At 41.5% G+C, this 68,853-nt stretch overlaps 8 protein-coding genes and 1 long non-coding RNA gene across 11 annotated transcripts in view; 5 read left to right on the plus strand and 4 right to left on the minus strand.

The window, feature by feature from the left end:
* Positions 1-2,155: 2,155 nt before the first annotated feature.
* On the plus strand, positions 2,156-4,738 carry mrps10 (mitochondrial ribosomal protein S10). The gene is made up of 7 exons (XM_085770545.1): positions 2,156-2,289; positions 2,488-2,531; positions 3,131-3,200; positions 3,319-3,458; positions 3,540-3,648; positions 4,244-4,333; positions 4,440-4,738. The coding sequence occupies exons 1-7, from the start codon at positions 2,164-2,166 to the stop codon at positions 4,506-4,508; spliced, it is 648 nt and encodes a 215-aa protein (XP_085626671.1). The 5' UTR covers positions 2,156-2,163; the 3' UTR covers positions 4,509-4,738.
* A 3,476-nt stretch (positions 4,739-8,214) lies between these two features.
* LOC146961402 (uncharacterized) lies at positions 8,215-12,337 on the minus strand. The gene is made up of 6 exons (XM_085770958.1): positions 12,121-12,337; positions 10,935-11,023; positions 10,341-10,514; positions 10,000-10,140; positions 9,335-9,460; positions 8,215-8,737 (listed from the first exon to the last, which is right to left on the minus strand). The coding sequence occupies exons 2-6, from the start codon at positions 11,021-11,023 to the stop codon at positions 8,647-8,649; spliced, it is 621 nt and encodes a 206-aa protein (XP_085627084.1). The 5' UTR covers positions 12,121-12,337; the 3' UTR covers positions 8,215-8,646.
* Positions 12,338-13,014: 677 nt separating this feature from the next.
* Positions 13,015-13,529, minus strand: msgn1 (mesogenin 1). The gene has a single exon (XM_085770851.1). The coding sequence runs from the start codon at positions 13,512-13,514 to the stop codon at positions 13,092-13,094; it is 423 nt and encodes a 140-aa protein (XP_085626977.1). The 5' UTR covers positions 13,515-13,529; the 3' UTR covers positions 13,015-13,091.
* Positions 13,530-15,259: 1,730 nt separating this feature from the next.
* On the minus strand, positions 15,260-21,658 carry gen1 (GEN1 Holliday junction 5' flap endonuclease). The gene is made up of 13 exons (XM_085771072.1): positions 21,254-21,658; positions 20,908-21,106; positions 20,641-20,817; positions 20,073-20,183; positions 19,913-19,986; positions 19,733-19,818; positions 19,307-19,457; positions 18,868-18,904; positions 18,686-18,766; positions 18,459-18,589; positions 18,311-18,372; positions 17,195-17,344; positions 15,260-16,645 (listed from the first exon to the last, which is right to left on the minus strand). The coding sequence occupies exons 1-13, from the start codon at positions 21,412-21,414 to the stop codon at positions 15,309-15,311; spliced, it is 2,757 nt and encodes a 918-aa protein (XP_085627198.1). The 5' UTR covers positions 21,415-21,658; the 3' UTR covers positions 15,260-15,308.
* Positions 21,659-21,776: 118 nt separating this feature from the next.
* Positions 21,777-24,413, plus strand: ppil6 (peptidylprolyl isomerase (cyclophilin)-like 6). Its single transcript, XM_085771073.1, has 8 exons — positions 21,777-21,955; positions 22,062-22,157; positions 22,536-22,724; positions 22,916-22,978; positions 23,122-23,269; positions 23,568-23,627; positions 23,734-23,869; positions 23,957-24,413. The coding sequence occupies exons 1-8, from the start codon at positions 21,878-21,880 to the stop codon at positions 24,066-24,068; spliced, it is 882 nt and encodes a 293-aa protein (XP_085627199.1). The 5' UTR covers positions 21,777-21,877; the 3' UTR covers positions 24,069-24,413.
* Positions 24,414-25,924: 1,511 nt separating this feature from the next.
* Positions 25,925-47,100, plus strand: cd164 (CD164 molecule, sialomucin). 2 transcript variants are annotated; one of them, XM_085771816.1, is made up of 6 exons: positions 25,925-26,224; positions 27,065-27,133; positions 41,194-41,259; positions 41,668-41,799; positions 42,449-42,514; positions 43,104-47,100. In XM_085771816.1, exons 1-6 carry the CDS (start codon positions 26,152-26,154, stop codon positions 43,277-43,279), a joined length of 582 nt encoding a protein of 193 aa, XP_085627942.1. In that variant the 5' UTR covers positions 25,925-26,151; the 3' UTR covers positions 43,280-47,100. The 2 variants fall into 2 exon arrangements, with proteins under 2 accessions (XP_085627942.1, XP_085627943.1); XM_085771817.1 differs by lacking the exon at positions 41,668-41,799 and having other exon boundaries at positions 43,104-44,488.
* Positions 31,244-39,711, plus strand: LOC146961407 (uncharacterized). Its single transcript, XR_015035257.1, has 3 exons — positions 31,244-31,377; positions 38,852-38,918; positions 39,504-39,711. It is a non-coding gene; the product is annotated as an uncharacterized LOC146961407 (long non-coding RNA).
* A 3,730-nt stretch (positions 47,101-50,830) lies between the features above and the next one.
* cep57l1 (centrosomal protein 57, like 1) lies at positions 50,831-54,646 on the minus strand. 2 transcript variants are annotated; one of them, XM_085771122.1, is made up of 11 exons: positions 54,377-54,646; positions 53,452-53,623; positions 53,157-53,345; positions 52,906-53,027; positions 52,516-52,629; positions 52,352-52,429; positions 52,129-52,218; positions 51,944-52,018; positions 51,592-51,854; positions 51,348-51,492; positions 50,831-51,202 (listed from the first exon to the last, which is right to left on the minus strand). In XM_085771122.1, the coding sequence occupies exons 1-11, from the start codon at positions 54,398-54,400 to the stop codon at positions 50,996-50,998; spliced, it is 1,479 nt and encodes a 492-aa protein (XP_085627248.1). In that variant the 5' UTR covers positions 54,401-54,646; the 3' UTR covers positions 50,831-50,995. The 2 variants fall into 2 exon arrangements, with proteins under 2 accessions (XP_085627248.1, XP_085627249.1); XM_085771123.1 differs by lacking the exon at positions 52,352-52,429 and having other exon boundaries at positions 54,377-54,605.
* Positions 54,647-56,735: 2,089 nt separating this feature from the next.
* The window catches only part of sesn1 (sestrin 1), a 55,933-nt gene continuing 43,815 nt past the window's right edge, over positions 56,736-68,853 (plus strand). Inside the window, exons 1-2 of the mRNA XM_085770914.1 lie at positions 56,736-56,802; positions 58,377-58,696. Of these exons, the coding sequence (XP_085627040.1) occupies positions 58,418-58,696 (279 nt within the window). The 5' untranslated portion in view covers positions 56,736-56,802; positions 58,377-58,417. The remainder of the gene's footprint in view (positions 56,803-58,376; positions 58,697-68,853) is intronic.

A 68,853-nucleotide genomic window follows, 5' to 3' on the forward strand; every position in this document is an offset into this window, starting at 1 on the left:
GACGTAAACAACAGTATGATAGACTGTTAATAAATGGGCACTAACTAACGAGCAGCTATTGACTGTCGTCTGATAATAAAATGACAAACTAGCTACTTTTACATACGAATATAACTGGAGTTTAGATGAAGTTTGTTGTCAATATGATAAAAAAAAAATCTCCATAATGAATTCCAATGAAACTAAACCCGACAAGAGTAGCTTACACAAGCACCCCACCTCCAGCCCAAAAAAACCCCCCAAAAAACAACAGTCTGTTGCAACGTAAACACAAGGAAAGGACCGAGTGACACCCTTATGTTACTGACCGAATAACTAACAGTGTGAAGCCCGTGAGATGGTGATGTGATGCCCGGGCACCCATCACCATGAGCCGCCTGCCTGCTGCCTGCCTGCTAGCCACAGTCAGTCAGCTAGCTCGATCCTGGATGTTGGATTCAGCCCAGACAGACAACAACTAAACTCTGTGGGCTCCGCAAATTTAAAACATGTCATCACCAGTCACACAGGATTAAATTAATCTTTCTTTTCTTTTCTTTTATCTTATCTTCTTCGGTGTGGGCTGCTTTGGGGGGAAGAAAGAAAGAAAAAAAAACACAGCCACCATCAAGGCTGTCTGTCTGTGTCTGTCTCTCTCCTCTATCTATCTAGCTAACTAACCGAGCTGCTAGCTAGCTGAAGCCGAACCACCAACCACCATCAGCGGACAGACTGGCTGCGTCCTCCCGCCGCTGGCAGTCAGTCGGCGGCGCTAACAAGCTACAGCTAGCACATTAGCTGACTGTGTTTAGAGTAATGGGTTTTTTTTTTATATAAATATATATTAGCATGTAGCTATTCAAAATAATTATACGTCGTCGGCGGCGGCAAAAAAAATAACATCAGACCTATCGTCAACAAAGCCAGGGAAACATGAACGGGCAGTGAAGCGCTTACCTCGGCTGCTGCTGCTGCTGCTGCTGCTGCTGCTTCCTCTGCCTGCTGGCTGCTGCCTGCTACTGTAACACTGGACTGGCAGCAGGGCCCAGACCGACCGACAGCTCTGTCACGTGACGGGCACGTGATTCAGCCCAATTAAATTATCACAGCTCACATCAATAAGTGTAGTGTTTTAACTTTAACCTAATCTTCTTAACAAACAAACAAACAAACGGGGATGAATAGATGTGTCACCAATAAGTCTTCCCCACCACGCACAGCATATTGTTATTGAGATGAATGATGCGTTCTGTTTTATAAAGTTGATCATCTTCTTGTTTTATAAAGTTTTAATGCCAGGGGCGTTTCTGGACACTCTGAGGGCCTCATGCAGGCAAGAGGCACCTTGTAGGCCCCAAACCACTGATGATTCAATTATACAGAAACTAGCTACATCAAGAATAGAATAGGAAAATACTTTATTAATCCCCAGGAGGGAAATTCAGATTGTCCAGCAGCTTACATAACAATGATAATATAAATGATATAAAATTATATAAAAAGTAAACATGTAGGCTATAAGATAACAAAAGGCATTGTGCATTTTGATGGCAGCAGGAATGAAGGATTTCCTGAATCTTTCTGTTCTGCAGGTCAGGGAGATGAGCGTGTTACTGTGGCTGCTCCTCTGACCTGTGAGAGTCTTGTGTAGAGGGTGTTCGGGGTCACCCAGGATGGCCTTCAGCTTACAGTGCTTCATGTTAACATGAAAAGTGAGAGAACTAAGAACTTACTGAAGAGCCTCTATCAGTGTGTCTTTGTTATATTTACATATTGTTTGGTTAAGGTAGAGATTATTTTAAGAACATCATAGAGTAATACAATTACTCTGGGCACAGCTAGCTAGTAATTGAATCACAGGTATATACAGGTAGCCTACATAACAGGTACATATTTCCAAATGAAGTATGGAATTTGCTTTGAAGATGTGGTGACAAACTATTACAACACAGTTTCCTTGTGTTTCCTTTTCTGCATAAGGATAATAATAAAGCCCCTATATGTAGAAACCAGGACTTACCTTCCTGAAAATGACATTGAATGGAAATATTTAAGCACATTTCAAAAGAATATAAATTTGTTTGTGATGTAGTCAAACACCTGGGATCTATTATAAAAACATTCATTCATTCATTCATTCACCATTCGTTCATGATAAACACCAACACCGATCCTCCAGGCCTGATGGGGGCAGTACTGTGCAGTTGTCAGTCCTTAAACTCCTCCCCCTCAAAAAACATGGCTGCCCCCGTGGTGCTCAGGCGAGAGTTATTTTCTTTGGCAAGGATACTCACGGGAATCCCACATTTGGTAACATAACTACCTTATATTTTTTTAAAAACAAAAACCCCAAATAACTTGACGTTTGTTCGTTTGTTTGGTAGTTGGTCAGTGAACGTCACAGTTGGCCACTGACGGCAGCAGCAGCAGCAGCATGCATCATGGTGGTTACACAGCTAATGTCACCTGTAAAGGTTTAATAATGATCTAACTTTTATTTATTCACAGGGGCCGAGAGTTTGTTCAGGCCACAGGAAATATAATCTGATCAGGTAGGTGATCGTTTTCCCTCTCTGCTTATTTAATGTCTATGTTTGTGCAGTGATGATTTTGCTTGTTGGTTGTCAATGAGACACTATTACAGCTCTTTCTGCCTGGGGTCTGCATTAAATATCTGTTGTTCTGTTTTGTTTTGTTCAAATAGGTTGTCACTGATTTTCTCCGTCGATCTATTATCTATTATTAGAGCATTTGGTATTGGTTATGATAAAATTCAGTGTAATATGTTTTAAGTCAAAAGGCACAGGTGTCAGATGTAAATTCAGAAGTTAAAAAAATCTGCAAAACAAATATGTATCTGACAGTAAGATTGGTAGAGTGCACGATCCTACAAAAACTGCAAACAGTGAGGCAGAGATGTGCATTGTATTGTATTTGCAGCATTTATAAAATATATTCAGTTGGTTTTTCATCATTGATTGTGAAACCAGAAGCAACTTAAAACAGCTGTCTCAAGCATATGCATTTGAAATTAAACTAGAAAAAGATAGCATTTCCTGCAGAAAATGCGTGTGAATGCTGAAAGCAGCTGAACGCTATTGCTAAAGCAATGCTGAATGAGCTGAAGAAATTGTTGAATCTGTCTCCTTAGGTCCCACCTCCCACTGACATCCAACACTTCCTTCCACACATCTGCAGTGTTTTCATCGACACCTTCAGCTGTAAGTTACCAGTAGAATATATTTATTTACTTCGGACTGCTCAGTATTACAATCATGTCATATTGTGTGGCTTTCATTCACTCATGTTTTCCCTTCTTACATTTATATCTCCTTACAGATTACAGTCACAGAAGAGCCTGATGTACTGTTTCAGAAGGTGTCCCTGTTAGTTAAAGGTCATGAAAAGCCCGTCTTGGACAGCTATGAGTTTTTTGCCACCATGGCTGCTAAAGAGCTGGGCATCACCATCAGCAAAGTGTGAGTCTTGATTACTGTTAACCGCTGTATAATCTTAACTAATGGCATCATCATTGTAACCCAACTTTTCCTCTGCAACAGATATGAACCTCCCAAGGACATAGACAGGCTCACACTCCTGAAGTCCGTACACATCTTCAAAAAGCACAGGGCCCAGTATGAGATGAGGACGCACTACCGGTGCATTGAGGTAAGGAGGTTGAATCCTGTTTGATTTACACCTTTTATAGCAGAAATACTTTGTTACACTTTTTAAGTTTGACTCAACTCGTTTGAGCACAAATCTAATTAGATACAAGAATACCTGTACAAATGCCTTGAAAATCAACCCACATGTGTGTCAAAAGGTTTTATTATTATATTGAGTATTATTCATAACAATATATTAGGTGTTTGACATCTATTCTATGTGTTTTGTCTCGTTTTTGTCACAAAAATGTTTTCAATTTGACCCGTCAGATCAGATAACTGATATCTATTATACACTACTGTATGTGATTTGTCATATTTTTGCAAAACATTGTAGTATGCAGACCCCAGGAAGAGTAGCTCCCACCTTAGTGGCAGCTAATGGGGATCCGAATAAAGGATAAAGAATAAAGAATATAGTATTTATTGGCAGCTGTGGCTACAGATGTAGCTTAACACCACTGGTATGAATGCGTATGAGCACCTTGGGTATCTTTAGAAGGCGCTATATAAAACCAATCTATTATTTTTATTCAACTCTTGTAGGTTCATGATGATAAGATAATTGGTTTAATTAGTCTCTTTCCATTTTGTAGTTGTCTCATCTAACGGGCTGCACGGCCCAGGTATACCTCGAATACGTCCAGAGGAACCTCCCTGAAGGCGTAGCCCTGCAGGTGACAAAGGTGAGACACCACTCACTGTCTTATTCCGCATAAGAGACGTTGGTTTACTAGACTGATGGAATTAATTTATTTATCCCCCCCCTCTGTGTTGTGTTCGTGTTGTCAGACCGCCATGGAGAAGGTTCCCGATCACATCCTTGAGCCGATGTGGGAGGACGACAAGCCCAGTCAGTGAACGTAGTGATGAGCAAACTTTAAAATTGAAATCCTGCTCTTCACTTCTCGTCATGACCTCCTGAACTGCTCATCATGTACAATGTAAAAGAAACGTCATCATTGTCGCCATGAACCAGTTTCTTTATGCACTCAAAGTTGTTGTTTTGTCTTTTTCGTTTGTTTTCTCTGTGGTAAAACAATGTGGAATTATTTGTATGTTTCTCTTCCCAATAAATGTCACATTCTGCATTTAACAACACAAACATTTTGAGCTGTCATTTAGTCATTGTGACAATTGTGTCTTCTTCTGTAACTTATACAAGTGTTTAAAGATGTATATGTACTGCAGGACACAAGACCAGCACACAAGACATTAGTTTCTGCATTTATTGATAAATTGTTATACAGTAGTTTGTAATGCAACACATAAAATCAACTGGATTCAACATGTCCCCTCTATTTAACAGTCACTTACATGGTGTTCTTGTCCTGAGTGCCTGATGGCTCATCCTTCCTGTCATTTCCTGAAAGTTTCTTAAAAGTCCCTGTATTTATCATCATCATCACAGACACTTGGCTATCTTCACGACTCTAAAAAAAGACTGCGGGGGCTTGCCCTCTCTCCCTCCGTCTTCCTGCATGATAAGGAGCTTCGACATTTATCATATTGCAATTCATGTTCGCAAAGGAAATAGTGGTAGGAAACTTTTCTGCTGCAGAGACCCAATATTTCCAGCTATACAACACAAATCACGATTACTGACATTTTTAGCTCCTGCTAATGGTGTCCCATTTATATAAAGTTTCTCTTCCATCAATATAATACTTAACTAAACCAGACTTTCCCAATTATGTTTGAATGTAGCTGGCTTGAGAGCCTCAGTTCAGTGATCCAATGCCTGAACATAACCCCCCAAAAAACACTGTACTACACAAAATTAGCTGGTTAATGTGCACTTTGATGTTAACCTGAGATTCAACTATACTCCCTCAAACAAGCTTGTGCAATCATTTTTATTCAGTATTTATATCATGAATCATAACATGAGCATCTCAATACCTTAAAACTCTGACGCCAGAACAAACAGCAAACTGTTCATCATCATTGACAACAAACTGTTGCTGTCTATATTTAATTTCCCTTTTCTAACAAAGTACTTTCAATCCAATCAATTAAATTCATCAAGATTTAGGGAACTGATATAACTCTGGTGATAAATTGTAAGTTTAAACTCACAAAAAATGTTTTTTGGCTTAAGATTCTCAACTTTCCTGTTGGTTTTGTGGCCAGAAGTGAAGAATACTCAGTATTTTCTACTGAAACTCAGTCTGCTTGAAGATCTCATTCACAATCAGACATTGTGGCTTCTCATAGTAAGAAACACAAGTGTCCCAGTGAGCCTGCACAATAACAACAACCTGACACTGGAGCAGCAAAATGTAATTCAGCCTACATTTATTTGCATCTGTGCATCTCCTACCTACTGTGACATACCAACATTAAAAAAGGCCTATAGATCATCCTGCATGCTCATGAACTGCACTAGCTATTCTAGTTAACACAGTTTCAGAGTACTTTTGTGTAAAACGATAAACAATCTTTACAAATTGTGTATGTATTTGTTTGTATTCATTAATGAATTAATTCATTAATGAAGCTGTTTCACCTTCTATCCTGAAAGAGACAATCTCCAGGCATCAGACAGAGAGGGGGTTTAGGGATTAAGGCACAAGAGGAGGCTCACCTTTACCAAGTGAAGTGCTGGCCCTCGGGTGTCACACTGTTGAGGGAGGGGGAGAGATGTGAGGGAGGGCCTGGGGTCCCGGGGCCTGCGAGGTTAACTGTACTGTGTGCCCCCCCCTTCAGGAGACAACAACAGTCAAGTCTGTTACAATCAACCAAGAGGAGAGACAAGAGGGGACTGCAGAGACTGAAGAGGCAGCAAAATGGACTGAAAGTGCTGAAGAGATGGAAAAGACAAGACAGAGGAGGGGAGAGTGCAACGGCAGTCTGTGGCTCTTATTTTATTTATTTGGAGTATTCTGCAGCATCTTGAGTGGTTCGGTAAATAATGCTCTTTCTTCCACAAATCATGTCAACTCCTTGTTTGTGCCAGCAGCAGGCTTCATTCAACAACAGACAAAATGAATAATAAATGCCTCTTCTTCATGTGATTGTTCTCCTGCATTACAACTGGGCTTTTGTGCCAATTTTATAAAATGTATTATGCCTTAATTATCATATTATGGAAAAGCAGCCACATGCATTCACTCAGCTTGAAAAATATTTAGATGGGTTGGTGTCCTCTCTTGGCAATTGGTGCCATTACTGTAGAGTAATGTGTGTTCAAAACATTAATTTAAGATTAAATAGTATTTTCTTCCCTCTACTCCACAGGGAAGTCTACAAACTTGTATTTTCATGAAGATTACAAATATATGACAGAGTAGAAGAAAATTATATAAAAAAGTTAAATAAAATATAAGAATAAACACAGGTCAAACTAAACAATAGTAAAATTCTCTAAACCCATTATTTCCCATTGAAGTCAGATTTAAATTATGGACAGTTTCTCATTATAAAGTGTGACAGTGCTTGGTCATACTGTATTAAATGCTTTTCCTTGAAGAAGAAGAAGAAGATGTCCTCCTTTTAGACATGCTACCACTGAACTTTAACTGTGACATGACAGTCATGAGCATTTCAGTATCTCGCAAGTGGAGCGGTTCTGAGTCCTCCAATCAGATTTACATGGGAAAATATATGGCATCACACCACTTGGCGTAAATGTAATTAATGTTTCCATAAGTAAAGATGAAGTAATAGATTATGTCTCCATGATTACGATAAATTCTAGCCCTCAGCAAGCCTATAGAAAAATCTGTTCTGGTCTTTAGGTCTCTTGGTCCTCCACAAACATCCAAAAAAAAGGGTCAATATAACTATGATCATCATTTCAGTGGTCTTTACATATATGAAATATTCATTTTCAAATATGAAACAGTTACTGTGCCACTGTGTAATAGAATAATAATAATAGAAGCTCTGACATTGCAGTTCTTTCTGTTTCAGATATTACAGATAGATATGTTGAAAATTGTAATGTACTCTCAGACTTGTTTGTGAATCAACAAAAAAAAAGAGAAGTTGAGTTTATTTTTAGTTTTATTCTTTTTTTTCTTCACGACTACGTCAAACGTCTTGATGGTTCTCAAAACACATTCACAGGTTCACAAAAGTAATGTTAATTACAGTGAATAAAGAATTTATAACACTTCAAAAAACTAAACACAGTAAAGAGTAATTTCTTATCCTTAACTGCAGCAAATACTAGTGGAATTTGCTTTCATTTATAAAAAGCTACTAGATATATATATTTCAGTATACTGTTCATTTGTAATTCTTTTTCCTTTTTGTCATTACACAATAGATTGCTGGAGACAAACATGAATGTTCCAAACAGCAATACTCATAACTTAAAATAGCTGCACATTAACGATATAAAATATAAAATTAAATACTCATGAATAAGTGACAAGTGGAATATTGTCTGATCACTTGAAAACTGTGTAAGTGTTAAACAATATTTGCTTCACTGCTTGTAACAAAAAAGGGAAGGTTAGGGAGGTCCAAGGTGTACTAAACTAGTTAGCAGGGGTCCTGGAGGGCTGTTGTGCACTCTTTCATTAATTTCCCCCTTTCCCCCACCTTTAAACATACATAGTCACCCATATTTTATTCTTTATTAAGAATCAGGAAATTTTCTTAAGGCTCACGGGGTGACATTAACAAGAACCAAAGAACATTTAATGAACTTTGACAATAATTTTCCTCCATTTGAAAACAGCGCTTTCAACCTTGATCTTTACAGTTTAACAATGTCAAATAGTTCCTACAGTACCAACAGTATTTATAGGTAACAGAATGTAAAAATGCCTTTACATTGTTAAGTACTGAGGCATTTTATATGTCCTCAGTTGAAAGTTAGTCATTTCACATTAATTCTTTGCCAGTAGACAATATCAATAACCAGACATTTGGCCACAGAGTATGTCATAAAGATACTCAGAGACTTTGTGTAACACATAATTCAGGGGGCATTTCATTCACTGCCCCACTAACAAGTGCTTGGTTATTGTTTTTAGGGCAGGCTGTGTTAAAAGCGTCGGCCACCAGGGGGCCCTGGCCACCTCTGGCCTCTGCCAGGTGGGGGATGAGGCGGAGGAGAGACCGGTCCATTGTGGTAGCTGTGTAAAAGGATAAAATCACACATTGGATTCTCGGCTTTCGCCAATAGGGGGAGGGGGGCGTACTCTGATAAGAGCAGCCCTGCTGGGGATCTCACCCCCTTTAAATTACCTGTGCACCTTTGAAAGGCAAAATACAGTGAAATGTCTTTTCCACTTTAATTGTTCCATGCACTAGTTAAGAGTTGGTTAAGTGTAATTTATATTTACAAACTAACGTAATGCTCTTTAACTCAACAACTGTTGTAGTAAGACTATTTGGGCATTATATCTTCTATTTTGGTAAACAAACTGAGAAAGAAATGCGATAATTAGAGGGCAAGTCAAAGTAAAGAAAGTTAAGTTATAATGAGGCTTAAGAGAGAGAGACAGAAAAGTCTGTGCATCTGTGTCACAACCCTCAGTCTTTTTTCTCGCAGCTTGCTGTGTATTTCCATCGCAAATTTAAAGGAACACAACTGGTGTACGCATGTTTCACGTGCTTCCCAGGTGAATTTTACAACAAATTTGATTGACTTTTTAACGTGTGCAAGCAAAGTGCAGAGAATTGTGACTTGCAAAGCTTAAGCATGGTGTTAATGTTTAAAGAGCTCTTACCCTCTCGGGCCACGGGGGTGGAAGTGGCGTGGGGGTCCAGGAGGTGGCATCCCGCGTCCTCGAGGGTGAGGGGGGCGCCCTCTGAAACCAGGGTGACCTAGAGGAGGAGGTGGAGGGGGTCCATGCCTACAGATACAAACAAACAACACCACCACAAAACAAACAAACAGACAAAAAAAGTTTCATGCACATTTTGTCAGTAAACGTGTCAAAACCTGACTGATGGACATCCATGTTCACAATTCCACTCAGTGGAAACAAGTAATTTAAAAAGTAAAAAGTGACAAAAATGCAATGAACTTCAATTTCAAAAGGTATGACAAACAATAAAGTGTGTCCAAGCAAATATTGTAGTAATGTTGTGACAGTTTGTATAAATTAAATTTAACCTTTATTCCCACACTGTACAGCCTACCCGTGACACAATACATAAGTTTAGTCAGTTAATTTCTTACATATGTAATCGTTTTCAATGAAATACTATGTATTCTTCTATGTTAAATCATGATATCCTTGACGGAAATTTGCTTGGACACACTTCAACTCTTTCTATTATAACCTTATAAAACAAGATCATGATGGGACCGAAAAATCTCTAACTTTGGTTGTTCTTCCTTAAAATCTTAAACAGATTTCCCCGTGTATTATTGTGTGAGGTTGGTTACCTTGACATAGGGGGGAAGGGACCTCTGAAGTGCATGGGAGGAGGTGGGGGAGGAGGAAGAGGAGGTGGGCCCATACCCATTGGGCCCCCCCGACCTCGATGTCCTCTGAGGTCTGGGTAAGGACGCATCCGCCCCATTCCCCTGCAAGGGAAGCACAGTGTTGAGGTTGTGAATGTGGGATATAGTGAATGGCACTAAGACTAGAAAAGCACTGTTTAGGGTGTAATCCATTACCAACCTGAAGAAAGTTGATCAATTTATTGATTGCTAAATACAGTACACATCAGTGGCAGTTTCGCTTTCAGTAAAAACATTTCAAAGGCGTTTGATTAGTGATGTACCTCATGGGTCCAAATCCATTCATGGCTCCATCCTTCATTCTTCCTCTCCCCGGTCCGGGTGGTCCGAACCCCTTCATCATGCCCCTCCCACCACGCATGCCACCACGCATGCCACCTCGCATGCCACCTCGCCCCATCCGACCCCCTCTACCACGGCCTTTGAACCCCCGACCCCTACGGACAAAAAAGTATAAACATATGATGAAATAGAAATAATTTTTAAAAAACTCAAACTCAACACCATAACTATGCATGTGTTTTTCTGTTCTTGCTTTTATGATGTGTGATGATACTGTCTATATGCCAGAATATCACTGTGATGGGCAGTTGCAATTCCATTGTATTTTAATGTAGTGACAATAAAGGCCTCTTGTATTATCTTATCTCTTTCTTTTTTCATCAAGATCATGATTAATTGGATGTATACGATTAAATCCTGTGTGCCCTGACAGTTGATATAAACATGCATCCAAGGAAAACTCAATAAAAAATAATTTTGAAACAAAGATCATGATTAATTGTCAACAATGTTGTCAACTGCCCCATTTTGCAATATTAAGGAAAGTGAAGATTTTATGATTCAACAGGGCAGACCTGGATTTATTCTCAGTTACAGGTTTCTCAGATTCATCCTTGGAAGTTTTTGAAGTTTCTGTCATCTTCTCTTCTGTGTCTGCGTCCATCTGAAATGATTCAGGTCAGTAATAATTACACACAGCTCACTACCACAATGGCAATGTATTTCACATTAGTGGTTGTTAACATCCTTGAATTTCTTAGACACAGAAACACAACTTGCTAATGCAAATTTACTCTCTGCTTCCGCTTGCGGAAAAAATAGGGCGTTTTACCATCTTTAAAATAAATTCATGCAGAAATAAGTTGTGAATTCCCTGCAGCTGTAACTTAATCAAGTGTGATGTGAACAAATGGCAGCCTCATTTGCCAAGATGTATTCATTCATCATCAGTAATCATCAGTATGAATTCAATCTTGGTAAATTGATTTAATAAGTTTTACAAAACAGTTATTTCTGTGATTGAAATAAAATTTACTTCACACTTCCAATGTACACCAATGAGAGTATCTCTAGATATCTAGACTACATGTAATTGTATGAATTTACATATTATCACATATAACATTATTGCACATTATAAAGAGGTAGCCACAACCATAAAAGGTTTTGTGAAGAAGTGCCACTGATTTCTATTCACTATCTCTGATGCATATGACAGTGACAATACTGTCTGTGAATAAAGACCATGCCATGGCGGACTGACACATATACATACTTTCTCGGTGTTATTTTTAAGTAAATAAGCCTGCAAAGCCAAAGGCACGACGAGCGTCATGGAAACATTTTTATCCTGATCCCGAGAGGCAGTTGGAGCCGAGTGAGCGCTTTAATATTAAGCTAGGAACAGCAAAGATGTCATGTGCAAACAAATGCACTTCATGTCTCAAATTATACCACTTAACACTGTGAAACACACAGGGGCTAAACGTTGAGCACAGCTGGTTAAATGATAATGCTTGCTGCTTAACGGGGGGTAGTCTAATTCCTGGAATTAACATCGCAGAGCAGCCCTGACATACACAGTATAAATAGTGTTCAAATTAGCATTTCACGTTTGGCTAAAGCGTTTTCTGACGAAAATATTTAGTAAATAAACCTAATAATAAACGTGCAGCTAAATGAGAGGGTTAGTAGTGAATGAAAGGGGCGTTCCTGAGGTTTTCTAACGCTTTGGTGAAACACAGAAAGGCAACGACTTACTTCAGTTGGTGCTGCAGGCGAGGTAGATTCAAAACGGGAATATATTTTTTTTCCAACGTGCTAATAAAAATAAAAATATATATTAGAAAAATAAAAAATGTACAAAACAAATCCCTACAGCTTCTGTGGCCCCGTTAACGCTTTGAAATGGCGGCTTCGTCAGACTGGATTCATCCCCAGGTTGGGATTTTCTTTGTGAGAAACACATTGTACGAATGTCCCCGCCCACCTTGAAGAATGCTAGCGTCTGATTGGCTGCTGGCTGCTGTCACTCAATGCCGTTCTGGCATTTTGATTGGACGAATGGCCTGACGTACATTCTTTACTGTTTACAGCCCCTTGCTCCCACCTGAAGACGGTTCATTAAGTAACTGGGCCACAAGTTCAACACAAAACATACATTTATTGTAGATTTTTAACACATTTGTGGAATTGACCTGCGTTCAAAACGTTGAATTTGTGTGACAATTTTTTTTATAAGTGAAAAAATGTGAGAAGAATGTAATATTTTACTTGTCCCATACAAAAAAACAACAGAAGTCTACTAATTATTTCAGACACAAAAGAAAAAATAATATCACACAGCAACTTTTAAAAGCTCTAAAATATAGCAGAAGTGTTGATATAGTAAGTAAGATGCGTTTTTTTTTCTAAATTCTAACACGAACATATGAATATTGGATACATTATTTCACTCACAAACACATACATCTCAACTAACAGCAAACTCTATTTCCAAACACTGAATTCATAACCACGACAAAGATTTCCTCATATACAGAATAATTGCCAAGTGCCCGCTAAAAGATTATTTACAACATGAGAAGGGCAAAAACGAATAGTAAAGTTTTAAATGAAAATATACTGATTAAGTTTAATGTTGGTTTTTCACCAGAGGTATAAAACTAACTCCATCTAATGTCCAGATGTGGATGGACCTGGTGCGTAAAAGTGGTCCATTTCATTGTCCGTTACGCGCGGCTCAGGATGTCTGAAAGCTTGTTGATGTATTCAATGGTGTATTTGAGGGTTTGTATCTTGGTCAGAGGCTGGCCTCTTTTGCTGTAGTCCGGCGGCAGGTAGTCTCGGAGCTGGTGCAGCGCCTCTGCAAGACTCCTCATCCGCATCTTCTCCCTCTCGCTGGCCTTCATGCGCCTCTTGGTGGACATCTTGGGCTTGCCGTGCCTCTGAGTCGTCCTGCGCCCCTGCGGGAAACCAAACGAGAAATCCTTGATCTCCGGCTGATGCCCGCTGGAGTAGCACATCTCCGGCGAGGAGCACATGGAGTCCAAGGAGGACTCCGGGGAGGCGGACTGCAGCGAGTCCGGATCTTCTCCAAAACTGCTTTCGTGGCTCTTCCATTCAGACAGTATCTTAGTAACTTCCAGGTCCATGTTGTTAGTAATAATATCCAGAGGTTTCCAGGCGTCCATGTAGCGAGGATGACATCCAGGGAGGATGACAGGTATGGGAGGAGGCCACGACGACTCTGTGAAGGTGATTTCAACCCAAAGCGTTTTTATATAGAAGCAGATCTCCGGAGGTTTATGGGTTCACAGCTCAGGCGAAAAAAAAAAAAAGTTCAAAGAAAACCACAAGTGGCAAAATGCAACCTTCCCCTGAAGGCCGTCATTCGTTATCACTGGGGTGTGAATAAGGCTAAATAGACGGATAATGTGATAGAAAGAAAAATAATTAGATTCCTTTTGTGGGAGATTACTCTTTAAAGTCTGCACGACGACAATTATCAGTTTGATGTGATCTGTCTAATGAAGAGATGGGAGGATGCGGTTTCACCTGAGATCTTCACACCCCTCCGATAAATCAGGCCTGCGTGTGTCTTCAGTCTGGAGGTTACACGGTCAAAAAACATCATTTTAAACCAATTAAAAGAGGCCTTGGAGATTTTATTTATCTAAAGACTTAATAGTGGAGAATCTGCTCAAGTCATAGTCTTGTCTGCTTAAATACTAAATGCATGTTTCCCTTTAGATGATCACAGACTTTGCAGCTTTGCTCCTTTTTCCCCAGTGCAGCTCTATCTGTTGAAGTTTTGCACCAAAAAGTTAAGTCACTCTGATCCTATAAATGCGAGTTATTGCACTGGAAATTGAGTTGAGTTGTTCAGACAACCTGTAAGGAAACTTTCAGGAAAAGTACTGGGATTTAAGAGGCAGCACTAGTGAGTGAGTTGTTATTTGGGCAGCTGTCACCAAGCTCCTGCCAGACCTTTCATGTCTGAAAAGGTGAGTAAGGCCTCACTCATGATCAAGGGGGCCAACACTAGTGGGTTGTAAAAGCCAATGGCTCAGTGTCCCCCTCAGCTTCTCTCTCTTTCTCTCTGTGTGAAGTGACATTTAGCTTGTCAGAGACCAGTGGCAGAAAGTCAGCACATGTGGTGCCATAATGTGGTGTTTAATATGGAAAACTGTGCTAATACACAAACTTTTCACCTGATTTACATCATCTGTTAAATCCAGGATCAAAACAACAGGCTGTGGTGTTTCTTTACTTCTACAGTGTGATGTTTTCCTCACTGCCCATGCAGTCACTTGAGTTTAAAAAAAAAAGATCCAACACATAACATAAAATACAATGGCACACCTTTAATAAAACTATGTGTATCATAATTAATATGTCCAATGTGTTCCTTATAAACAAACAAATAAAAAAACAAGTCTACTGATAACTTTTTCTGGAGCCTCCTCCTAAACACATCTCACTAAAACGGACATTTAATTAAAATTTCCCTTGTTTTACAGAAAAAGTTCTAATTGGGAGAAGACTGACATTTATTTTCTTTATTAATTGTTTGGTATACAAAACAACTTTCCTAAAGCACTAGATGATTAATCGCTTGTCTGATCAACAGGCCAAAATCCAGAGATAATTTATTACTTCATGGCAAGAAGTTGCAAATTCTCTAATTTGAGAAGCTGAAATCATCAGAGATGTGTCGCAATATCCAAACCATTATTAGAATATCAAAAAGAGAGAAAAATGCTGATTAATTTAATATCAATTGGCTACTTGTTGAAGCTCTGTTGTAAAAAGCCATTTAGTGGACCTTGAGTTAAGATTTTTACTTCTCTGTCAAAATAAAACTGTTCCCTGAATGGTGGATCGACTGTTCACATTCAACATTAAAATAATAATAAGAACTGTCCATTATTTAGTGACGCTGCAGTTCATTTCAGAAACTTGAGCCTCAGTCTTTCTGCCAGTGGGAGTGGACTCTCACTACAAATCACTGAATCATCACTATCCAACACGACAGGTGAGGCTGGAGTCTGACAGGGCACGTTATCTTCACCAGTCGCTGCTGGGACATCCCGGCTTTTGCTTTTGCCCGATACAGATGTTGTGTTTATCTCAACATCCGCGCTGTATCTCTGGAGGCCGTGAGTCGGTTTTGTTGTTTGTTGTTGTTGTTTGATCGTCGGTATCAGGGAGACTTTGTTCCAGGGCTTCGCCTTTGCTTTTCTCTGAGGTCCAAACTGCTGGTTCTCTGCATCGCTGTCCTCGCTGGACGAGCACACGCTCAGACACACGCTCTTCTTGGTGGTCTGCGGCACGTCCCTGTCTTTGTCACTTTGACCCGGGTCAGAGTGGCACCTCTGATGTGGGGCAGCAGATGAAGAAATGGCCGTCCTGACAAATTTATACTTCGGAGGAGGCTTCTGAGAACCAACACCTTTGTCCTTCGGCTTACACTGGTCTCGTACCGATGATATTAATGACTGTTTTGAATTTTGCGTCTCTGTTTCTGCTTTATTCTTCACACTCTGGCTTTTATCTGCGAGTGGCACTTTTTTGTTGACATCACTCTCCTTCCCTGCCAATTTACCATCACTGTCGCCTTTACTGGAGATTTGTCCATTTGGTTTTGAGTTGAAGTTGTGAGGATGAATACGTTCCAGGGAGGCTAACTCATAATTTAGTTGTTTTGACACCACATCATTGTTTACGTCCCTCTGGGTTATAGCTTTGGCTGTATTCCTCATAAGCACCCTGTCTCTTAGGGGGCAATCTGTGTTACTCAGCTGCCCTGGAGCTGATCTGGAGTCTGCTTGTTTGACATCGCCTGAGGTGTTTTCGTCCCGTGTTTCCTTCACATTTCTCTTGGGTCCGACAGTGTGGTTTGTAGCTGCTTGTGGAGGTGGAGAGGAAGTGAAGGACGAAGACTCCCAGTCGATATTGCTCAGGTGTAGAGCGTCAATGGCGGCAGAGACAGACGGGGAAGCAGCAGCAGCATCTGATTCTGCATTAGACAGAGGAGTGTTGGGGCAGTTACCCAGACTGCTGTGGGCTTCTTTGGGGTTACTGTGCTGTTTATGGCTCACTGGAGAGTCCAAAATCACCACCACCTCTGGTTTTTCTGTGTTTGAAATCTTCGGGGGCAGTGTTTGTGACTGAGTGGTAGAATTTGCCGAAACGGAGCTCTGAAGGCTCATCTGCGCCAGGAGATCCGAAATCCCATCGGAGACATCAGATGGCTTCTCCTTTTTACTCTTCGGTTTCTTCTCTGTAAAAGGAAATTTCAAAAGTTTAAAACCTCAGATTGAAATCATGGCTGCTCTAATTATTCACTCGTATCTCTGCACTGAAGCTATTCCAATCTCTCAGTAGCTACTTGTCCCAAACAACGTGTTAGAACATGGAGGTCTACAGCAGTGATGATAACCAGGAGGAAAAACAGTACAACCTGCATAAAGTGACAGCGAGACCTGCGAGACAGACACCTCTAAGCTGCATCAAAGCCTCTGGTGTGAACTAGCTGAGCTGCCAAACTCTACATTTTCAGGTGTCAGAGCGGCTGTAATAGACAGCTTTGAAAAACAAGTCAAAGCTCCAGGTGCCTTTGATCAGAACAGCCTTGTCAGCCCAGTGTGGGAAGTCTCCTAGCCTGTCACGTCTGTGAAACATTATTTACATGTACTGTCAGACATGGGGTAACTTTCCAAGACCGAAGATGGAAGAATCTTCTGAGAAAACTAATCAGCAATTGAACATTTAAACTCCTGACATGTAATTCTTTTAAAAGAGAGAAAAAGATTACAAAGCACTGTTTTACTTTTGGTCTTGTTTTCTTCAGCGAGGGCTTTGTCCCTCAGGTAGCTCTCCACCAGCTCCGGGAACGCCACACGGACGAGAGACTCTTCCTCCACCGTCCTCACCTCATCTTGACCCTCTGCAGGCCGATCCTCAGGAAACACGTAATGTTCTGCAGTGGCAAAATAAAACACATGCACACAGACACACACACAAAAAAAAACATCAAGGTCAGGTCAAATTGGCTTACTGTAAATTTGCTCCTGTTTTTGTCTTTGAGTGAGACAAGTTAGAGACAAAATCGTTGCTTTGCTCGATTACAGTAAAACATTACAGAATCAAAGGGAAAAGAATACTTTAATTGGATTTATATACATTTTAAGGTAAATTAATCTTCTATATATTGCATGATTTGCATTTGCACAGCAACAAAATGGACAACTTATAATAGGATTTATAGGTGCAAACACAGTACTTTGTTTCAACGCATTTCTGATTAAAACAAATAAAGATTTTAAATTGCAATGGAAACTACTGCAGAAGCCTCCTCGATAAGGCAAACACATGCAATACACAACATCTTTTTAATGACTGCAATCAACTGGCTTACGATTTTGGGGGATTCAGCTGTTAAACATCTACATTTTTCACAAATTCACCAAACTTAGCATTATTTGCCTCTAGATGTAGATAATACTATGTCAACTACATAACCCCAGCATCAAAACATGGTGTAACACAAGCGATGTGGAGCCACGTAAGTTAAAAGCTGATTGAGACTTTCTCAGGCCGCTCATGTCAGGCGGGCTTGTTAGTGAAGTGGACTTTGATATGACGGATTTCCCAGCCTGAAGAGGAAGCCAGTTTAGCACCTAGTGGCTGTTGTGACTGATCTGTCACCTCTCAGCTCCACCTCACAGCCAGTCACTAACAGACAACCCGGTGACGAGCACCCTGCACCCTGCACCCCCAGCCTGCGCCTAATGCAGCAGTCGTGTCACTCAACTCAGAGGATGTTTTGTTAGACATCGAATGTGAAAGAAAGACGACGGCGCGAAATCAGAGAATCACAGATTAAAAGGGATGAGATACCAAGAGAGTAAAAAAAAAAAAACCTTTCCACAAGGTCTGAACTGACCTGGTGTGCTCCAGATGACTTCGAAGCAAGCGACACCACTCCTCACTCTTGGTTTCAATATCCTTTTATTGGAGGAAAATAAATAACCATTTATCATAACATGAAAAGACTGTTTTGTCAGAAATTGCCAATAAATGTGGAGGATTACCTAAGGGGCTTGATTTGGGATGTCATTTCTCTTCCATATTTCCTGTTCATCAACTCTGCGTAGGTCATCAAGACCAAAACCTTTTCACACGTGTAGTGTTTCGGCCACTCCATCTTGTCATAGGCAAATTTCTGGAGAACACAAACACACATTTTTTTTTTACATGCAACTTTATAATGAGAAAATTATACAATGAATTGTACAAGTAATTTAAACAAACCAATTACCTGCATCAGATGCATATTTGGCTGTCTCCTCTTGAAATGTGACACAGGTTTATCTTTGGAAATCAGAAACTCTCTAATGATCTGCAATAAGCAATACATGCATTAAAACCATATACTAAGAGCTATAATAATAGCATATGAAACCATGGCATGGAAACCTTGGCAGATAAAAACAGCTGTACCTCTGTGAAAGGGAACTGTTGACTTGCCAGTGTCTTCCTGAAAAAGAAATGAAACAGTTGAGATATAATTGGATGATCAGAATAGAAGTAACATAAAAAACAAACCATCCTTTGACAATCCCTTTGAATCTTAACAAAAAAGATTAAATGAAAATTTATAGTTGCAGCTCTTGTTTGCGGTTATTTTTGATTAATTTAGTGATTGTTTAAAAGTCAATCAGATAATGAAATAGGCCCATCAGAAGTTCCCAATGTCAATCTTGTATCAGAAAGTTGACACTTGAGTATCATGAACAATCAAACTTAAAAACGCTTAATGAATAGGCAAAAAATTAAACAAATCGATGCTGATCATTTTTTGACACTTAGCTAATTGAATAATTGTTAAGTTAAGTAAGTTTGATTTTGAACTGTTGTTTATCTACAGAAAGTCACATACTTCCTGACATTTGCCTCAAAAGACGCAGCCTGGCGGGTCTGCTCATGTTGGTGCCAGTCACAGGGACACTGGTAATCGAAATCCTGTGGTTGACAGAAATGTTTACTGTCACAAAACACACAGCCGCCACGCTCATGTGCCTTTGCTGAACCTTAAAGTGAAAAGAGGACAAATCAGAGTGAACATGTGATGAAACAGTAGAAACAGGAGGAAAAAGAAGGAGGGAAATGGCGACTAGAGAAACACGTTGCTACGACTTGGATGTAAAGTCAGAGGCATGTTCAGACATCTCTCACGTACGTGTATGTTTTAACATGACAGGTTAAATGGATTTCAATCAGCCATGTGTGAGATGTGGGACACCCCCATTTTGCTCTCTACTTCTGATCAGGTAGGGGTCAGAGTTCAAAGCAGGGCTCCACTCACCAGGATGTCGACACACGAGGCAGTGAGGAACTTTTTTCACAGCTCTCTCAGACACACCTGCGTTATCCTCCTTCCACTGGGTGAACCTGAAGTGACCAGAAAAGAGTTAGTTCAACATTTAAACATTAATTATCCCAAAACAGGCAGGAGAGAAACTGATCGGTAGATTGTGTCTCCAACCTCTGCAGAAGTGTTTGTCCCTTCAGTGTCTGGATGAGTTTAAGAGCTTGCTCTTTACCAACACCTGTTACACCCTGAGAAAATTCACAGTTCAGTTAATATTAGTCACACATGTCACATGTCGATTTTGAGTGGGACAGTTTCAAAGGGTATTCTGTACCTTAGGGATGTAATCACAGCCGAGGAGGATAGCCAGACCAACCATGTTCTCTCTGGACAGATGTAAGTCTGTTTGCACTCGAGAGGTCCGATAACAGTCCACCTGAGGGTCCTGGAGAGAAGAGTGAGGGACAACACAATGTAGATTTGATGATTTTTACAATCTAGGTATTGTTTACTTTGAATAATAGATCATGAAACAAATCAGTATAAAAAATGTTTTAATAACCTAATGATGATGCAAGAGACTAAACCAGTTTTGAAAGTTACCATAACACATCAACTGCTTGGTTTTGTCAACATCCAAAGGGATCTATGTGTACTTGCTGTCATAAACTATGCAATAAAACATAAATGAACAAATATTAAATCAATTTATTAACTGTCAGTCTGTTAGTTGATTATTTGAACTGTGTCTATAAGTAATGAAATACCGGTAATGTATTTTAATGTAGTGATTGAAACACTCTCCTCTCACACAGGCTAATTAAAATGTATTTCAATTCTACATCATATAATTTTAAAAAGCCCAGATTTCAAACAGTATTTATACGCTTTCACAAACATACTTTGCTGTTCATATTGAAGTTCCTATAGACAGTTTGGGCTCCATACAGAAATGCATCTCCATCATTGGTGATGCAGCCATCCACCAGGCCCTGTGAGTCCAGGTAAGCGCACATGGCCTCGGCCTCCCCTGCAGCTGTTACCCATGGCACACCCAAGGAGTCCAACATCTCTGCACACTAGAGTAAAACAAAGGTGTGATTAATAATAACAATATGAACTTATACTATAATTTAGGGTGCAGAGGAGAGAGAAACAGATCCACCAACCTCTCTGAGTACAGCTTTGAAGCGCCCTCTACTGGTGTTAGTGGACTTACAGGCAGCAGGAGCCTTTTTAAATCCTCCAAATCTTGTCTCTGTCCTCTTGTTCATGGTTTCTGCTTTAAGTTTAGGGGCTTCTCCTTCCATGACAAAGACAAGCTTTACCCCCATAAGCGTGAGGGAGGACACCCTGAAAAACAGATTCCTACACACACAAAAGAGCATGGCACTACTGTGGTGACTGAAGACCACCTGATGTGATGTGCAAACATTGTTGGGGGTTTTAAATATTAGAGCTGGAGCTAATGTGAAGAACAATTAATTCGTATGCAGTGTGTAAAGGTGAGTTTACCTCAGGTGGGGCTTAGTGACTCTCCCCATCATCGCCTGGACGTGCTGAGCCTCGCACACCCACAAACTCAGATCGACTGCTAACGTCTTTCCGCTCAAACTGTACAACGGCACCGACTCACAAACCGGCTCCAAAATAGACCACAAATCGTGAACACCCATCACTTAAAATTAGTTTATATACACATACAGCGAGAGAAAACTGTAGAAAAAACGCGACGACTAAACAAAACAAACAGGACAACGAGACGGATTTTTCAAACAGAGGCGCCGTTGGGGCCACGTCCCACTTCGTTGAGAGTGTTTCCGCTAAGCTCCCTTGTTACTATATTAATCATTACTTTGGCATTTAAAGCGTTGATTGTGGCTGAAATTAAAAACATAATAAAAATGCAACGTTTGTTAGGTCAATTGTGTGCTTATTAACATGTTAAGTTAAAACTAGATAAGGAAGTAAGGGACTACTTTAGCGAAATCGAGCGAAGCCGGACATTTTAACGAGGACGTCATATGAAAGCGCCTCCGGATTCTTGTTGCTATGGATACGAGACTCTTGTTTGCGGACATAGGACTTTTCAGTTTTAATCCTTTTACTTTTTAGGGCTGTTTGTTTTTCTTAATAACCATGGACGCAAAAGTTAATATAGAAATCGTCGGCTTAATTAAAGACCAAAATTTCCATATTGCCAAATGTATCGCAGAGGTGAAAAATATTTTTTCTCTCAAAATCTTTAGCTTTATATGATTGATGTGTCCTAAACTGGACTTTCACAACAGCACTAATTTATTTTGACTATGAACAACAACAGGGACTAAAGAAGAAGTTTCCAGAGGCATTTGTGGATCCAAAAATTCAACCTCTACTTGAATATGAGTGGCACACATACCTGTGCAACAAGAAAAGGGTGAGTCACCTGATTATATTTGTTTTCTTATATTTGTTTTTATTCCAATATGTCTGAACAAATACTATTTATAATGAGCAAATCCGCGGTCCCTTTGTGACTGGAGAGGTGTGAGTACTGTGGGAGTCAATGGTGGAAATTTTAATTCCTATATCTCACTTGAGTGAAGCAGTGAACCTATGTTAGATTCAGTAAAATAAAAAATGTATCAGTTTAGATTCAATGTTTCCACCTGAAATGTGTGATGCTAATGCTGTTATAAATAATAATAACACCGGTAATTCAAACCCACCTACATGATAAAATACTGCTCTAGTTTAACATTATTCTGAAAATCTGAATCAGTGCTCATCCACTGTTCGACACTTGTGATTCAAGGAGCTGCGTGGTGAAGTGTGGCAGTACTCCAGTGGCCTGATGTGCTTTCTGAACGGCCTTCTACTCGGTAATGAGAAAGATTTTGCCAGCTGGGCCAAGAATGAGTGGAGTTTCACTTTCACTCAGCCACAGGCTTTCTATGTGGCTCTCACTGAGGACTGCTACACCAAACACCTCCAGAAAACTGGGGCAAGTCAGCATCACAGTCACATAATTTTTCATTATTAACTATCTCAGCCAAATATTACTCATTGCAATCTTATTTGTGAGTTTTTACCTGAATAGTGAGTAAAAGTGATATAATATGCAGTCTTGTAATTGTATGTAAGACATTTACAAGTATAAATGAAAAATAATGTATGTCTGTCCTTTTATTGTAGCATCAGTTTGTATTCATGGAAATGCATATTGCAGGAGAAGCAGTGGGGAGACTGTTGTTTGAGGTGAAATACCACTTACACACAAAGTACAGGACACGTTCATGTATATTCACAGTGTTTACTTCCGATGTCATCTCTTCAAAACCGCCTTTATGTGTAAGAGGTGACTGATGTTTTCAAGACACATTGTCTTCCCTCCTCCTCAGCTGTTCTCAGATGTTTGTCCAAAGACATCAAAGAACTTCGAGGCTCTGTGCACAGGAGAGAAAGGACTGTCACAGAGCGGCCTCCCACTCTGCTACCAGGGCTCCCTGTTTCATCGGATAGTGCCCAATGGATGGGTGCAAGGTGGAGGTACTGTAGAGTCCACACCAGTTCTGTAACAAGACTTATCCTAATGTAATTGGTTTCATGTACTCTTGTACTACATATGGAAATTTGTGTTGTCTTCTTTGCTCGTTAAGGGCTACAGTGCAGTTAACTGACATATTTTTTTGCATTTACGAACATACAGTATACAGACCCAGGCCTTGTTTATTATTTAAAACACCTAAAGTAAAGTATGTTAAAAAAAATGTCTTGATATGTGTGTTTTTGCACCACTATGTCCCAAAACCACACATTCAGACAGTCCTAACCTTCAATTTTCCAGATATTTCCCCTGGATGTAAAGGTAATGGAGGTGAATCGATCTATGGGCCAACATTTGAAGGTAAAAACATCTATACAATAACAAAAATCTAAAATATTACCATGAGAACAAACTGTGCAAGTGCTACCTCCAAATACACCTGAATATGTGTCCTTTCTCCATTCAGATGAGAGTTTTGCTATCTCCCACTCGAAGCGGGGAATCCTAGGAATGGCCAATAAGGGTCCCCACAGCAATGGATCCCAGTTTTACATCACCCTGCAGCCAACACCCTGGATGGACAGAACCTACGTGGCCTTTGGGTTGTATAACACGTACAGTCATTTGCCCATTCTGTATAATCTTGTCACAGTTTTGCTCAAGTTTAATGTCTTTATTTTTCATTTCAGACAAGTGGTTGAAGGAGTCGATATCCTCAAGAGACTGGAAGAGGCCCCAACTTGCAACGAGAGACCCAAATTTGAGTGTAAAGTTAGAAATTGCGGAGTATTAAAGCTATAGCTCAAAATGACTCAGGTAAAATGTGTTTTGTGTTTTTATTAGGATTCTGAAGAAGTTCTACATTAATTGATCAGTGTATGTGAGCAATATTATTATACTTTTATAAATGTTTCGTGTTTAGTTTGATTACATTTCATGATCACTATGATATTCTATATTGAGTGTACACAGGGTAAACCTGTGTGTAGATACTGAAGTACAAGCAGAATGCTGAAGATAAGGTGGGAGGAACTGAAAATATTTGTCTTACGTAGTTATGTAATGTGCTGTTGGACAACTCAGATTTCTGCTCTGTACATTTGAAAATGACTTCAAGAGAGTGATGCAGCCATTACGCAAGCAGCTATTTTCGTAAAATGTGTAAAATATTTTCCCTTCAAGACAAAAGATGACATATGCTCACTAATTCTGTTAGGGTTAGGTATGATTTATGTATTCTTCCATATACCTGTAGCTGTGAGCAAATTAGAGCATATATTACTCTGTGTCCTGAGCATGAACTCACGTCGAAGTCATGCTCAGGCTGCCTCCTTTGCGAAATGTGGTCATAAACCTTCCCTTGTTTCTTCTCAGATCAGGTTCGACCTATGACCTCATGTCAGATGTCTTAAATTGTCCTGCCCTCAGGGGGAGAGACCCTCTGATGGTTGAGATACAGTACTCTCGTGCACCGAGGCCTCTGAGGATAATGACAGAACTTGAGCTATAGGTAACACAGGGCATGCTGGTGAGTGTAAATCATGTTTCCCCTTATGTGCAATGAACAAATAAACTCCTAACACATTCCTCCAAAACATAAATATAACTTAATATGGGATGGTTAAAACTCTGTGAATTTGTAAACATGCATAAATATCACATGCAGCCTTGTGACAGTTTGAATGTAGAGTAGCTTTGATGTAAGTATAAAGTTTCAGTTGTTTTTTTATCTTGTTAATTTAACAGTTATTGAGTCATCGCCCCCAGCATGACACAACATTATGTGTTGTGCACCACGTAGCATGGTGGCAGGATAAAATAATGACCTAGGACTGCTACTCAGAATGATGTCAGCAAATGGTAAATTAAATCTGTGTAGAAGAGCCTTGTATCTGCACCTATATCTGTTTTATTTAAAGTCACATAGACACAGCCTGTTATTCACACGGAATTGCTATTGATATTCAATGTTATCCTATATTCACTGATATTGTGTAAATCCTCTGCTAAGAGCATTTTTTTTCCCTGATATAACTTTGTTTAACAATTGTATTGAAAACTAAAAAAGAACAAATGCAAATAACAATAAAAACAGTTGATTTACAATTCACAAAGGCGATATCCTTCTGAATTTTGCCCATTTCTGATCAGAAGTCAAATCTGCTGCATCTTTGAAAACATGATGACAAGATGTTTTGATTAATATAGGCTACTTAAAACCTTAGTTTAAGGTACATTTTGAACAAATATAGAATTACTGAGATAAATTTAACTATATATTTTTTCTATATTTTGTGAACAGTGGTGAATGAGTATTCACTCATTAGACACAACCAGAATGTGTCCTGGTGTATTTATAGCCCATATAAATATTCAGTGTCCGGTATCACAGTTGTTGTGGGCTACTTTATATCTGTTGTTATTGACCCCCAAGCAGCCGCAACTTAAAAACCAATCAGTTTGGTTAGTGACAAAATGAAAGCACCCCCTCTTTTTTAAAAAAAATTATTATTATTTTATTTATTTTATTTTTTGCCCCCTCCTTTCTCTCTCGCCTTTTGACGTGTCCGGAGCTCACGTCCCTCTCCCCTCCCAGTAAAAAAGTGCCACATGACCTGTCAAGTAGGAAGTGTCGAGCACCGAGCAGCAGCAGCAGCAGCAGCAGAAGCAGCAGCGACCAGAGACCAGAGACGGAGGGAGGAAGCTGTGAAATCTCGAAAGTGTCTTTCTTTCTTCCCTTCTTTCTCGACGTTTCCGTACAGATACGTTTTGTTTTTTCCCCCTCCCTCTCTCCTCGGGTTGAAGAGAGACGAGAAGAGCAGTAAATAACTACGCGGACCAGACCGGACCAGCAGCAGCAGCAGCAGCAGCAGCAGCAGCAGCCATGTACCTGAAGGTGGTGTTTTTCGCCGTGGCCGCGGTGGCTCTCATTGGTGCATCAGCCGCAGCAGACTCAGGTAACTTTGCGACTTCTCTCCGCCGAGCCGAGCCGAGCCAAGCCGGGCTGAGCCGAGCTAGCGGCCGGCTAGCAGCAGCTACACACACGGGGCCGGGTCCCTCCGTCCTTAGCTCGGTTATAGAGACACCTCTGGGTAAACACACACACACATATTATCTAAACGTGTCTGTTTCAGTAATGTGCCTCCATTTTCACCGACTGTAAAAAGGCCTGTTCTCAGTTTGACACTTGTCAAACACCGACGCCTTTTCATGTTCATAAAAGAATAACAAATATGTCCCCTGGGTGTTTTTTTTTTTTTTTTGGCAACTTGTCAGTTTTATTTCCACGCTGGCCAGTGTGTGGCTTCTCAAGTTATACCAGCTAACATTTTAGCCTGCAAGCCAGAAAGCAAGGCAAACAAACAAGGCAAATAAACAAGCAAAACAAGCTGTCTGACCTGAAGAAATTAAACTTAAATTGTGCAGCTGTACTGTAATATGTGTGTGTACATTTATGTGTGTACTGAGGAAACAGAAACAAGCCCAGATCCAGTTGATCAGGTACCAGAGACCAGATCAGCTCGTTATGTAACAGCCTTACATGACAAACGCCTTTTATTGCGCCTCTGTTGTGCCACATTTGCCCTGCTATGGATGTGCTCTGCTATAAGATTTAACACAGTTTTTTTTTTTTTTTTTTTTAAATATACAGTATTAGACCACATTTTTTCCAGCAACCACATATAATAGGCTAGTAACCCATCCTGGATGTTAACAGTTTCATTTTCCCCCACATGTAGGAAGTTGCCTCTATTTACAACAACCATAACTAAATGTGATTTGTGACTTCTCTGCAGATGGATGTTCCGGCACGTCATGTGCTTCATGTACGGCCAACAGTGACTGTGTCTGGCTCAACTGCTCATGTGAGTATCTGTCCCCCCTTTTTTTTTCACATAAATGTGGTGGAACCGAGAGGCACAGGTTGGTCTTTGTGTGTCCTTAATTGTCCAGACAGCTGAGGTGATTGGGACGCATGATTCCTGGCTATGGAGGGAGGGAGGGAATAGATGTCATCTTAATTTTACAAAACAAAAAACCTTCAAGGCCCCCAAGCTGTGCCGTAATTCGTCTGGCAAAAGATCATCCGGCTCTGTGGATCCGGACAGGCTGGTTTGGAAGTAAATTACTGTCAGTGTGAGGCGAGGGGCCAAAGTTGGAGTATAGATTCAGTATTATTCCTTATCACAGTAAATTAGTTGTAGATGATTAATAGAGAAGCTAGTTGATAATGTCTTTTTTTGTACATTTAAGTCTCATCTTAGCTGCGATTGTGGTTTTGCTGCCTCCGTCTCTAAATCACCGCACTGTGATTTCATTATCTTAATGGAAATATCTGTCTGAAGATGTCGAGTGCTCTGAAAATGAGAAATATCCAGAGACTTCTGCGCCGTAGAGGAGATTGTGGGTGGGGGGGAAATGTGCTGTGGTGGTGTTTTTCATCTTAATTTGGAGGCAGCTCTGCTGGTTGTGATCAGAAATATGCTGCACCGTTCGGTAAAAATGAGTTGGTCATAACAAAACGGCATGACAGACTGTTTCCTGAGTCAACGGCTCTGCACCCTACCCTACTTGTGTTTTTTAGTAGGTCAGGAGAGGAGCCCGTTGTATTCATGTTGTTACCAGAGTCAGGAGATAAGGTTACAAGTTTTTTACACGTGAAGTCAAAGCAATCTTATCTTAAAATCACAGGGTTTGTCACATAACTGCTCTCATGAACAGGAGTCAGCGATAAACCTGTGGATCAGTGGCACACTTCTGCCTCAGTGTTTGGGACCAAAACCTGTAGCTTGTAGCTGGAAATAAAAGACTTCTTTGATGCTAATTATATTTCCCTTCAGGGCCTCACTTCAGTGTTAGCTTGAATTTAATATATGTAGTGAGACACACACACACACACACACACAGGTCTCTGGTGACTGTGAAGAAGACTGACTGAGGAAGCGAGGGGATGTGTGACAGGAAGCCTGCAATACCATGGCGCTTGGGAACAGAGGGAAGGAGAGGAAAGAGTGTGTGCAGATAAAGGATAGAAGAAGATTAGTTTCATGTGCCTTGTTTTTTCTCATAATTTATGCCTCGGGTGCAGGTCAAGACAAGAGCATACTGTGATCTTGCTCGCTGTATAATTTTCAGATGTCATTACGCGCCTTAAACAGGAGATAATGTAACTTGTGTAATCTTAACCGAGTTACAAGTTGATTAAGTAAATCCAAAATAAGTAAGCCAAGATCCCACCATCAGTAAACTTTTCGCAACACAAGCTCAGGTGATGGGGAAACTTGAATTTCTCTCCATGACAGGTTGTCCAGACATTTGGGTGATGATACCACTCCCTCTTTCTTTCTGCTTTGTCTTCCCGCCTCGTCTATGAATGATAAAAACCTGTGACGCTACATTACTCAATCATTTATCGAGTGGGTGAACAGGACAGGCAACATGACAATTATTTACATGATCTGTGATCCAAAAGAGATAGGATTGTTCAACTCGGATTTTGTAATTGCGCTAAAAATGATCCGGAGGAGGAAGCGACAACAATCCCCCACCCACAGACCGACCGTAACCGTTTGATAAGTTATGTTTTTTCCCTTGTTTTGATGTGTTAAAGCGAGGTTCACTGAGGTTTGGCAGTGTGTGTCTTTGTTTTTTTCACACAGGATACACGCTGTTGACACAGTGCACCAATGCTGACAGCTTACCACACACACTTTTCAAGCAGGCCTACAGCTAAAGTGTTTCACAACCTCAAGAATGGATCACCTATTTGATATAAACTAAACAAAAAAGGTCAGCTCTGGCCAGTTGAGATGGCTGTGCAGAAGCGCAGCGTTCACAACCACACCGCTGCAGCAACCTAACGCCTACCACGCTGTCATTACCAGATTTATCTTTGGTTTAGGGATTTTGTGTAAACAAGCCTTTGGCGTCAGAGGCACATTTCCCGGCAGCCTGGCGTTTAGATGCTCAAAAAACTTCAACAACACGTGTACATGCGAGTTGTGTAGAGCCTCTAAGTACAGGATGTAGTTTTTGACAAAGCTTGTTGAGTCCTCTTAACCCCAGCTGCTGTTTTTCCTGTGGTGAAATGAGCCCTTGAGTTTTTTTTTCACCCACACCTTGAAGCTGTGAATGTACCTCATGGTGGTTGTGGTGGTGGTGGTGATGATGAAGTCACCACTTTAGAGAGGGGTGAGAACCGGTCCTACCGTTCACAGCTGCCTGCAAGATAACAGACCCCTGACCTAGTGGAAGGTGGAAAAAAAAAAAAACCTCCTCGCACATGCCTCGACGATGTACGAAGATGTCAGAGTGTCAGATCGCACAAAAGGTGGAAATAAGGCAGCTAACACTTTCAGAAAATACTTGATCTGTTGTTAAATCACAGTTCGAAAGGATGTGAATCATTCATCTTCCCAGCTATAAAAGGATTCACTAATGTACGAGGCGATTGATTATTTGTGCTCAGTCACTTCCCTTCCTGGACATCTACACCTGCTAAGTCATGCAATGCAGCAGGATGAAGATGGTGAAAGTGTAAACGTGAAAAAACAGAGAGAAACGACAGACAAGGCAGCACTGAAACACCACAACTCCTCTCCCTTAATAATAATAACCACATAATTGAACCAACGGCTGCTGTCCCAACCAAAACTTTCCACCAGGAGCTCCACAAACTAACAGCTATGAGTCGACAGACAGTTGGTATTTGTTTGTATCCGAGGCCAGTTCACAAAGCATCAAAACATGATACAGGGACAATAAAACATATTCCTATGAGCTGTGGAAAATGTAACACAAGCCCGTGAGTCATGTTGACCCTATTTGAAAGGCAGGCGAAATATGGTTTCACCAATGGCTGCGGCCCTCACTGTTCAAGTTGGTGGTGTATTTGTAATTTATGGGAGGCCATCTGGTTGGAGTCATTAGCTGTGGCTGCTCTGGATAATTGTACAACAAGTACAGAAGGTGTAGGAAGGCGTTTTACAGCACCAGGTGCAGCAGCGCCGGGCGGACTCGGTTCCCTTTACGACGTTCCTGTATTTGAGATAATAATGCCACTGTCTCCCCATATGCGCATAATATAATCAAATGCGACACAAAGAAGAGGTCAAAGGTTGTTTTTTTTACAGCCCCAGATTGAACCATGATCAGAACATTATTGAAATGTTTGTCACTTCTGTTCTGTTTAGTTTAAAGGCTGGTAAAACCGCATTCCTGATGGGTGTGAGACAAGCGAAGGCAGAGTGTGGCCAGACTGGATATTTTTACATTGACAATGTTTTCTGATCGACTGGTTCCTAGGTGTGTCAATGTCTAGTAAATCCAAGGTTAAATTTGGATACATAAAGGCGTTGCTCAGCTGCTAGTATGTCCTACAATAAGTAAGATTTTAATACCATAATGCTTGCGATTCATTGTATATAATGCGAATATTAAAGGATATCTAATTAACTGTAAGTAATGACAAGGGAAAATGTAAAATCCTCAGCTCTGTTCAGCAGAAACCAGCACTTAATTACTTAACAGATGACTGAAATAATCAATTAATTGAATCAAAAAAGGCACCTATTGATTTTCTGTTGATCTATAATTCAAATGATGTCACCCTGTCCTGGATTTCCTCTTACACACACATTCTGGGGGAAAAAACGTGTCAACTCCCTTTGACATTTAAGATAACAAATGTGTCGTATGTTTCTTGAATGTGAGTAATGTAAGCATCTGTATTAAAGACTGCGAAGTAGATCTGCTGACAGTCAAGTTTATACAACCGTGCGTGTAACTGGGCGTGAAATAATCTATAGTCACAAGGTGCTGACAGTCATGACTCATGCACACTAAAAAATGCTGGGTTGTTTCTGTAAACACATTGCTGGGTTATTCATGCTGGGTCAAAATTCTGTGTTGTTTTGGGTACTGTAAACACACAGTTGGGTTGTTTTATGCTGGGTAAATGGGTTGTGAGGGTTAATTTCTATCTGAACACCCGGTTGGGTTACTTTGACCCAACTGCTGGGTCATTCTTCATTTTCCCGCTCATCCTTTGTCGAACTTTCTGGATCTTTCTGTGAGCAGTTGGACCAGACACATCAGGATTTTCTGGTAGGTTAATGTAACCGTGTAGATTATTATGTGTTTATTATTTTAATTATTATACATTTTATGTTATTACCCTAAACATTATTTGTATTATATTACGTCATGTCATTGGTTTTATTTTGTGTTTTAATTATGAGGTATTATTAATTTAATTAATTATTTAATTTAGCCTATAATATTTTATTATCACCCTCAGTGTTTCCCTGCAGAGATGTTTAGAAGATAGAGAGAAAGTATGAGTAGTATGATGTTGGTTCCGCTTGCCCTTGTTTTGGTGGGGACCGGTTATACAGACACTCCAGAGAGAGTTCTAGCTCTGCCCCTCGTGTGCGTTGCCTCGTCGTTGAACCTCACCTGTAAGTGAAGTAAATAAAGTCTTCCTGTCCTGCCGTAACGGTGCCTTTTTATTGAAGAAGTATTTTCACCATTGTAACCCGCAATACCCACGGTCCTGGCACGCTACCCATCCAGAAACCAGGGTTACAAACTGGTGGCAGCGGTGTTAGTTTTTTTTCCTCCTTTTTTTTTTTCTCTTCCGTGAATTAGCCGAGGCAGTCAACTAGCTAACGCCGTGTGGAATCTACCAGACTACAGGCCGCCAGCGCAGCACTCTGCAAATGTTTTTTCACATTCTTCTCGAGGAGACGGTTTTGTGGACAGTGCTACAGTGCTAACGTGGGCCGGAGTTTTTTTTCACCTGGTCGTTTTAAGTTGGACAGTTGGGAATCATGTCGCTGCAGTCAGTTGCGAATGGCGCTGAGGACATCGTTGAGGACAACGACTCTCACTCCGACAGTGACGGTGACGGTGAAAGCGGCGCGACCCGGAGGGACAAACCAAAGACGGTTCTTCACTACAGAGTGGAGTTGCCGCCATACTTTCACGGCGATGGTAAGGACAAAGAAAGTTTTTCTCTGTGGAAAACAAGACTGGAACTAGCAGTTAAAGCGTGTGCAGAGGGACAGCAGCTAGATATTGCTACGATACTTCCCACTCGTCTAAGCGGGGATGCACTAGCGTACTGGCTGTCTTTACCACCAGATGTGCAACAGGACTATGATAAATGTGCAGCTAAGCTGAATGAAGTTTTTGGAAGAAAACAACTCTTGCTGCATTTTCAGACATTTGTAAATGCCAGACAGCGCCTGCCTAAAGAACCCTTAGAAGTTTATGCTGCAGAAGTTACTAGACTAGTACTAGAAGCTTTCCCAGAATATGGCAAACCAGCTATTGCCATGGAACGCTTCAGAAGATTTGTTGCTGGTCTGGACCCCATTCTTCAGTCCAAATGTCACGAGCATGGTGCAGCTACTCTCGAGGATGCTCTAGCTGTTGCATGTAAATGGGAACGTGCACAAGAGGCATTGAAACTTCTTCCTCCACCTGTCATTGCACCTGCACTCACGCCTTCTGCTATTCCTGCTCCACAAGAGGAACTGTTTGCAGCTATGGTGTCAACCAGACATAAGAAATCTCAGTCAGACCCGTCCTCTGGACTTTTTGAGGCAGTTAAACAGCTCTCTAATGACCTTCATGCTCTCCGGCTGGAAGTTTCTCAGCTGGGATGTAATCCTGACCTCGCAGCGCAACACTGCATTCCACATGTTGCTGCTTCCACCCAAAGATATGACCAACAAGATGAACAGAGGTATCAGCGTGGCAGAGAAAGATACCGTCGCTCCCCATCTGCGTCACCTGACCGTGGCGGATACTCTCCGGCACGACATCATCACAGATCCAGCTGGTCCCACAGTGATCATGACCATCACAGGTTCAGCCGGTCCAGCAGTGATCATCGCCCCAGATATCCCTCTACTCACCGTGACAGACGATACTCACCTACTCCTCCATCTTCTTCACCTCATCGATATGATCATCACTCTGCTTACCAGCAGGATCGCTTCAGGCGGGGCAGCCCAGACAGGCGCTACTCCCCTCATCGTCCAGGTCCACGAGACCCACATCATGGTGACTCTCACAGACACGCCTCCAATGACTCTGACAGATCCAGGTATGATTCACACTCTCCCCTCTCTGCCAGGCAGAGACACCAACAACGAGGAGAAAGAGACTATCGTGTCAGCTTCACTGAAGAAGACCCCTGTCAGGGAAAAGAGTGGTAGCAGGTGCTGAGGGCCAAGTGTCTGCTGCTACCAAACGTGAGGCCCCACAACAGAAGTCACCTCTCCCTTGTAAAGCCCCCACATGTTATGTGATTTCTATCATAGAGAACATTGCCACTAAAGTCTTCTTAGACTCAGGGTCAGACATTTCACTGATTAGTGAGGCCTTTAGGATGTCAGTCCCCTCTCTGAGAACTAAACCCATGCAGCGCTCTGAGCTTTTACCTAGGGCAGTGACTGGTGACTATTTAGATAACCTAGGCACACTTCCTATAACCATCAGGCTAGGTAATGAGATGTTCACCCACATAGTCCAAGTGGTCAGGAACATTACACAGCCAGTAATCCTAGGTTGGGACTTCCTGCTTTCACACCATGCTGTATTGAACGTAGGGGAAGGTAATTTGAAAGTGGGCAGCAATACCACTGTTCCTCTCCTGCGTGCTACTGATGTGGCTCCTTTGAGCTGCCATGCTGTCACACTATCACCCATAGTTGTTCCTGCTATGTCACAGATGACTGTTTTAGCTAAGGTTCAGCCCACTATTGGTGTAACTGATCTTGACACAGACTACACAGGTGTCCTAGAGCCAGGTCCACCTAGCTTCCAGGGCCTGTTAGCAGCACGGACGCTAGCTCATGTACAGGCAGGGTTGACTCATGTTAGAGTAATGAACCCCACTAATACTGAGCTCCACATTCCATCTGACACCAGATTAGGTGATTTCCATGCACTTGATGAAGACCACGAGGTTGAGGTCCATGTTGATGAACCTAGTGTATCCACAGTTACAGCTAGGACAGAACCATCTTTTCAACAGTTGTTACCAGATGTTGATCTCAGTCAGGCAGAAATTACTGATGAGCAACGACACAAGCTTCAGTCTTTATTGATGTCATACAGTGATGTTTTCAGTGCTCATGACCAAGACTATGGACACACAAACATAGTTAGACACAGTATCAGGACAGGAGATGCTCCACCCATTAAACAGAGAGCATACAGAACCTCACCCAACATCAGAGCAGAGATAGACAGGCAAGTTCAGCAGCTCCTTTCACAGAACATCATCGAAGAAAGTTGTAGCCCCTGGTCTTCCCCTGTTGTGCTCGTTAGAAAGAAAGATGGTAGTTACAGGTTCTGTATTGATTATAGAAAGATAAATGCAGTCACCATTAAGGACTCATATCCCCTACCACGACCTGCGGACGCTCTTGACAGCCTCTCCGGTGCTTGCTGGTTCAGCACCATGGACTTATGTAGCGGATATTGGCAGGTCGAGCTTGAAGCACAAGACAAGGAGAAAACAGCTTTCAACACTGGAAGTGGACTGTACCAGTTCAAGGTTATGCCTATGGGCCTAACCAATGCTCCACCGACATTTCAGAGACTAATGGAGCTGGTGCTCCACGGCCTGCACTGGAAAGAGTGTTTGATTTATCTGGATGATGTCCTTGTTTTCAGTCGCTCTTTTGCAGATCACCTCCAGAGTCTCACTGAGGTTTTCAGCCGTTTCCGCTCAGCTGGTCTCAAGTTGAAAGCCAAGAAGTGCCAGTTTGCACAAACACAAGTCACCTTCCTCGGACACGTGGTCTCCAATCAGGGACTGCAACCAGATGCAAGGAACCTTGAGAAGGTTCGGAGATGGCCTACACCCAGGACAGCTACAGAGGTGAGAGCATTCATTGGACTGTGCTCTTACTACCGTAGGTTCATCAAAAACTTTTCCGTCATTGCAGCTCCATTGCACACTCTCACACACAAAGGAGCAATCTTCAAATGGACTGTTGAATGTGAGGATGCGTTTCAATCCCTGAAACATGCTCTCACTCACCCACCAATTGTGGCACATCCCATTTTCACACAACCTTTTCTCCTGTACACTGATGCTTCACAGGGCAGTATTGGCTCTGTGTTGTCTCAACGTCAAGATGATAAAGAACGTGTTATTGCCTACGCAAGTCACACACTCAGTCCCTCTGAAAGGAAATGGTCTACATTTGACCGTGAGTTCTGGGCAGTTGTTTGGTCTGTGAGACATTTTAAACACTTTCTCTCTGGCAGCACATTCACTGTGATTACAGATCATAAGCCCCTCCTGAGTCTGAAGAAAACCCCAGTGGACAGCGACCCTACTGGGAGACGCAGTCGATGGATCTTTGAGCTGGATGTGTACGACTACAACATCTTACACAGAGAAGGCAGACAGCACGCTAACGCAGATGCCATGTCCAGACGTCCGACCACTGAGGTTCATAACAAAGCTGTCCAGTGTGTTACCTCTTCCATCACCACCACAGACACCACAGCATCGCCTAGCAGAGACGCAAATGACAACACTGACACAATTTTGCCAGAACTTAGCCACACACTTTCTGTTGACCTAGATAAACTGCAACAACAACAGCATGAGGATGAATGTCTCAGGGAGGTTATTGCATGGCTACATGATAAAAAGCACCGGCCACCCATTGGTCATTTAAAACACTCGTCCCCCACACTGAGGAAACTGTGGCATGAATTTCCCAAATTGCTAATTCGGCAGGGAATTTTGTGTAGAAAGGTCAAAGCAAACCCAAACACACCTGTTAACTTTCAGGTTGTTTTACCCACAGCTCTCATTTCCACAGCATTGACATGTTTACATGGTAATCAGTTCAGTGGTCATCTGAGTGCGGAGCGCACACTTCGAAGAGCTAGACGTATCTGTTATTGGCCATATATGACCCGTGATATCCACAAGTTTTGTGTTGAGTGTTTGCCATGTCAGACACGGAGCTGCCCCACACCACATGAAAGAGCTCCCCTGCAGCCTATCCAAGCTGAGAGGCCGTTTCAGAAAGTGGCCGCAGACATCACTGAACTTCCTGTTACGTCAGTTGGCAATAGATATGTTCTTGTAGTTATGGACTATTTCACCAGATATGTCAACCTCTTCCCATTGAAGGATCAACGTGCCACTACTGTGGCAAAGTGTATTTTTGAGGAGTACATCAGACATCATGGGGTGCCGGAGTCACTTCACACTGACCAAGGGAGACAGTTTGAGTCAGACCTCATCAAGCATCTCTGTGGTTTCCTTGGCATTAATAAGACCCGCACATCACCATACCACGCCCAGTCAGATGGCATGGTTGAGAGACTGAACCGGACACTCAAAGATCAGCTTGCTAAATACATTGTTGAAAGTAGTGGTGAATGGGACCAGTATTTGCCACAAGCTGAGCTCGCCTACAATTCAAGTGTTCATTCAAGCACTGGGTTTTCCCCTTTCTTCTTGGTTAATGGTAGAGAACCTAACTTGCCACTTGATGTTATGCTGAACTGTTGTCCCACTGTAACCTCTTCTACCCCCGGTACACCAGCAGCTTATGCAACACACCTTGCCACACGCTTGTCACGTGCGTTCAGAGAAGCAGCTCACAACTCTGCTACAAACAAGCAGCGTCAGAAGACCCAGTATGACAAAAAGGTTGTGTTCCACCCACATCAACCAGGTGACTTAGTTCTCCTGGATGATCCTGCACGAAAGATGAATAAGCTGGCTCCCAGATGGAAGGGTCCCTATGTGATCCTGCGGCGCATGAGCAATGGTGGTTACCCAGGTGTTACATATGAGATCAAGGATCCAAGGAGCACAGGCTCACGAGAATGGATTGTTCATCATAACAGACTGAAAGCCTACAAAGGGACTTTTCCAGCTACCTCTCCTGTCAGACAGGCACCAACTGTTCCTGCTGAGGTGGGCACAGCACCAGCCCCTCGCCTCACGGCCTTGTCAGGGGCCTTGCCTTTTCGCCCTCCCACCCCTCCACATGTGCCTGATGGTGCTGAGAAACAGCCCACACTGACTTCAGTCAGGAGTGCTGCTCAACGCAGTATTCCACCCTCTCCTCCTCACTCATCACCCCCCTCTTCTCCCTTCTCTCCCTCATCCCCCTCCTCCCCTGGTGGCCCCACAAGCCCCGCTACACCTCAGTCACTCTCTCAGGAACCTGTGGGCCTCATGTCCCGCAGTGGCCGCCAGGTGAAGCGTCCACTTAAATACAAAGACTTTGTCACTTAATGGACTGTGATTGCACTTTGACACCCCCTCACATGTTTTGTTTCCTGCTATTGAGGGTGTGGTGATATGTTATGTTTACATATGCCTGTTTGTATTGTCTTGCATATGTCCGGGAATGTACATGCACATGTTCTATGTCGTATTTTCCTGTGAATTACTGATAAGCTGAATTTATAGACGTATTCCACCTTTACATATGTTGGGTAATCGTCTCATGTGTTTTCATGTGTGCTATGGCAGGCAGTTGTTGAAATGAGGACATTTCTACTTGTAGCAAGGGAAGACTGTAACCGTGTAGATTATTATGTGTTTATTATTTTAATTATTATACATTTTATGTTATTACCCTAAACATTATTTGTATTATATTACGTCATGTCATTGGTTTTATTTTGTGTTTTAATTATGAGGTATTATTAATTTAATTAATTATTTAATTTAGCCTATAATATTTTATTATCACCCTCAGTGTTTCCCTGCAGAGATGTTTAGAAGATAGAGAGAAAGTATGAGTAGTATGATGTTGGTTCCGCTTGCCCTTGTTTTGGTGGGGACCGGTTATACAGACACTCAAGAGAGAGTTCTAGCTCTGCCCCTCGTGTGCGTTGCCTCGTCGTTGAACCTCACCTGTAAGTGAAGTAAATAAAGTCTTCCTGTCCTGCCGTAACGGTGCCTTTTTATTGAAGAAGTATTTTCACCATTGTAACCCGCAATACCCACGGTCCTGGCACGCTACCCATCCAGAAACCAGGGTTACATTAATATAAATAATAATTTTCCTATAGTCTTGATCGGTTGTGGTAATAGCATGATGATCTCAATATCATTTCACACTCTTGGATCAAAAGGGGGGTTAATGTTGTTGTTGTTTTCTGGGAAGTTAGGCTAGATTTTCCTAGATGCTAGCCAACGTTAGCCAACTTACAATTCTATAACATTAGCCTTTTTGAATTTTGCAATTTAATATGCAGTAGTCTCCGGGTTTATTGTTCATCTGGCTGTAATGTGCCATTGGACATTTTATATCTTCATATTTGTGTAACAGTAGCTGGCAGCTAGCTGTCGTTAGCAGTAGCTAAGGCTAGCCACAGTTAACGAGCTGACGAGCTCCAGCAGAGCCGTTAAACCCAGGAGTAACGGTTAACTGAGGGTGATCAATCAAGGTAACGTTAACATTACTTTAAGAGGGAGGACACAACGTTTTAAACCGACTGTACTTTATCAACATTACTGTATTGTTATCATTATTATGTTTTCTCTTCTTTTTTTTTTCTTTTTTTTTTTACCAGAGAGACAAACAGGAGACTCGCAGCCCCTCCGTGAAGCCCAGCTGTCTGCCGAACGGCGTTGGAGAAACGGTGAGTTTTCACTTCAAACTGCGTTATTTCCCGTTTTATCGGGTGTTAATCACCGGGTCTGTGTGTTGTGGAGAAGAGGAGACCTCTGCGGATAATTCGGCTCACGTTAAAAACCCCTCGAGCGTGTGGCTCTGAGGCTATCAGAGAAACAAGCTGAGCAGTGGTTAGCAGCAGCTCGGCTCCAGCCCTGCAGACGGCCTGTCTGTGTCCGCCAAACAGCGTCAAGTAAACACTGGTTTTTAACACGAAACTGCTTTAGTCGTGCTTTTACTGCTTTTAAGCATCGGGTGTGGGAGAGGGGGATACGGCTACAGATAATTCGGCTCACGGAGTAAAACATCCTGAACGCCCTGATATCAAATTACGTTAGAGAAACAATCGCTGAACTTTTTAGTCTTAACAATTTGACTCGGGAGCGACAATGCGTGCAGCGTAGCTGTGTTGCTGCACAAGCTGTGTAAAAAGCGAGTATTTTCCTTTTACCAGGTATTCCAGTCAAACAACTACTGTTTGAGAAATATCAATTGTTATAGAAACTATTTCATGTTAATTGAACTTGTGCATTTTCTTTTGTCTTTTGTTTAGTTGTTAAAGGTGAGAGGGTGCTGAAGGTCCTGCCAGCTCTGCTTCCTCCATCCATCTACAGGAGAGGAGGACAAGTCTTCAGACCCACTACTGCAAGATCTGTGTGTGTGAGAGAGAACCTGCAAACTGAGCATTGTTACCTATTTGTGTTCATTCAGCCTGTGCACCTGTGCTGGTGTAAAATTTGTTAAACTGCCAATAAATTTAAGTTAACAGTGGCCTATGTGTGTATGGTGTGTGTTTGTATGATTATGGGAAATTACAACAGCAACAATAATGATATAATATATTTTGTATTAATATTAGATAGTCATATAATAGAATCTGATTATCAATTATTTATAATATTTATTATTAATATTATCAATTAAAAAAGTAAAAGTAGCAGGGCAATGGGGCAGGATATAACCCAGCACATGGGTCATTTTAACCCAGCAATAGAGTTAATTTAACTCACTAGTTGGGTCAAATGAACAACCCAACTTTCTGGGTTAAACGGGGGAACCCAGCACTTGGGTCGAAACAACCCAGCGCGTGTTCTGTCCCTATGTTGATCAGCAGTTGGGTTAAGGTTGGGTTATTTTTCAACCCAACAGTTTTTAGTGTGTGGGATCCTCGCTGTGACGCAGGCCGAGTTGCTCTGAACAAAGTGACAAACTCTTGCTCTTGTTGGTTAATGTCTCCTAGAGAATTGAAAGAAGCCAACAATGAAAATCGGCTGACCCAAAAAAAACAGAATCAATACGTGTCTTCTTGCATTCAGGACAGGCAAGACTGCATTACAGGGCAAAGTCCCTTCCTGCCAGGGTTAATTAGTAGTCAGATTATATAATAAAACAGAATCCACCTAGAAGACCAAACTATGACTCAGCTCACTGAACACACACACACACAAAATGTATTTTGTTTAAAGCAGTGCAGTAATGTAAAGTCCAGAGGTTAATGGAGCACAGTTAAGTATTTTATATCGAAGCACTGCTTCTATCGAAGAGTCAGTTCTTTGACAGTCTGACTTGTGTTTTGCACAAAACATTTTATTGGTTTATAAAACACAGTGAGTTGATTAAATTCACTTATAGTGGATAAAGAAGTTAAAATGAAATTTAACTCAACCAGCTTTTTATGGAAGACTAGGGATGTCACAGGAAAACAGGAGTTGTCAAAGGTTTAATAAATGGATGTTAAATCCATTAATAGGTACTTGAGACTATAAAAATGGATTTACAAAAAGAAGCGTAAAACTGTCATAAATATATTTATTGATCCATGAATAAAAAGTAGAATTTGAAAATTTAATGTAATATATTAAAGAGTTCCCGCCTCAGTTTCCATTTCCTTTGTCCATCTCCCTTTGCTTGGTTATTCAGCCTTCTTTAGCTGTTCCATTTAACCTTTCTGTGACACTTCTTTATGATTACATACTTTTACAACTCCTATTTGTGATGCTTATTATGATGATATAATAATGAATCAAGGAAATGCTTTATTACTTGACCCCAGGTTGCCCCAGATCATCAATAGTTGACACGCATTAGTAATACTACAGTAACATGACTCTGTCAGAGGCCCCTCTCTTGCATGACAAATTCCTTTACGTGTACTCTGCTCTTCATGCTCATGTTGTACATTTAGTTTAGTATTTTGAATACAAAAAATACAAAAAAACTAATGAAACATTTTTCTGTTTCAGTATCTGTGGAGTGTCACAACGTGACCCAGCTGGGAAATGACAGCTGCATCAATACTACCTGCTCAGGTAAGTAACTATATGTATATATATATCAATGTGGGAAATTAACATTTTATGTTTGTTGAGGCTCCAAGCAGACTCCATAATAAATAAAAACACCTTTCTCCATATTTAGGGGAATAAATAATCCTCAGATTCTGCTTGGGTCTAGTCTAGCCATGTTCTAACTAAAGTGTTAAGTGTAATTGGCCACCAGTCTCTGTACCTGTCTCTCTCTCTGCTGCCCTCTTTGTTTGTGTCTAAAAGACTTGGCCAGGCATTACTGTACTGTACTCTGCAGTATTTTCACCTGCCCGGGAGAAATAATGAGGGACTGTTCGTTTTAATGTCTGTATGTATCCTTGTCGTTTGGGTGGTGTCTCTTGCTTTCCCCCCCACCTCACACCCCTGTCTTGGTGTTGGTTCCCTGTCCAGCTGGTGAAAGCACCGTACCCCCACCTACAACTGTCTCTACAACTACGACTGCTTCCCCTAGTCCTACTACAATCCCCACTACCTCTGCGGCCACCACCGCCTCTAACAGCAGCACCCCTCAACCCACCACAGGTAACCACTGCCTTAAAATCCTCTGCTACTCCCCGTCTGTTTTTCAAGTGATCATGTTCGTACCATCTTTTGAAGGTGGTTTTTGATACTTTTGTGCAGTAAGTTTTGCATATATTAGTTGTTTCTGTTTGCAGTTTTTCCTTATTACTGCTGCTGTTGCTGCAGATTCAGAGTGTATAACAGGGTGGCTTTTATTGCCCTGCTGTTACAGGAAATGCACCACAAATAGTGCTTGGGTACATTTGGCCTCCATCAAATAATACAAGCAGCAATTTTCAGCATTTTTTTTTTGTTTTTTTGACAGTATATCATTTTTAGGTGCACATCTCTCGTTCTGCAAGATGACCAACTTCACTGTACCCTGCTGTTTTTCAGCAGAAGCACTGGTGCCCATGTGCAGCATAAAATCTGATTCTGGTGGCAGCTATTATTGAATATCCATTTGTTTGGCTGCACCATAAATAGATTTACCAGTTCCTCCTCTGTTCAGTGTTCTGCTGTGTGATTAAAACCACAGCTACTGTTGCATCTGTAATCACAGATGTTGCAAAATTCAATATATGATTAAACCCTTTAAATGAGTCTAAAACGCATTTACTGGTGTAAAAGCCTAATGTGTGTGTGTGTTCTTGCTGTGACCCTATTACAGGCAACTCATCCACCATTAGCCCCACTCAGCCTAGTAACACCACCAGCCCTTCATCCGCTACTACAAGTAAGTCGGACATTGTGATGGATAGGGATGTCACGATTATAAGTTTTCTTGGTACGATTATTGTCAGATAAATAATCACGGTATTACGATTATCATGATTATTATGCATTAATTAATTTCACACACTATGAATGTGTAAAATCAAATACAGTCAAAATATAATTACATTATTGATAATATACACAACATATTTTAAGTATCTATTAATATAGGACCAATTATAACTCCCCCAGGGGAAGTATTTGAAATATTTAAGTCATTAATTGTCATCTATACTTCTTCTTTTGAATTGTATTATTACATATAGCACGCTGACATTTAAATTACTACCAATTCAATGTTACGTTGGGTAAATGGACCAGTATCTGTGCATTTACCTTTACTTTGGCGCACATCTGCCGATTCTGACATAACCTTTTTTTGGAAAGTGACGGTATTTAGGAATCTTTACGATAGATTAATTGTGGCGTTTAATACCGAGATTAATTGTGAAAAGTAATCGTGACATCCCTGGTGATAGGGCAAATCAGCGCTGTTACGGCATCAACAGAGTTAATTTTAACGCTTCCTTTGCTCTGCTTCGTCACAGCTGGAACCGGCACGAGCACCACACCGATCGCCCCCACCGCCGCCCCTCACAAGAACTCCACCTTTGACGCTGCCAGCTTCATCGGTGGCATAGTGCTGGTCCTGGGCCTGCAGGCCGTCATCTTCTTCCTCTACAAATTCTGCAAGTCCAAGGACCGCAACTACCACACCCTTTGAAGCAGCATCTCTGTTGGACCCGCATCACTCGACCCGTCCCCACTGACTAGAACCTTCCAGAGCAGACTTCCCCGCTCGGCACGCACCCATCACGACAAACTCAAACAGTGTTTTCAAGCAGGTTTTTACTTTTCTTTCTTTTCCTTTTTTTTTTAATCTTTGATGTTTGTGCCACTTGTGGTTTACGGCCGGTATTAGTGCTGCAGTTGTAGTCTGTATTAAGGCGCCCACGCATGCCTCTGTGTGTATGATAAATGCACATTGTACCAACTTGTACAATTAAGCAGATCTCTAGTGATATGTCGTTTAAGCCTTGAGCATATGGATTGCGTCATCCGATAGCTGCTCCCACCTCCATCACGCTATTACTCATCTCGCCAAAACCATTTTCTAGGGAATTGAGGGGGCTGGTGTTATTTACAGCCCCCCCTTCCCTCCTCACCACACCAGAGTCGAAGAATTAGTCATGTATAGAGAGTAGCTTTCCTGGAGCTCAGGAGAAGTACAGCTGCAAAGTGTTTGCATTTACAGCTTTTTTTCTTTTTCTTTTTTCTTTTTTTTAAATCTCGATTTGGAAACACTGTTTGAGTTAACAGCTATTCATAAAAGTGACGACTGTGATGATTCAGTGTTGCTTTTAGCCTGCAGAGCCGTAGGCACGTTCCCACCCACCCACCCCACCCCTCCATGCAGCTGTATCGTGTATATGTGCTCTTAGATGATGTAAAAGAGGCGGGGTTACTTGTGAGGGGAATAAAAGCAACATCCAATCATCTAATGTCAGACTAAAAAAAACAAACAAACACAAAACAAACAGCAGTAATGCGGGTAAACGGTCTTATTTTGATGGGCGCCTCCCTCTGCGTGAAGGAGCGCTGTGCGGTTTCTGCTGTTGAATTCCCCCGGGGGTAAACCTATAATCCAATAACAAGTTGTTAAAAAAATAAAAAATAAAAAAAATCGTCAAACACCGACTGCTAGTTGAGCAGCTCAATGCAATAAATCATGTATTAAGTTCATTTCCCAACCATTAATCTCCAAACTGCTATTTCTGATCTTTACTGACGTCAAATCTCACCCACACCGATCGCTAATGTGGAGCTGTCCCTTCCTGTCTGCGAAGTCGTCAAAAAAAAAAGGGTGAAAATGAACGATTGTAGAATATTTCAGAAATATGAATAATTCATTTGTTTAAATAATTTATAAAAATAGAGAATAGGGGGGAAGACAAAGAAGATGGCGTGCACCTTTTCGTGATGTGGACAGTGATAGCAGTGAAGTGCCTTTAATGTCCAGTATGACTTAAAGAGAGAGAGAAGTGGATGAGGATGAGTCTTTTTCTTTCCTGGTTGAGGCCCCACGGGTGTTTTGTCGTTAGTTTGTGTTTGCCAGACAGAAACCGTATCGCGGCGCTGATATTGGTGGACGGTGAGACCTGTAGTATTCCAGCTGGACTGTAGAGCCTTTTATTATTGAGAAATAACGGTAGGTAGGTAGTTGTCGTCACTTGAGGGCCTTGATCAGTCGGGAGTGAAGTTTTTTTTCCTTGTGGGTAGAAGAGGACTATATTCGGAGCGTGGCACCTATGGTCTTCTCACTGGTGACCTTGTAGAAATAGATAATTGAAAGGTCCTCTCCTTCTTGTAGCTTCCAATAGTGGCTCTAAACGTCCTCCCATCTCATTATTTCTGTGTTTCTGAAGTTCAAATATTTTGTTTTAACATTAATATGAACAATGAGCTGGCAGGAAATTTAAGGTCGCTGTTGGGTGCTATAAATCTGGGAGGGTGCCTTTCTTTCTTTTTTTTTAAGAAATGGCAATTATATTGGGCTTAATTTAAAAGATAAAACTTGAGTACTGGAGAGTGCATTGAGGTTTAAAATGATGATTGTTTTGAGTGCTGTTTTGGTCAAATGAGCATTGCACCTCTAATTTTTTGCCGTGTAAGTGAGGAGGAGATTGCAGAAATGCAACAACTTAAGTGGCCATGCTAGAGTTCATTGTCAAGTTCTCTAATTAGCTTGCTGCTAACTGTGTGATTAGTTTTTTTTTCCATTTTGTCACTCCTGTACATAGCCACATCCTGTTTTGTTGTTGATCTTTTAGGTTTCAACTTGAGAAAAGGCTCAATGAAGGAGTGTTTATCAGATCATTTTGCTTGTAGCAGCTTCTCAGTGTCAAGAATGTTTTGTTTAGATGCCTTTTTTTGTCATAATTGCATGCTGGATGCTTGGAGTTGTGATTTTTTCCTCCCATTGCATATACTCTTAAGGGTTTAGACACTTAAAAACCACTTGATTAGTTGTGATTAGCCCATATGTTAGTTGAAAGAATGCCTTGAAACAGTGTGCATTAAGCCAAAGTCCTCAGTTTTGGCATGGAAATTGAGCATTGCACTGACAAGCTTTGTTTTGTAACTTTTGTCTTTGTAAATGTTTTCATGGTTCAGCCAAAAGAAAAAAGAAAAAAAATTATAGAAACAAATCTGATGCTTGTATAAACACTCAGTCTTGAATATTAACTAGAAAATGGATGATTAATCACTTTGTTTTGTATGACCACCAATGGTTAGAAACTCATGAGTGCTGCAGATGTTTGCTTGTCTCTTTTTTCTTCTTCTTCTTTCTGTTCCTGTCTTTTTTTTTTGGCTTGTGCAATTTAGGATGACATCTTTTCTGCTGCTCACCATCAACACGCCTTTTAAAACCTACAGTCACCTGGTGGCATTAGGCTACAGCCCAAAGACCCAAGTATGGCGAGTAGGCTCCAGAGTTTTGCCTTAGCTGCACCCATTCGTTCATTCTCTGCATGAGGAGTCCCTTCTTCACCCCAAAATTTAGAGACGTGTTTGAGTTGAGTTGAGTTGAGTTGAGTCGCGCACAGCTGTTGAGTCGGTACGCTGCTGTGTCATCACTAAATCCAGTCAGAGCGCTCTCTGCGTTTTCCACGTGGAAGCTGCATTCCTTAACAACAGCAGCAGCAGCATCACATGTTGACATCGCGATGTGTCTAAAACACGTCTGGTATCCGCCGATTGCCAATAGACGTCCATTGTGTTGCTCTCTCTGCAGCTTCTCCAACAAGTTACTCAGTCCCTGCACCTCTTTTAAGGAAAAGTGCCTTATTCAGTTAATATCCATATATAGTTGTAGTTTGTAAGATGATATGCCACACCTATTAAATATCAACGGGACTCAGCACTTTCAGACCCCTGTGAAGTGTTTTTTTTTTTTTTCTTTCTGTGTTTTCTGTATTCGGCTTAAATGTCTGTTTTGTCACGCTCAGCCTTAACTTCTCGATCAAATCTACAGAGCGCTGGCTGGTGACGAGCTGCCTGGGCGGCTATCAGGCTGTTTTTTGTGAAAGTGAAAATGTATCAAATGAAAAAAGAGTTAAAGATTTGTTATTTCAGCTTTTTTTTTTTTTTTTTTTTGACCTGTCACAACATAAATTAAAGGTCTTGAAATGCCAGTAAAACAACTGACTACACATGGCCTGGTTGTGGCTCGGACAACTCGTCACCAGCTCTATTCTGATAAAATAACTCATCGGTTAAAAAAAACGTTGTAACCACAGCCACAGACCTCGAGGGTGCAACATTTCCTTCATAATGCAAACATTCACACAATAACTTGAACTCCAGTTTGGTTGGCAATTTTCAATTGTTGCATTCAATTACTTTTTTTTTTCTTCCTGCAGGATTTTTTTTTGTTTCAAATATCAAAATCCAAACTTTGCTTGGTCATGGAGAGCTCTCCTATCAGTTTTCAGCCTTGCAGTGTTGAGTTTGAAAAGCGATGAGTAAAGAACTTTTTGATTCCCTCCTTTTTGCCTTGTGGCTTTATTGCAGTGCTAGAGCCATACTTTTATCAGTTGTGTTACAGTCTTGTAGGTACGAGTTTTTGGCTTTGCTGTCACCCCACATTAACACACACACACACAAACAAACAAACACACACATACTCATACATACACAGCCATATGTATACACTCACAGGTGCCACAATGCCTCCTGAAATGTTTTGTGCTTATTTGTTGCCCCCCTTTTCTTTTCTTTTTTTCCAAAACTCCTTTTATTTTGTTTTGTTTTTTATTATTGTTTGCCTTGTTTTCTAGTGTTGCCTTTAGTTTCACAATGTTAAACCAATAAAGTTTGAATATTGTTAAACATTTCTCCGTATTTTACCTTTTTTTTCATTTGTCAGCAGCGTCAAACTTTTCTTGGAGCTGGTCACATTTGCATGACAAATCACAAGTGGGACAATTTGAGACATGGCCCGGTCTCAGTGTGAGGCTCAGTTACCATGGTTACAATTGTAAAGGCCAGTTGCCCTGGCGACAGAAGGTATCGAGTTCAGGCTTTGCTTTGTCTTGCCCTGTGTCTGTGTTTACCTAATGCTAGGTCAACAAGTTGTCCTGTTTAAAGACATAAATTGACAATCAAATCAGTATTCACAGCAGTTTATCTCAGAGTAATTAGACATTTATGACCTTGAAGTAGCAATGAATATATTTTCCTGTGTCTTTTGATACTTTGAATCAATTAATAAGCTAAGCTAAGTCCTGAAATGTAAAGTTGGAGGTACTATATTAAATAAACATAACTCATGTATTGATGTGTCAGCAACATTTTACTGTTGTATTTTTTTTTTTTAAAGTAGATTTTTGGGGGCTTTTTGGCCTTTAATTGAAAGCACAGTCGAGAGAGAGACAGGAAATGGGGAGGCAGAGAGGGGGGTGAAATGCAGGAAAGGGCCGCTCTATGCAGGATTCGAACCGGGGCCGCCTGCAGTGAGGACTGTAGCCTCAACACATGGGGCGGCTGCTCTATCAACTGAGCTAAACACCGCCCTTTTACTGTTGTATTTTTGTTAAAGCTATTTTTATATAGAGCTACAATAACAAATTCAACAATAATGGCATAAAAGTTTTTTTGTGTGTGTGTGTGTCCATAACAAAAAACAACATAACATTTTGTCTAATTTGATGATAAAATGACATGACAACTACATATGTGTATAGGTGTGTGTGTGTGTAGCTATTTTGAACATTATCCGTTACCCAAATTTTACTTTTGTGTCAGCCTAATGGTCTTGAGTCTGAGTGTGTTGTTCAATATGTTTGGAGTCTCCTGCCCTATAGTTTACAGACATAATCAGATTCCTATTGACATTACTTAGTGAGTTGTTTTTTTGTATACGCAGGATTCACACAGCCCCATGATCTGCCTGAACCTCTAGTATAATGTGGTGTTGAGGACATTTTAAGGATGATTACAGTGTGTGCCTGTTTTGAAGGCTTTTTTTTTTTTTTTTGATTGCATCTCTTACAAAAATCGAGACGATATATTTACTCTTTCTCTATAACATGTTTTTGGAAAAGGAACCAGGTACAAAGTTTATTGCAGCCATGTGCAAACAAACATCAATGACACTGACATCATTTGCTGATAATGTACCATGACTAGACCAACTTGGTCACAACGATGATGACGCCCAGCAGAGCAAAAGACACCACCCCCTTTCCCTTTTGTTTTTCCACACTCTTGAATCTTTCACTGCGTTGTGCTGCTGCTCCTGACGGGACAAATGGTCAGTTTCCAGGGTCACAGCGAGGTTCTGCTTATGTAGCAAAAACAAATAGCTCTAAAGGAAACGCTCGCGAGCACGTGTGCATCTGCGTGCACACACACTCAAGAATCACAGTCTGCACAGTCGACTACATTCTTGAGTGAGGTCTGTGTGTGTGTGTGTGTTTGTGCGGAGCAGATTGTTATTCTTGCAGTGGCCCAGAGTCCCCAGCTGGCACCGTTTCCCTTTGAGGAGATGATGTTTTCTGGATAGCCACCGCACTGCAGTTTCTCTCTCATGTGTCCATTAAAAACAATGCAACTGCTCACTGCTAATGGACCGTGATGGAAAAAACCTTGAACTTTTCACTGACCAATAAAATTGTGTTGGCACACTGTGGTTTTGCTATTTCTTATCCTCATCCTACTTACTACACTGTAAATACATCTTAAGCTTCACTAGAGGATGGGTCAGCAGCTGTTTGGAGAAGCGATCCTCTCTCACACCCACAGCAAAACGCCTGACACTCACTCAAACTGACCCAATCTTCCTCTTCCTCCTCCTCCTTTCGTACAACTGCTCCCTGAACACACCACTGTTATTCCCCCAGCTGACACAAAGAAGGGAAAGCAGTCACAAGGTATCAGCGTTGGACGGACAGGAGGGGCTGGGAGCGGTTTGGTATACTATGTGGGCATGGAAGGGTCTTAACTTGCCTCAGCTAACCTGATTGGTGTGTCCAGTCTTGCTCTGTAATCTAATATGGGGAGCACAGAGAAACAATGCATTAGGTTTAGTGTCTCTCTCTCTCCCACTCTCCCTCTCTCTCGCACACCAGCTCAGTCCCTTTAACCATCCAGTGAACTCTGAGTGATGCCAAGAATACCAGAACCAAGCAATGTTCGCTAGATAATGAACTGAAAAGGCTGAATGGAGAGAAAAACAATAACAACCAGCTGTTCCCTTCTCCCATGACCCAGAGACTTTGACAGGGCAGTACACGATAGCCACTGTTTTAATTTTAGCTTTTTTACATCAACAATTTGTGACTAAACAGCCCTTTGCAGAGTTTTTTTTTTCCTGTATGGGCAGTGACTGAGTGGTGGAGACTTGAGGTCAAGGAGGCTCGTTGTGTGTCAAAAAATGTGACCTGATGATACAAGAAAAAAATGTTGACCGAAGCCTGATAGTGAGTAGATAATGCAGGAATGTTATGAGGCAGCTTCACATGTGCTTATTCATCCCATAAAAAAGGTGGGTGACTCAAATAAACAGGGAGTAAATGTATAAAAAAAAAAAGTTCCAGTCATGCCAGAAATGTGTCATCTGACTAGGTCATAATTAAGACTGATAAGAGCCATCGTAGTTGAATTTAGGAGAATAGATACGTCGTTTGGGTCTGTGTGAAACTCTGCGGCCGATCGCAGTTCCTCCCACTTTTGGCCAGCGATGATGAAAACCACATCCCCTTTGTCCTGTGGTTAGAGCTACATTTACTCAGCTGTCCGTCCAGCTGCTGCTGTAGGGTTCACAGAGCGCTTCTTCTCTGTCAGCGGCTCAAGACGGATGGAGGTTGATGCTCGGTGCAGTATTATAAAGTTATTAGTTTAATTATTACTATCCTTGCAGCTGTATGTGCACCAGGGGTAAAAAAAAAGGCTTCACTCTTTGTAAAATAGACACAGGCTGAGCACTGCCACCTAGTGGTTTTCACTATGAAATCCAAACAACAGTGCTGATGAGACAAGTTAGTCAACAAAACAAACATGTCAACAAAAGTAAATGTATTTTATGAAGAAAGAATAATCTTTATTAAAAATTTAAAACTATTTAAAAAAGAAATTGCACTTCATGGAACACGCTAAAGTCACATTATTATCTAGGCTGGTTTAAGAGGAAGCTCACAATACTCTATACTTATGAAGGACTGCGAGATTCGATTTCATGATTTCAAGAGGTTTTATGATCAAACACATCAAGTCCTGTGTGGAAGACTTTATTCCCTCTTTTTATTTGTTTCTAAAAACGGCCCAAAGGCAGTTTAAAGAGAGGGGAAGACAAACGGAGGGGAGCCGAGGGGGAGTCCTGTTGCTCGTCCAGCTGTCAGATCAAAAGCCTGCACACAGGACAGTCTTGCAGGGAACCTCATGTTTCCCAGAAGAGGTCGTCCTGTTTGAGGCTGTTCCTGAGCTTCTGGGTCTCTTTGAGAAGATGCAGGTTGTTGTGAGTAGCTCCGCCTTTCTTTCCCTTCTGTTTGGCCTTAACAAGAGAGGGGACAGGTGGCTTGGTCCCACTCGGCCTCTTGGCTGCGTGTTCGTTGGCACATAGCTGGCTCTGGGTCAGTTTATGCACCTGCACAGGAGAAGAAGACAGAGCAGATCAGACACAGTTAAAAATATAAAAATCAGCTGATGCTACAGAGAGACATAGCATAATATACTTTTCCCTTATGACACAAGGAGTTGTACCACTGACTGATTGGCTGTGGTTCACTTACTGTCTGCTGGTGTTTGCGGAGCTTTGTGATCTGAACTCCTTTCTCTTCCATCCTGGCCACCAGCCTCTCCAGGTCTCTCTGCAGCTCCTGTTTCTGCCTCTGATGTGTGGTGTCATCGATCTGCTGCACCAACTCCTGATGCTCACTGACAAAAAACAACAAAGCAAAACAGAGACACGGATTATTAAATGAGTAAAGGAAAAACCTGACAATAATCGAGAGAAAACAAAAAAAGCTTACTCACAAACTCATCTGTCCAAATTCGTCCTGCAGAGCCAGGAGCAGGTCTGACAGAGAGCTCAGTGACTGGTCTACTTTCTTGGACGGGCAGTCAGGCTTCTTGAAAGTCGGGGACGAGAGAGAAAAGTCCTTCTGGAGGCTTTTCTTGGCTCCACAGCCGGGCCTGTGCAGGGCGCTCACTCGTTCACACAGCTGGGGCTGATGGTGCTTCATCATGTGAAGGATACTCTGCACGTTGGCATGGACCGAGTGGCTGGGGCTAATCGACTGCGATAGGTAGGAAGCGATCAAAATCAGTTAAAAAGGAGAAACAGTTAACAGCACATGGTTTGAAAATGAATGCTGAACCTGCGTACCGTTCCTGCAACAAAGGGCATTTTCATGCGTCTTGGGCTGCCTGTTGATTCCAGCTCATTCTTTTTAGATGTTTTCTGAGGGGATAAGAAATCCATTACCCTGATGACTATGTTAAAAACAAATATTTCTCCATTTCACTAAATACAAAGAAGAAGTTAATCAATTTCATCAGTAAGAAAACCACCTTGTTGGTCTTTTTTGTTTTCCTCTTTGGCTTTATCTCTTCAGTATTTAGCAGAGACAAGTGAAGGTTTGTTTCCAGCTCCCTCTGCAGCTGTAGACATAGACAGACAAAATCAGGACAAGCTCATTTATTTTTTCTCAGACTCTTTGTTTGACATTTTTACATAACTAAATGTGGTTGATTAGAGTAGATAAGCACAGATTCTCGAGTAACTGTGACTGACCTCATTTGCTTTCTCTTGCACAAGTTTGCGCTCATGTTCTTCTTTCAGTAGTTTTTGCTCCAGAATGGCAAGCTTCATCTGCACCAACATAATAACATTATTCAGTCTGTGATGATTAATGTTAAGACTAATCATTGTGGGGAGGGGAGGATGCTGTGAATTACCTCTGCTGCAGTTTGGGTTCTACTCAACTTGAGACACTCTGATTCAAGTTTCTCCAGCTTCTCCCGCTGAGTTATAGAGTTTGAGCTGCTCGGCCGCTCGTTCTTCAGCGCAGCCTGGTGGGGGAGGTGAACAGAGATTGTATGACAGTTTAGTAACATCTATTTATACCACTAACACTACATCCAGAAATGCTTAGTTGGAAGCAATGGATGAAAGGGATTGCCATATAAAATCACATGTAATCCTATTGTGTTGTTTCGTTTAAGAGATTTTAAACCTACTCTCCAGACTACGAATTCTCTACATAATATAATACTTATAGTTGTGAACCACTTAGATTTGTTATTTAATTTAGTTTCTTTCTTTCTTTTAAAAGCTTTTTGAATTACCTGATTTTCCATGAATGCATTCCTCTCCTTCTTTGCATTGTCAACCATCTTCCTCATGTAGTCCAGCTGCTTCTCAAGCACTTTACATCGAGCTTCTGCAGACTGCAGCTTGGAGTCCAGCTCTGGTATCATAAACACAGACACAACTATTAAAAACATTCAGCAAAAGAGTCTAAAACAGTCTCTAAAAGCATTATTCAAGATCCCTGTCAAGTGCAGTAGCATTTTCCTGTGCACCTTCAATCATTTACCTTCCCTGCCAGTGTTATTGGCCTCGGGCAGCCTGGTCGCTGGTTGACTGGGCATCGTGTGAGACGCTGTGACCTGCTGATGTGTCTGATCATCATGGGAGAACTGCTGGAAGCTCCTCTCTGCTTGCTTTCTTTCAAGCTCCAATCGTCTGATTTTCTCCTGGAGGGTCTTGAGTGCATCAACAACAGCTGGAGAGGATTTGACAAGAACACAAAAGCATATAATGTGAGCATGGACCAGAGGGCAGCCATGGCAAAAATACAGCACATGAGCATGATATAATGGCTGCCGTACCTTTGCTGCCAATGTTAGGTTTGGTCTGAGACTCCTGGAGGTTAGCGGTCTTTGGGTCGGTGCTGGTGGATGCTGGCGCTGAGAAATCAAGCTGTCTTGGTAATGGTGCTATCCTGTCTGGAGGCTGGTAATAGCTCCCAATGTAACTGTTTTTGGAGGGTGAGTCTAAAATCTACAGACAGGAGGAGGAGGGAGAGGAGGAGGTCGCTTAGGAAACTTTCTAAGGGTTGTAATAAAAAGGTTTGACATTAAAAGAATATAAATACACTTAAAGGAGTGTGTGAGTTGGTTTGTTTGACTGAGTCTAATTAACAAAGACATTGAATTTAAAATAATATTGAATTAAACATTTGTGGAGAAGATCAGCATGTTTTTAGGATAAATTACGTACACGAATAGCTGTTTAACAAAGTTTCTGCTGGTAAATTCTCCAAAGATCAGCTAACGTTAACTGATTACTCAATTCATCGCATTTCACTGTACTTACAGCGCATCAGGCTGTTTATGTAGGCAAAGTCTTGACACATAGTCCATACAGACAAAGACAATACAGACAAAGAATGAAAATACATTGTACAGTACTTAACCATAAGTTGCCATTACCATTAAAATACATTTCATATACACAAACCATACATATAAATAAAGCACATGTTATGAGACAGCATTTAAGTTAACTTACTTAAAGTATCAAGCTGTTTAACAAGCAATATCACCGTTAAGCTCCTAAAAAGCTGCAGGAATCCCAACTAGACGGCCAAAGTTTCGCAAATAACAAGTAATTGGTTATTAATAACGAATGGTGTTATTAAACCTGACTGAAACAGCCGAGTTGCAGCAAACAGCCACTTGAACAAAAGTAAACAAAGCAGAAGCTAACGGGTTAGCCACCGCGGCGGCTAACGGCTGAAGAGCAACACGTTACCTGGTCGTGATACCACGTCTCCATTTTGTTGCTAAGACGGTCACATCCGATTGGAAACTACACATATGTGTGTGTTTAATGTTCCCGGACGGTCTGTGTGTAAGCTGATAACTAATGTAGCTAGCTGGCTTCTCCGAGCGACCCAGTTTCGCCCCAGTTTTCTGTTGCGTCTGTTGTGTCAACGCCAGGCAGCAGGTCAGTCCGCACTTTTTAAATTTCCCTCCTCTCCGCCGCCTCCTCACTGTGGTTCCGCCTGCGCTGTTTCCTCCTGCAGCGGCCCGAGTCTCCATGGAGGCGGGGCCCTAAGCAAAATTTTATTTTGAGGCCCTCTTTTACTGCCAGTAATACTGATTATTATTTATTCATTAATTTGCACATATTAAAAAAAACAGTAGGCCTCCATGTAGAGAAGAAAGGAATGTGCAGTTGAGGTCAGAAACCCAAAGAGGGCTTATGGAGTGACCCAACCCTGGCTGGCATTACCAGTTACCCTACTTAAGTAGATAAAACAATTAAAAATGAATAATGATAACATATACAAAAGGGTAAAAAGAGAAAGAAGTGAAAAACATAGTCCAACAGTTGCATAGCGAGAAAAAAAATAGCCATAATACTGCATTAATTTCATTGATAGTTTCTTCTTAAATGTTGCTAAGGAGGTGGCACTTCCGACCGGTTTATGGTGTTGTTCATCCAGATTGATCCCTCTGTATTTTGATCATGTGTTGTCCTCTATTTGAGTGACAGCGATGGTGCTTCTCTACCTGTCTAGTTTTATATGAGTGTAAGCTGGAGTCAATGCAAATGTACTGCTTATTGATCATTTACATACCTTTACACTTAATTCATTTTTCTAATCTGTCATTACGACTCATCACCATAGCCTGGCATGTTTTTAATTTTAACCTATCTATGGTTATTTATCTGAAACGGTACCAAATTCAGCTAAAAGTGTGGCCTGGAGTTGAGGTTAGGGAAACTAAGTGGGATATTGAGTATCATAGGATGACTGACAGTAGTGGGGATGATTGTTACACTTTTTTACCTTTGATGTTTTATCAAGTGTCAACTCTTTCCTGGAATTTAACATGGATTATTAGCTGCTTCTGACCTCCTGCTGAAGGTTTCCAGTCACACATGTACACCATTCATTGGTGTTATCAGAATATGTTTTTTAAGAAAGCTCTCCTAATGTTAGGATACACACCACTTTCACTGTTCTTCATTTAGCCATCAGTTCTTTTTGTCCATACTGAAACAGTACAAGAATAAGTATTACACAACATGTAGAATGAACTTACATGTTGCAGTATTGCACACATCTTTATTTATTTTTTATTTTCTTGAATAAAATAAATATGGCATCGTTTACCACTGACAGTTTGCAAATCCTGCCACATCCTCAAAAATACCGTAGACAACACCTTGGCGTCCTAAATGGCCCTGGATCTGAATTACATTTTAAAAAGGAAAGGTGCAGGCTCCATGGGGTTAGTTTGCATTAGGAAAATGATTAGGCCTACCTTGTGCTGTGGAAAATGGGAAGCTGTAGTGTGAAAACATTCATTTGCAGACCAGTGAAATCTTTGGGGAGTTCTTTCCCTGGTCACTGAGGGTATTGTGGGTTTGTGGAGTATCTTTACTGATTCAATCATTCAATCACCTGGTAAATATTTGCACAGTATTATGCAAATAACCTGCTGCAGCAAAAGACAGTGCGTCTGCAGTGTGGCAGGTGTGCTGCGGTTGCACTCAGTGAAAGACTGTCTGTCTGCGAAGCTTGTTTTGATGTTAGTCTTATTTCTAAGCATTTTACAATCAAGTTTTCTTTTTTGTGCCACATGCCTTTGTCCCTCACACAATGGCACATCATCATTATCATCAAAGTTTAGTGTTTGTTATCCAGTGTGACATGTTCAAAAATAACATCCCTGTCTTTATTAATTGGCATTGATCGCTAAGCAAAGGCCGGTTTAACATTATGCAAATAAGGATTCAGAAAAAAACAAACAAACAATTAGCCTGTTCGTTGTTTTTCTTGTTTCACTCTGTTTTTCTGCTTGCCTGTTTCAGTTATTTCTCTTCTGATAAACAAGAAAAAGGAGGGGGGGGGCTGCTGTAGACGAAATGCACGACGGGAGATGCAGTTCTACAGCGCGTCTCTACAAAACACACACCGGACGAAGATAATCCAACTCCCATAAACCCATCCCCCGCTCCGTTCTAACCAATCACTGCTCATTATCCGTCCTAGCACCGCCCTAGAATGTTCACGGGCTGCGCTGATTGGCCAGCCGGTTGTGCCAATCAAATGTTTACCCTCAAGTTGTTGCCTGCCTCCTGAAGCTTGTACCCTAACGTTGGCTGGTCAGCGCTGTGGCAAGGCGTCCCGTAGCAAGAGACCTGCACCAAAGAATGAGGATAAAGTGAGTATTTTTTCACAATGACACTTTTTGCTTTTTGCGCTCAACGACAGGTTTGTGTGTGTGAATGTTGTTTTCACCGCAGTCCCGTTGCACTTTACCGGTGTCTTTTGTTAACGGGCAGCAGCTTGAAAGCGTTGACACCGAAGAAGGCAGGGAGAGATTGAATGGACCTCAATGACTGACTGACAAGCTGCCTCTTTGTACATTTCTAACCAAGACATGTCCAGTATATCGATTAAAAAAAAAGAAAAAAGTCATTAATCGTTCACTATTGTCGGTTTATAAAGGTTTGCTGAGGCAATAACAGTTTGACGAACAGATTTTGGTTGTTTGTGACATGAAGAAAAAAGAAAAAAACATCAGGCTCAGCCTATATTTCTTGGAAGTTTGTGACAGACAAAAACAGCAGCGTGATAAAACTGATAAATTACTGGTAAACGATTTCCAATCAGACCCGTGTTTAAATGCCAGACATAATAGAGTCGGACTTATCATGGCACTTTTTTATTAAATCTAGGTCGATAGCCTACTGATATCAATTATTAAGAGTTAAGAAATCAGATAGCAAATAGCTGTATCGGCAAATTTGTTTTTTGTCTTACATACATGCTAAACATCTAGCCTATATAACAACAACAAAAAAATAATCCTATACATTTATTGTTGGGGAAATCTGGCAAAGATATGTGCTGAAAAAGGCGAGGTTACATAATAACATACTGTATAGCTTTGTGATTTGTCAACCATGAGACTTAAGGCAATATCATTATACCTTCAGACATTGCAAAGCTCTTTGTTGTTGCATTATTGGGTATTTATTTGGTTTTTGTTTGATTGTGTGAAGGCACATTGATTTGTTGTGTTTATAGGCATCTCTGTCTTCTTCACTTTACTCTCACTTCATGTATATTGACCATTAAAGATTCATGCAGATAATGGCGACGTTTATCAGAGCTAGACATATAAATTGGTTTATTGCAGATATATCAGTGCTGGTATGTTTACTGATAATAAATATAAAGTAACAAGACATTACAGAGTCAAAAGCCAAAGGTAGTTTGAGGTCATTTAGAAAGAGGGTCATCATGAAGACAAGGTAAATTATCTCATTCATGATGTATTTTAGCCACAAATCTAAGGGATCAATATTAAGATTTTTAAAAATGTTTTGTGTTCATGTTGAAAATGATTATTGGCAGCCTGTATATCACTTCTTAAGTGTGTTCAAATAAATATCAATACCAATATCAGTATTGGCCCAAAAAAGATTTTATTAATTTCTAACCATTGTCTAATGTTGGCATTTCTGCAGTCTTATATCTATCACTGTCATACTGTATAGGCTGTGCACATATACCTGTGATAAACTAATATTAGCCAATGACATAGGCTTGGCCAATTGTTGGTGGAGATCTAATTTCAAATTCCTGCAATGCTATGAAACAACATGCATGTGCACGCACCCCCTATCTCTCCTCACTGGCATAATATTCAATAGTTATTTGTTGCACACACTATGTTGTTGCTGCTTTGATGTAAACCTGGGCCGTGTTGTGTGTCATTTTGTCGTGTAGCCTCTTGTAAGGCAGCACAAACATTAATCCAACGTCAAGCGATGGAAGTGCAGGACCAGGAGTCTCTGGGGAGGTGGGACGGGCTGGGCAGCCGGGATGCCAGCTCCAGGACCGAGGCCATGGAGAACATATGCCAGGACGTCATGAGGAAAGTGGAGGCTATCGGGCCCATCCCAGCGTTGGTCCCCTCGCCCCCGGCCATGGGATTCCTCCCCAACAGTGATCTGAATGACATCCTCGCTCATCTGCTCATGCTCTCCAAACGGTGTCCCTTTGAAGACGTCAAGGCGCGATGCATTCGGCTCCTCCAGGCCGTCCAGGTAAGAGACTACTTGTATTATCCACAATGAGACCCCGGTGGGCTCTTTGTGCTGTGCCGCAATAAGCTGTGCAACGCTGTCATTACACGTCTTCCTATTTTAGTGCTTACGGTATTGTTCTGCTGCCATCTGCTTCTCTCTTCACCTCCTCATAAGCGTTGCAAACACTGTGGTTGAGTCAGAGAGCCTCACTAAGAGCAATGCATGTTTTGTCAAGTGGATTAGAGTCAATGACACGATGGGACACCATGAACTCATTAAGGCTCAAACATCTCAAGAGCCAAGGATTTAGCAATTCAACTGTGTGCAGACATGCAAAAAACAGAAAAAGCTAAAGGTTTGTATATACCTAAATCTCAGTTAATGATTCTGTGATAGAAATAGAAAAACCAACAACAATAGGTTGAAATACCAGTATTGCTTCCATCCTAACACCTGGAGGCATGATGAATTTGAGTGTCCTAAATCATTTCCTTGTTTCTGTCTGAACCTCTGAGTTCAGAGGAACTTATAAAGTTTAAAACGATTCCTCAGAATAAAGAAACAATAACATACTTGACACTGCACCTATGTGGGTTTTCCCAGAATCGTAAGGCGTGTTTACTGAAAATACTCAGTAACACTAGCCTCCATCATCAACATCATGACACACAACATTTCCATTATGATTTCTTTTTGTTTTTCCAGCAGCTCAAGCTATTTCCACACATCTCGTCTGATCATTTATTAATTTCATTGTTGATGGGCTTGACTTGCCATATGATAGGAGTTATAGTTCCCAGGTCAGTTGTTAATTAATGTTAGGGTGTAATATTACAGGGGAGGGAGCTGGATGAAAGGCAGACAATCACACTCAACCATCTGCTGGCATTAGATCCTCATATCAGTCACAAACAATGCCAGTGCTAAGATTAGTTTATTGTGCAGTTTGTTGTTGCAGATGTGGATTCAGGTCACAGCTCGTGCCTGAATTTGATTTTCTATTCATCTTGATGGCAAATTTTTCCAGATGATCAGCAAGATGTGGGCAGAACTTCAAATAATTTCAGTTAATATTATCTGTAGTTAATGTTTGTGCAAAGGCGTCTTGGATTAATTATGTTTTCTTTGTTAATTATTTCTCAGTATTTACCTGTAGAGAAACAAACACTGGATTTACCCCGGCTTTAGTGCGGAGTTAGCTGTGGCTTGGTCCATTTAATTAGTCCTCTAATGACAAACAAAAACTAAGCCTGACAAACTTCTGATGGCCTGACACGTTGTTTTTCTGAGGAAATGGACTGGCGGCGGCGGCTGCTGCTGCGGCATTAATTCCTGTTTGTGTGGAAGTGTTTTTGGAAGATGGAGGAGCGGGGCAGGGAGAGATGAGAGAGGGAGAAAGCTGCTTTGCGGGTTTTAGTAGTGCACCACAGTACACACCGTCTGGTATTTTTGAATTATGCTAAGCTGCATTTGTCGAGGACTTGCCAAAGGGTGCATTTATGAGCCCAATGTAGCAGCTCATGTTGTTCTGGTCCCACGGTTGAAGAGCCCCCCCCCTTCCATCTCTACCAACACACACACACATACACCTTTCTCACGTTGTCAGAGATGGAAGGGGCTATGAGTGAGCGAGGGAGGGGGCTCGGGCTCAGACAGACCTCTAATTCCAGCAGATCCGCTGATTAAAGACAAAATCTTTGAAAGCACAGACAGTCCTTTCCTCATGGCAACCCCCCTCCTCTAGAAGAGGAAGGCCTCCTGCTTGGTGAGAATAATGTCCCATAATACCCCTGTGGCTCGCAAAGATTTGGGCTGGAACAAATTTCTGCTGGTTGGTTTGGTGGTTCAGTGTGCACATCCACTGTATGGCTTTTTTTTTTTTTTTTTTTGCATTTTACCAACTGGGAAAACCGACTTTGTTAAAAAGGAAGAAATGTGCACAGCTCTGTCTTAACAAAAATACCTTCCAACACCCCGAAAACATGTTTGATCATGTGTTTGATTCCTCCATAGAAAAAAAATGAGGTGCAGAAAATGACACACTTTGGTTTTATGGGGGGTTGGGTAGACAGTCGGGTTAGCCTCTCCCCATTTCAAGGCTTGTGCTAAGCTAAGCCAATAGGCTTTTGGCTGTAGCTTTATTGATGGATAGATCATAGAACATAAGACTGTTTAAAAGCAAGAGACTGTCAAAGAAGTCTTTCAAAACTATATGCATTACTAGAGATATAGATATATCTGATATTTCAGGGGTCCAGACTAATTAATTTTATTAGGAGCACTGTGGCCCCTAAATTACAGTGGAAAATTTATGGCTGCACGCTGTAAATCACCTTAAATACTCACATTCCTTTTTCATTCATAATCCTTACACACCTTGGCCTGCCACCTGTGATGACAGATTCTATGTTTCACCAGGATTAGAAATAAAAACGGCTGCAATTTACTGGTTGCACATGCACAAGATGAAAAATGTACTTGTGCTGTCTCAAATGTTAGGGGCAAAATGCCCTCATTTAGGGGCAGTTTGGTGCTCCATCCAACACCTGTGCGTTAAAATACAGATTCACTAACGTCTCCCATCGAACCTTTCGTTGGTCTGTACTGTACAGTTGCCCTGCTTGACTTTAAAAAAAAAATGTAATCGGAGTCGTTGTTTGTTTTTCGAGGCACCCTGTGAATATGCAGGACAAGCTGTGATCACAGTCAAGAGAACGGGCTTGTGGGCTATAGCGAGTCCCAGGGGTTAAAGGTTATGGGGTCGCAGCCGAAAATAGGGTGTTCTGCGGGTGAGGGGAGGGGGTGGGGGGGTTGGGTTCCCATAAGGCGTCCTTGGGTTTGGGTTAGGGTCTGTCTGTCAGGGTGAACATACGAGGGTCAAAGTGGCTTATCCTTAGCAACCTGTGAGTGCGTTCAACAGGAGTAGACGCTGTTTGCGGGGTCATCCTCCGGCTTGTGAAGGCTGTTGACCTCGCTGAGCTTTATTGATCCGATACATATTGGAACACGGGATAACGACGAGTGCGGACAAACGAACACACACACATGTATATGCACACAAATCAGGAGAGACAATAGTAAGTGTTTGTTCTGAGTCTATGAAAGGGGTGGGCAGACTCCATCGGCCGGCTCGCTCTCCGGTCACCATGTTCCCTCGCTGGATGAAAGGAGCCCAGTCTTGGGCGGTCGGACGGAGACAGAAAGGGATTCTTTGTGTTACGTAATTACACCATTGTGTTAGCCTTTTTTCTTTCTTTTTTACGCTAACTTGAATCAAGAGCCACTCTCAAAAGATCCACCTGTTCTTGTGATGTGGGCTGGTGATGCTGCTCAGATTCCTGACACTTTGCCCACGTCGACAGCCTACAGGGATGAAACGATGCGGTATAAAGAACGCACAGTAAATACCGAGTGGACTTAGTGTCTGTGTGAATTTCACCCCAACCCAGGTCTGAGCATGTGATCCACTGACAACGTAGCCCAATCCATTTTACGGCTGACTTTTCCTATTTGCTTAAAGACTCTGTTACATTAGAAAATTACATAACAGAAGGAGTCATAGCCATTGCAAGGCTCAGCATCTTTCTTGCTTGTTGTTACAGCTTGTTCTACAAACCAAGTCTTTCTTTTTCTAATGCCGTGATGTACAATTCAGCATTGTGCAGGAGTGCATAGCCCCAGTTTGTGCCTCTTATGTATTATATTATCATTTCATTCAAGTCACAGAGCTAAGCATCTGCTTTCTGAAACATAAATGCCTGCTATTTTACCCAGATGGTCCTTAATGCAGTTTGAATTTAATGTCAGAATGAATAGAAAATTAGCATTTGCTGTGCAGTAAAGACAGTTGTGACTCTGTTTTGTAATAAGATAAGAACGATTTGTATGATGTTAAACAAAATTAACAAAGTTACAGTTATTCTCCATTATTTTATATGTTAACTTTCAGTATTATATTTTTCCAGTGTTGCACAGAAGCATATGAGTTTGGATTTGGAAGTTAGAGTTAAAAATCTTTTTCACTGTTCTGCAGACAGAATATTTCAACCCAGATTTTGTAGCTTTCACTGCTGAGAAGAAACGAGTGATGAATTTTTCAGTGAATTTTACAAATTGTGAATTTTGTCAGTGAAGTGACATCTCAGAAAAGACTGGAAGCTTCTGTAATTTCTCCGAGGAGGACGAAGGCAGCGGATCTTTCTAGCTTCTGCTGCTCCTCATTTTTTACACGTACTTATTTAGCTAATTATGGACATTAAGTGGTGACTCAGCAGCTGCTGTAATAAACACTTATGTGTGATTAATTAAGTGAAATGGCTTCCTGGGTCTTGGCCTGATCCCAGAATAACCCAGGAGACGCCTCCGTCTCCATATGGAAAGCTTAGGAGTGTCCTCGGAGATGACACCGGATATTGATCGTAATGCTTTTTCTGGATTGATGTATTCATAGACGGTGGATGAGGTCTCCTGTCACATGGGTTTTCAAGGGTGTGCACTGACTTTAAATCTGTTTGTCGTGACTGAAATATGTTTGGCTGGACAATTACGGCCATAAAACTCGGTTCTCAAGTATATGCAGCTGTGGCACCTTGTTGGTTTTGGTAACTTGCGCAGTGATTTGATGCTTGGAGACATTGTGGAGATAATTTGTAAAAGATTGTTCTCAGAAAAGCCTTGTTGTCCAACATAAGCCGGTCTCAGTGGTGGCATGTGTGTGGTGGTGAGGCTGTATAAACAAACTAAACTCGTCAACCTTGACAGGCAGCAGTGTGGACAGAGGCAATATTGCTTTTTCTGAGAAGGCATAGTCAAAGTCCACTTGTGAACCGTGGCATTAGCAGGCATCGCTGTGACAGGAAGTCGTCTCCTCCTTCGTCCTTTTTGATTCAGGACTGATGGATTCGTGCATGAGCGAGTGTGTCTGCATGTAACTGCCTGTTTCTTTGTGGACGTGTGTGATTGAGTGCATGCCTTCAGTCCCACTCAAGGCTTCCTCTGCTTACTGTGTAAATAGAGTAAGGACCCATGGAGAGAGAAACCTGTGGTCTGGACAGATCTGCTGGATTATGGGTGATCTCTGCTTGAACCAGGTCAGACAAATTGCATGGTGAAGGGGGGGAGAGAAAGCAGCAGCAGCAGCAGCAGCGGCAGCAGCAGCAGCAGCAGCAGCGGCAGCAGGCAGTGACCTTTGGCACAGTAACTGTACAGTGAAATGCTCCCTGGATATGGAGGACGTGATGGAGGAATAAAGCTGTGGATTTACAGCTGCCAGCCAGCTGGACCGAGCGATGGGACGGTGCCAATAGGGGTTGTCAAGGGGTGGGTGTGTGTGTGTGTGTCCGCTCTGTGTACAGTCTGTCAGATGTTCAATCTTACTAAAGCTACACAAAGCTCTATGTTTCAAGCCACTTAAGGCTTTTCAGCGCTCCCATCAAGCCTCTACTGATTGTTTTTAGCTGATAGGTGATAGCGATCACACCAGTGATGACAGCTGCATAGTGATGCAGCCTCTTCTTCTTTTTCTTCTTTTCTGTTGCTTTTCCAAGTGGTGATAAATAGAGCGTCGCCAAATGCGTTTTTGCAATTATGGTGGCCATTTAGTACCACAAATATCCATGAATATGAATACCTAATTAAACCGCAGGTCTGTGGTTTTCTCAACGTACAATAAACCAACAAATAAGCTCCCATTATTCAGGGGTTGTTGGTGTGCAAGCAGGGGACCCTAACTGTGGATGCGTTTGTTTTGTAGATAACATAATGTGGCGTGTGCGATATATACCAGTTTGTGTTGCCAGGTGGTTTTTTAGCGCTAGAAGAAAACACGAAAACCATTTCTTGACTTTCCAACCAAACCTGCTTTCTTGCCAGCTTATTAAAAACCATTTCTAACACACTAACACACAACAAGCTCCCACTTTGATCCTACAACACAGACATACCCCCCACGTCCCCCCGCCCCACCACCACCTTCCAGCCAGTGCTGCATGCTGGCGGCTGCAGACTGGAGAAGACTAGAGAGGAGGGGGCATGTGGGAAGTGTGCAACTAGGTCACTGTCAATCCTGTTGTAAGCCTGAATAAATGATAAAATAATCACAATTTTTATTTATTTATTTTTCCCTCTCCTAGTAACACACTTGAGTACAAATCTTTGAAACATTTTTTTTCCTCTGTCTTTTCTTTTGTTTCCTGCGAGAGCAATAAATCTTCACTGTAACGACTGTTCCCACCGAAACATGTAAAAGCGATATTATCCTGGCACAGAGGGAGGGATGGGTTAGTGCTGGGTGTATGGGCTTTTGCACAGTGCAAGCAGTCGTCATGGTACCAGTGGCATGAGGTGCAATGATGGGGTGGGTGGGTTGGCACTGTTACTTGGGGGATGGGGGTGCTGGCTGGTCTGCGATTATTTCTGGCCGTGCTATTCAGGAACTGAGAGAGAGAGAGGGAGGTGGTAAAGAAAGTGGAAAAGAGAAGGTGGCAAAACATGATGCCGATGAGCTGCAGGTCGGAGAGGGTGATGGAGGAAAGTGAAACAGTGAAAGAATAAAGTGTGCAGTCTTAATGCTGGGAGTAATGAGGGGAAGGGGTAAAAAGGATGGTGGTGGTAGAGGAGGAGGAGGAGGAGGAGAGGAGGAGGTGGGGTTGGAACAAACACTGTCTTTCTCTGTATTCAGTCAGCAACCTGCAGTGGAAAACTACTAGCACCCCACAACTACGAGCCCTGCTCTCCAGAGCCGGGGCCCACGCGGCCCGGCCCGAAACCTGAATGATTTCCATCCTCTCCGGAACCAGAGGCAACATGGAACATCTTTAGATGATCCCAAACCGGCCTAAAGCAGGAAAATAAAATTAATTCACGATCATTTTCAATGTAATAAGTCAATAATCATGTCAAGTATACCGTTAATAATGACAATAATAGTAATAACAACCTTTATTTAACCAGGTTTATCCCATTGAGATCCAAGATCTCTTTTGCAAGAGAGACCTGGCCAAGAATGGCAGCACATAAAGTTTCAACACATAGTCCCATTAATCATAGACATAAAAAAACAAACAAATAGAATACAAATAACAATTGAATTTACAAGATTAGTCAAAAAGAAAAGATTAAAATAAAACATTTGCACTCAAATAAAACATTTGCACTCCTGAAGCCTGGATGTAATGGAATTTATCATGGACTTGACTTGAATACATTCAGAGATACCAGACTATTTTTAATCAGAGCCTATAGCTCTGGGTGATGCACCCAGGTTTGCAGTTGTCTCCCGTCTGATCAGACATACATTGTAAGGCTCAGTTTTGTCTCTCACGCACACACACACACCCCCCAAGACTGTAGGAGAAAGGAGGAGGACGACGAAGAGACGGAGGAGGAGGGGAAGGGGGATAGTCGAGAAAAAGAGAGAGAGAGGATGCGAGGCGGCGGACAACAGTAACAAAGTGCTGCAGCAGGAGGTGGGAAAGTCTTTGAAGGAGAGAAATGGCACAAGGGGAAAAGAGCTGTGTGTGTCTGTGTGTCTGTGTGTGTGTGTGTGTGTGTGTGCGCGGGCCGACACAGTCCAGTGTGTGGAGGAGAACAACAAGAACCATGTTGTGCTGCTGTACATCCATGTCTCAACCTCAGGCAGACGGATTTACTGTGTTGCTCCTATCAGGAGATTGAAGAGTAAAGATAGGGTGATCACATGGCGCTGTTGAGTAAACAAGCCTCTCTCCCTCTCTTTTCCCTCTCCCCCTCTCTTTTTTCTCTCTCTCTTTCATTGCCATGATGTGATATTTATAACTTGCATATGGAATTACAACTCACAAATAATTTATAAAGTTTTGCCTTCTGCTGCATCGTTAGCGCCATTTTTTTTCCTCTACTCAGCGTCTCTGTGCTGAACTCCTCCTTCACTTGGTTTAACGTGGGCAATGAAAACTGAAGCTTTTGTAACTGTTGAAGTCCTACAGTAAGTCACTCGAGTAACATGCCTGAACGCTGCAACCAACATGCTGTTTCAGCTGTTTTTAAGCACAAACAGGTTCATCCACAGGTGCAAGTTTGATGTTTTTTTGTTTTTTTTTCAGCTCCTCTCCCAACGGCCTGGGGACACGCCGGTGTAATTAGGTCAACTTCTTTTTTATTAGTGAAGATTTTAGTCTTGTAAATTACATTATTATCAGTGAAACACAAACTCCTACTAATACTGATATCGCATATCAGATATAATATGTTTGTTGATCTTGTACTATCTCGGTAATGTGATGGCCATAAGTCTGTGTGATGACAGCTCACTCAAGTGCCAGATTAACTCCCTGCACATTAGAGCTAATACACTTAAGCCCAAGTTCAGGCAATGCTTAATACATGTGAAGACAGCTCTGATTAGGACCGACGGCCACTGTTGTCTTTTCTCTTTTGCATGAAACCACTCCTTGTCGGCTCTGAAGTGTTTCATGTCTTGTTAACTTTGCCTCACTGATGCAGCATGAGTGAGATGTTTGTGACCAACCATCATGCAGCTGTTACATTTATCTCCAAATCTACATAGTGCCATCATGTATTATGTATCATGACCCCACAGAGATGCTTCACCATGTGAATTTACATTATATTATTAGTAGCACATGTGCTTTTCCTATGGTGAAGTCAAAATACCAGTTGGGGAAAAGGTATTTCGTCTATTTGTGTCGTTATATGAACCTGGTGTTCAAATGCCATGTATGTTTGAAAGGGCCTATAGTTTCTGCTGAGTGGACCGGAGCTTTTATAGTTTATCTTTTATCTTCCTAGTAAAATCTTTCTGACCTTCGTCTGCTTATTGTCCAGTTACCATAACGGACACTGAAGAAATGACTTCATGTGCTCACAGAAATAAGTTTAAAGGTCTCAGTAGAAGTAAGCGATCCAGTCGTTTTGGCTAACTTCCTGTCAGCCGATGGAGTTAGCAGTCCCCGCCCTCGTCCCTACGTCACCACATTTACGCGCATCCCTTGGCTGCACACACAGAGAGGACCGCCCCTTTATGCCGTTCTCTCTCCTCATTGGATAAAGGTTGTAGGATACAAGGAAAGTTTTCTCCTCGGCTTACAGCAGAGCAGAGTGACTGACAGACCCGTGTTTCGGACCAAACACTCTATATACTGTAAGTGATTGCCGTCGGAAGATATAACTATTTAAGACTTATATTAAAGGGACAACGAGGAGTTTTGGAAAAGCGAAGCGTTTTCACACTACATTTATGAGCCTCCGCGCACACCGTAAAATTCTTTTGACCGGCGCAAGACAGACTCATGTTTTCATTCATCAATAATTAAAGTCAGAGGTTCAAAGAGGTTCACATACCGTTGTAGTTCCGACCATAAACAGCGATTTGGCTGCGTTATTCTCATGACTCGCCACGAAGGAAACGCTGGTCGGGTCGACCAGAATTTCCGCCACCACTAATAACAAAATAACGATAGAGACAGAACGATATATTTATGGAAAATGGGCCCATTAACAAGTGTGGGTAGCGGAGATTCATCCACATTAACGTGAGACTTTTTTATAACCGAATAGAAACTCCTCGTTGTCCCTTTAACACAAACATTCCGCTTACTTCTGCTTTAAGGAGTGTCATCAGATCATCAAATATCCTCCTCATGCACCTTTCCGTCATTAGAACTGGGAGAAGCTGCATTTTAACAATTTCTGTGACTTTTTCAAAACTGGCAGGCTGACACAAACACCCACTTCATGCAGTGTTTGGCCAGCTGTTTGGAGGTGAGAAAGAAAGAAAGAGCTGGGTTTGAAAGTCTTACTCAATCTACAACTCTTCTCTTCTTTTTTTGAAATATTATGAACAATTTTAACACCATTCAGTGCCTTCCAGGAGAGACTATATGTGAAATATATATTCCCTCGCACACATATTGAAACAGTTATTTTGTCACACACCTCTCTGTATGATGGCTGGCTTTTCACCTTTGCTTCAAAACAGCTATAATTTTTTCCTCATGTGATGGTTGTGTAACACATTGCACAAGATTTATGATTTTTCTTTTCCTTTTGTTTTGCATGTCACGCCCCCTCTACATCATCGTTGAGCCTATATTCAGCCTGAGATTAAAAAACAAAACAGAAAACCGAAGGCACAACTCAAGACATATGTAATAGTATATATTTCTGTCGGCTTTTTA

The sequence above is a fragment of the Trachurus japonicus genome, chromosome 24 (genome assembly GCF_045865225.1).
Source record: "Trachurus japonicus isolate A0001 chromosome 24, Traja_1.0".
In the NCBI taxonomy this organism is placed as follows: domain Eukaryota; kingdom Metazoa; phylum Chordata; class Actinopteri; order Carangiformes; family Carangidae; genus Trachurus; species Trachurus japonicus.

What these genes read in the sequence shown, in the direction of transcription:
- mrps10 (XM_085770545.1), top strand. Translation starts at nt 2,164, where the DNA reads ATGGGGGCAGTACTGTGCAGTTGTCAGTCCTTAAACTCCTCCCCCTCA. An exon ending in TCACGGGAATCCCACATTTG is followed by an intron (nt 2,290 to 2,487) that starts GTAACATAACTA and finishes ATTTATTCACAG; the next exon opens with GGGCCGAGAGTTTGTTCAGG. An exon ending in GGCATCACCATCAGCAAAGT is followed by an intron (nt 3,459 to 3,539) that starts GTGAGTCTTGAT and finishes CCTCTGCAACAG; the next exon opens with ATATGAACCTCCCAAGGACA.
- LOC146961402 (XM_085770958.1), bottom strand. Translation starts at nt 11,023, where the DNA reads ATGGACGCAGACACAGAAGAGAAGATGACAGAAACTTCAAAAACTTCC. An exon ending in GTAACTGAGAATAAATCCAG is followed by an intron (nt 10,515 to 10,934) that starts GTCTGCCCTGTT and finishes TTTTGTCCGTAG; the next exon opens with GGGTCGGGGGTTCAAAGGCC. An exon ending in CACCCCCGTGGCCCGAGAGG is followed by an intron (nt 8,738 to 9,334) that starts GTAAGAGCTCTT and finishes CCTTTTACACAG; the next exon opens with CTACCACAATGGACCGGTCT.
- msgn1 (XM_085770851.1), bottom strand. Translation starts at nt 13,514, where the DNA reads ATGGACCTGGAAGTTACTAAGATACTGTCTGAATGGAAGAGCCACGAA.
- gen1 (XM_085771072.1), bottom strand. Translation starts at nt 21,414, where the DNA reads ATGGGTGTTCACGATTTGTGGTCTATTTTGGAGCCGGTTTGTGAGTCG. An exon ending in AACAGTTCCCTTTCACAGAG is followed by an intron (nt 18,767 to 18,867) that starts GTACAGCTGTTT and finishes TGCTTATTGCAG; the next exon opens with ATCATTAGAGAGTTTCTGAT. An exon ending in TCCCAAATCAAGCCCCTTAG is followed by an intron (nt 18,373 to 18,458) that starts GTAATCCTCCAC and finishes CTCCAATAAAAG; the next exon opens with GATATTGAAACCAAGAGTGA.
- ppil6 (XM_085771073.1), top strand. Translation starts at nt 21,878, where the DNA reads ATGGACGCAAAAGTTAATATAGAAATCGTCGGCTTAATTAAAGACCAA. An exon ending in TTGCCAAATGTATCGCAGAG is followed by an intron (nt 21,956 to 22,061) that starts GTGAAAAATATT and finishes GAACAACAACAG; the next exon opens with GGACTAAAGAAGAAGTTTCC. An exon ending in TGGATGGGTGCAAGGTGGAG is followed by an intron (nt 23,270 to 23,567) that starts GTACTGTAGAGT and finishes TCAATTTTCCAG; the next exon opens with ATATTTCCCCTGGATGTAAA.
- cd164 (XM_085771816.1), top strand. Translation starts at nt 26,152, where the DNA reads ATGTACCTGAAGGTGGTGTTTTTCGCCGTGGCCGCGGTGGCTCTCATT. An exon ending in ATCAGCCGCAGCAGACTCAG is followed by an intron (nt 26,225 to 27,064) that starts GTAACTTTGCGA and finishes ACTTCTCTGCAG; the next exon opens with ATGGATGTTCCGGCACGTCA. An exon ending in CATCAATACTACCTGCTCAG is followed by an intron (nt 41,260 to 41,667) that starts GTAAGTAACTAT and finishes TTCCCTGTCCAG; the next exon opens with CTGGTGAAAGCACCGTACCC.
- cep57l1 (XM_085771122.1), bottom strand. Translation starts at nt 54,400, where the DNA reads ATGGAGACGTGGTATCACGACCAG. An exon ending in TGCAAGAGAAAGCAAATGAG is followed by an intron (nt 52,219 to 52,351) that starts GTCAGTCACAGT and finishes CTATGTCTACAG; the next exon opens with CTGCAGAGGGAGCTGGAAAC. An exon ending in TGCCCTTTGTTGCAGGAACG is followed by an intron (nt 51,855 to 51,943) that starts GTACGCAGGTTC and finishes TACCTATCGCAG; the next exon opens with TCGATTAGCCCCAGCCACTC.